Source organism: Diadema antillarum, unplaced genomic scaffold, assembly GCF_040938485.1.
Source record: "Diadema antillarum isolate AM-2024a unplaced genomic scaffold, OU_Dant_1.0 seq00000161_RagTag, whole genome shotgun sequence".
Classification (NCBI taxonomy): Eukaryota; Metazoa; Echinodermata; class Echinoidea; order Diadematoida; family Diadematidae; genus Diadema; species Diadema antillarum.
Window position 1 is genome coordinate 1,619,615 of NW_027271232.1, and position 72,089 is coordinate 1,691,703.

General features: G+C 39.0%; 3 protein-coding genes across 3 annotated transcripts; 1 reads left to right on the forward strand and 2 right to left on the reverse strand.

Moving 5' to 3' along the window:
• The first annotated feature begins 303 nt into the window (after positions 1 to 303).
• LOC139728021 (uncharacterized) lies at positions 304 to 17,554 on the forward strand. The gene is made up of 12 exons (XM_071638987.1): positions 304 to 360; positions 902 to 960; positions 7,190 to 7,282; positions 8,908 to 8,972; positions 10,251 to 10,388; positions 11,237 to 11,378; positions 11,801 to 11,977; positions 12,604 to 12,699; positions 13,202 to 13,274; positions 14,015 to 14,156; positions 15,303 to 15,463; positions 17,287 to 17,554. Exons 1-12 carry the CDS (start codon positions 304 to 306, stop codon positions 17,356 to 17,358), a joined length of 1,275 nt encoding a protein of 424 aa, XP_071495088.1. The 3' UTR covers positions 17,359 to 17,554.
• A 9,216-nt stretch (positions 17,555 to 26,770) lies between these two features.
• Positions 26,771 to 27,349, reverse strand: LOC139728022 (uncharacterized). Its single transcript, XM_071638988.1, has one exon. The coding sequence runs from the start codon at positions 27,347 to 27,349 to the stop codon at positions 26,771 to 26,773; it is 579 nt and encodes a 192-aa protein (XP_071495089.1).
• A 7,208-nt stretch (positions 27,350 to 34,557) lies between these two features.
• LOC139728023 (uncharacterized) lies at positions 34,558 to 34,953 on the reverse strand. The gene has a single exon (XM_071638989.1). It carries the CDS (start codon positions 34,951 to 34,953, stop codon positions 34,558 to 34,560), a length of 396 nt encoding a protein of 131 aa, XP_071495090.1.
• Between the last annotated feature and the right edge of the window lie 37,136 nt (positions 34,954 to 72,089).

Consider the following 72,089-nt stretch of genomic DNA (forward strand, 5'->3'; position numbering starts at 1 on the left):
ATCATATCCCCTTTTTCTGTATTGCTCAAATATTTATTTTCTTCGAGTGGTAGAAAGATTCGGCAAAGATTCTCTTTTGGCATACGGCTGCTCGCCTACTTATACTCGTGAATTCAGCCCCACCGTGTGGCGTTCATCGGTAGGTACAGCACGGCGGTGGGCAGTGGGGCTTCCTTCCACAGTATAATTCTCTTTTTGGCATGCAGTACCGGTACACTCCGTCGCGTCGCCGGCGCTCGCCCGTACAGCAGGTAGTCCCATATCGGACAGAATGGAACTCGATACGGCATAATTGACTGTAACATGAATTTACTAGACCGCAGAGGGTACTACAACTACAAGGGGCCGGGCACCAACCTAGTATCGTTATTGTAATCAGGTGCAGTTCACACAATGGCACATGTCTAAAGTTATATGTATTTTGCCTGTATGTATAAATCAAAATGCCAGATAAGATGGTTAAATTTAATTGTAGTTTAATTAAGAATCTAAGTTAATTGATTATTAATTGTATGTAGTCTAGACCTCGTTGATGGAAAGTTCTGTAACCGCAGCGTCCCAGGGTTAATGGAACTGCGGATGCCATCCAGCCATGTGCCCATGCTACTGATGGGATGAAGTTGATGCAGGATTTGCAATGTTGACCGAGGCGAGGGCCCGTTTACGCTGCAACAAAATGTAAATTTAATATGCAAATCAGTATTAATAACAACAACAGCAAATACACTGTATATGTTTTTTCTTTTTTTAAAAATATATTATTGAACAATGAACAATTGTGCAATTTAATATGTAATGAACTAATGTGTTCATATTCATGTATTACTGCTTTTTTTTACACAGGTCAGAAAGTGAGGTCAATCTTTGTATGATGTCTACTGTCTTTCTTCACATTGGTCAGTGTGGGAACCAACTCGGTCAGCAGTTCTGGCAGACAGTTTTGAGAGATGAAGAAGCTAAGTAAGTCATCAGTTGTGCTGGTAATAGACTAGTGCATAAGTTCTTGGCTAAATCGTGATATCGGTCCCCTCTTGTTCTGCGTGTGCATCTTCACTATTCGATGTGCAAAGTATATACGTACTATGGAGGTGAATAGCAGTCACCGGCTATAGGACAAAATGAATGGCGATCATGGGGATCGAGTGGGGACCTATTTCAGGATAATGCCAGCTTTTTAGAATTGGTAGACAAACAGTGCTACATGTTTCATTACCTCCGCCAAGGAAGGTTATGGTTTCATTAGGCCTACCGTTGGTTTGTTTATAGTTTGTTCGTGTGCAAAATAACTCAAAAAGTTGTGCACAGACTTGGATGAAACTTTCAGGGAAGGTTTAGAATGACACAAGAAACAGATGATTAAATTTTGGTAGTGATCCGGAAATTTTTATGGATTTTTTAAAGGATTTTCTATATTTTGGCAGGTAGGGTCAATGAACTTGGGAGTTCAAGCTGCGCATTTTTGAGGTTTTCATATGCGCACTAAAGTGCGTGCTCTAGTTTCTGCTTGAGCGAGGCGCGCCGCGCATCTGAGAGTTTATGACGTAACAAAGGCTTCTGGGAAATCGGATGATTTTTCAGCATGCATATAGGTATGGCCATGGGTGTAAATCACTGATCTCTATGGAAGAGCAAGATCATCAGTGCACAGAAAGTAGCTGCTTTGTGGAGGTCTGCACTCTCAGAGTACTTTTCTAGTTGTTAATGCAACCATCAACTTGGCATCAGTTTTTGTCTTTTAGTGCTGTGATAACCTAGCAACAACACTTTTTTTTGTGGGGGGGGGGGGGGAGGGCAGGGGGGAGGTAGGGAAGTGTTATAGTTATTTTACTCAACAAAACATAAATAAGTAAGATTGTTTGTTTTTTATTTTTTTGTGTGTGTACACAAAGCAAACGGAGTGTTCAGTGTTGATAAATTATTTCATGTGCATGTATTGAGACCATTATCACTTTCTTGTGAAAAAAAAAGGTATAGCTTTGAAATGTCACACTTTCCTTATCATCTATGCCCAAATGTCAGTAACACTTTAGCCATTCTATATGTCTTGAGTTCACTCCATTATTCAAAGAGACTGTACAGTACTGGTTGAGGTGGGGATTCATGTTTTGAACATTCCTAATTGAGATAATGAGAAACCTCTTATGAAAATTTTTTTCTGAAAGAGCATGTTATTTTAAGAAGGATTCAACGTTTATTTGATGAAAATCGGTTTTGAAATGGCTGAGATATCCAAAAAAGTGATAGTAATAATAAAGGTGACAGGCCACGCTTTTTATTAGGATCTCCTTGTTTCACCTTGTTTTTGGATATCTCAGCCATTTCAAAACCCATTTTCATCAAATAAACTTTTGATACCCCTTAGAATAGCATGCTCTGTGACATCCCATAGAGTGGTTTCTGAATTTCTCTCAAAACGTTAAATGCTAAACCCTCACCTCGACCAGAACTGTACACACCCTAAAAAGTCAAGCTGACCATGGTATGGACCTGCCCTGGACTAGTGTAAATAGAATGTGTACGTCAGCCAGTCGGCTTGTTTGCATGACTTGAGACCAGGGCAAACCACATAAAGGAGAATGCACCCCTCCAGTCAGACCGCAGCACCAGATAATTCGCTTGTATTTATTCAACTCGTACGCAAGCCCGCTCGAGGCTTGCATACTAATGAGCTGAGTAAGGGGATTTTGTCCTTTGGCTTTTGGCAACAAAAATACACCTTATTTTCACAAATTTGGTATCAAATTCAAGGAAAATATGTAAACTATTGTCACGTGTTACCCAAATTATTGTAAATGAAAAATATCATAGCGTAATCATGGGCGTCACCAGGGGGGATGCGTTGGGTGCGAACGCACCTCCCTTCAGGCCCTAAAAAAAAAAAAAAAAAAAAAAAAAAACTTCAGTCTGCGAGCGACCTCAACGCCGGACCGGAAATGATAATTATTTTTTATCTATTTATTTTTTTTTGACATTTTGCATCGGGGACAAAAAAAGAAAAAAAAATCGTGGGCAAAAACACTTCGCTCCCCTGGTTCTGGCAGCACTGATTTTATACATATCTACTAGTACAAGTGTATTCTATACAGTGTTTACTATTTAGATAGATTTTGGACACCCTTCCCATGCTTGGTCACTTCGACGCCACCTCGCTGGTCATACCTCCCCCAGTCATGAACATAAACCGACACCCTTGACTACCAGTGGCGGATCCAGGGGGAGGGGCGCACAGGGCGTTCCCCCCCCCCCCCCCCCCCGCCCCCTCTTAATTTCCAAAGCGAAAAAGTATAGCTACAAACGGCAGTTTTTGGACTGTAAAATGTCAAAATTTTCAAGCTCGCTCGCTCCGCTCGCTGGCATTTAGTCGTAATGCCATTCTCCTGAAGTTGCTGCCAGTAATTGCCGGCAGTTCCACCCGGTGCGCCCCCACCCCGTTACTGCAAAAAGATATAGCTACAAACGGCAGTTTGGGGACTCGCATTTAAATTCTCCTGATATTGCTGCCAGTAATTGCCAGCAGTTGCGCCCGGTGCGCCCCCCTTAATTTCGAAAGCAAAAAAGGTATAGCTTCAAACGGCAGTTTTTGGACTGTAAAATGTCAAATTTTTCAAGCTCGCTCGCATTTAATCTTTATGCAATTCCCCTGATTTTACTGCCAGTAATTGTCTGCAGTTGCGCCCGGTGCGCCCCCCCTTAATTTCCAAAGCGAAAAAATATTGCTACAAACGGCAGTTTTTCTATTGTAGAATGTCAAAATTTTCAAGCTCGCTCTCTTCGCTCGCTCGCATTGAATCGTTATGCAATTCACCTGATGTTGCTGCCAGTAATTACCAGCAGTTCCGCCCGGTGGCATGCGCTCCTCCCCCCCCCCCCCTTTATTTCCAAAGCGAAAAAATATGGCTAAGAACGGCAGCTTTTGGACTGTTAAATGTAAAATTTTCAAGCTCGCTCACTCCGCTCGCTCGCATGTAATCGTTATGCTCTCCTGATATTGCTGCTAGTAATTGCTAGGAGTTGCGCCCGATGCGCCCCCTTAAATTCCAAAGGGAAAAAATATAACAAAAAACGGCAGGTTTTTTTTTTTACCGTAAAATATCAAAATATTCAAGCTCGCTCGCATTTAATTGTTATGCCTTTCTCCTGATGTTGCTGCCAGTAATTGCCGGCAGTTGCGCCCGGTGTGCCCTCCCCCTTTATTTCCAAAGTGAAAAAATATAGCTCTAAATGGTAGTTTTTTTACCGTAAAATGTCAAAATTTTCAAGCTCGCTCTCTTCGCTTACTTGCATTTAATCGTTATGCCATTCACCTGATGTTGCTGCCAGTAATTGCCAGCAGTTGTGCCCGGTGCGCCCCCCTTGATTTCCAAAGCAAAAAAATATGGCTACAAACGGCAGTTTTCGGAATGTAAAATGTCAAGATTTTAAAGCTCGCTCGCATGTAATCGTTAAGCCATTCTCCCGATATTGCTGCCAGTAATTTGTCGTTTCACACCGTCATTCCATAATCCATTTATAGGGGGACAACCCCCTCCCACAACCTCCCCCCTTGCTCGTTCCGCTTGTTCGGGCTCGGTTGCGTTCATGACATCAGTGTAAGAATTATTACTAGAAGTTTATTTGAATTATACCATTTATAGGCAAATTGTTCAATAACAATTTACTTCTAAATGTACTGATACCTTAAACAAGTAGGACTGTTTCAAGTCGATAAAACACGCAAAAAACCTTCATCAAATTGCACCATTTACAACATAAAAATGCAAAAAGTGCTCACCGTGGGAGGGGGACACTCCCCTCCCACATCCTCTCCCTCGCTCACTCCTCTCGCTCTTGCTTGGTCGCGTTCATGATATTCAGTGTAAATATTAAAACAGGAAGTTTATTTGGATGATACTATTTTATAGGCAAATTGTTCGATAATAATCTACATCAAAATATACTGCTTTACTTTAAACAAGTGGGACTGTTTCAAGTCGATAAAACAAGTAAAACATGCATCAAATCCTCCCTCGCTCTCTCCGCTTGCTCGGGCTCGGTCGCGTTCATGACATCCGTGTAAGAATCAATACAAGAAGTTTATTGAAATGATATACAATGTAGTTTATAGGTACATTGTTCAACAACAAATTCCATCAAAATGTACTGCTACCTTAAACAAGTGGGACTGTTTCAAGTCGATAAAAACACGCAGAAAGCCTGCATCAAATTGCACCATTTACAACATCAAAATGCAAAAAGTTTCTCACCGTGGGAGGGGGGGGGGGACAACAGGCACTTCCACACCCTCTCCCCCCCCCCCTGCTCGCTCCCTCGCATACTAACACACCCCCCCCCCCCCCCCCCCAAGATGAAATCCTAGCTACGCCGGTGCCCTTTCCCCGCTTGGTTTCCCTCAACAACAGTAAAAGTCTGGGGATTGAGAGCTTCCTATATTCCAAATGTCTGTCCAAAAAAAAAATTTCGTTACATTAGGGTCAAAACGCACCCCCCTTAAAAAAAAGCTGGTGACGCCCCTGGTAATTTGAGCTTGAAAAATGATGAAAAAAGTAATTCGTGCAGTACACGTTCAAGACATCAAAAGAATACCAAATTTACTTTGCATCTCAATGAAAATGCATTATTTGGTAGTCTATCTCTTAATCTTTCTATCGATGTAAATATCTTGACAATTTGTTGCTTAAACCGGTCAGGAACCAGTAAAATATACATCGATGTCAGTGCTGATCAGCTTGAAACCGTGCAATCTCAAGAGTAAGCTCTCTCATTGGACAGCGCTTGCATTCAGCACTTGCATTACGTCATTACGCTGCTACATAACGGTTAGATGCCACTTGCAGTTCTTGGCACGCGTGTAGTTCAAGCCAAGTTCAAGTGCTGGATGCAAGCGCTGTCCAATGAGAGAGCTCTTTCGCGCCACTGTACACTTTGTGTGGAGCATACTTCCGGCTAAGGAGTGAATTTTACAGACATTTCAAAACAGAAAAACTAGTATAAATCATGTTTGCATCTCCTTGACTCCAATATGTGATGAGTATCTAAGTTTCCTTTCTACAAAAAAGCCAAAATCAGAAACAACAGTTTCTTAAACCGGTCAGGAACCAAAAACGAACTTTAGACGACAAAATCTTCCGTGAAAAGCAGGTTAAATTTACGCAAATTCAACTGATTATATCGTCATGATAAGATCCGATATTATACGCAAATTTAGTATCAAAATAAAGATCAAAGTCTGCAGAACAATTTACCGTGACTTGTAGCCATGACAAATGTATGCACAAGTCGCTACACTGTGAAAACCATAGCCCTGTCAAACTCTCGCAAAATCTCGTACGACGAGACACCTTTCGAACGCAAAGATCGTCAACGAGAGTGCTGAATAAATCTTGCCGGATCGGCTCATTAGCATACGTGCTGCGGTCTGACTGCCTCCCAGTATTTTATTTGTGGTCATTCAGCAATTTGATCATGAGTAAGTTATAATAGAGTGCTGAATAAATCTTGCCGGATCGGCTCATTAGCATACGTGCTGCGGTCTGACTGCCTCCCAGTATTTTATTTGTGGTCATTCAGCACTTTGATCATGAGTAAGTTATAATAGAGTTATATCTCAATTGACTTGACCCCCCTTTCAGACAGTAGAAAAATATCTCTGGTAATCACAATTATATTCTCTTTTAGAACAATAGTGATTGTGACCAAGACACCAATCTTACCATATTTTGTGTGCCTGAAGGCAATTTATTGTCATCACAATTTGAGAATCTCAATCTGCAAATAAAGGTCACGAGGTGATTTCAAATCTTGATTTGCTCAATTCATTGTTTGCACTTCAAGCCTCCCAGGCTTAACCTCCAAAACATGATTTCAAAGGACACAGAGCTTACATGTACATTGTAAGCTTAACACTACAGTTACTTCGGCCCACAGACTGTGCAAAGCATTATTTGATCTGCTTTCACTGCGCTGTATCACATGCTTTGTGAGTATGATTGTCGGGCAAAAGAAGCTTATACCTCCAAAACTCAAATCAAGATTTCAAACACCATTACAAGAGAGATTATTTTATAACGATCTGAAAGGGCTGTTTTGTTGTTGTTGTTGTTGTTTACATTCAAGCATGTAAAAAGGTTCATAGCTCAAAGTGTGATTACATCAGACCATCAGGTGGAGTATGTTTGTGTTTTATTTTCAGGAGAACATTATGGAGGAGAGACAACAAGCTCCCATCCATCCATGTGGACACCGAGAAGAAGGTTATTACATCCCTTGTGAGAAACAGCAAAATGTGAGTGAATGGAATGATCATGATGTCAACCTGCACAGAGCTACTCCTTTACTTGATCCTTTGTGTGCTTTGAGGAGTGCTGTTCAACACACACACACACACACACACACACACACACACACACACACAAGTTTAAAGGGGACCTCCAGATGATTTTCAGACTTATACATTTGAACAACTATAAATTAGTTAAACTGAGTGAGGAGTTTCAGAATTGATAGTGATTTGGATGAGGAATGAGAATATTTTCAAAATGTATAACGAATTGTAATGAGCAAGGATGACATGGCAGCCTCGCCATAATAATGCATGAGTTGGGGCTCAAGGAAGCAGAACAAAATGATAAGGCATGCATAGATTCTTCACAGTCAAACTTGTTTAGCAGGTGGTATTGTAATGGAATTACACTGCTACATTTCTGAAATATGTGAGGCTCTGATGTCATTAACACTGTTCAGTGTAATTTGTTGAAGATTTCAGTTTATTGGTTTTTCTGCTCAAGGAAAACCATAAATTCCATGAATCTATACCTGTAGGTGTCGATTTATGTATTACATGATGTGAAATTATGAAAATCGTCTGGAATGCCCCTTTAACACACTGTCCAAAGGTCTTGGCATCGCACAAAAAGTGTTAATTAAATGGGGAGGGGGGAGGGGTTGTCATGGAGAATGTTAAACCATCATGTCCATGGGGATATTTTGGTCAAAATTGTGACTAATCTTGTTCTTTAATTTTTTGCACGTGAATTTCAATGCATGTCTGATTAATATCAAGAAAGACTGGATGGAACTGTTTAGATATTGCACAAAAAGAAAATGGGAACTTTGATCATCTTAATATGTTGCAAATTTGAGAATAACTTTTAGCTGTAGCAATTTATGCTATTTTTTTTTAATTTTGCAACTTAACAAATGATCATATGAAAACAACATACAATTCAAATTATTTTTTTTTCTCTTACAATATGTGATAACATTAGCAGTGAAGAGTAAAAATTATATTAAAAAGATAAAGTGCCAAACCACAATTATGTGGTTTCTTGAGCATGATGGATTATATCAAAATCCTACCTGTCTCCAGTAGGTTAGCAAATAAGAATTCATGGTTGTTTTTGCATCCTCATTGAATGAACAGAGACATGCTGAAAATTTCAGTATATATTTCATTGGATTTTGTTTTTGATTATCATAATATGATCACATGTTATTAATTAGAGCATCTCATCTTGAGTATACATACGAACATTACCATGACTACTATTTGGCATTTTAGTTTCAAGTTTACTTGAGAGAATAAGAATATCCAGAGATTACCATGATGCATGTTCAGTTTTTAGGGCTTAGGTTACCAGCTTAGAAAAATAGTGTTTTGAGATGAGTGCAATGTGAACTATAATCCTTTGTTGTTGTTGTTATTATTATTATTATTATTATTATTATTATTATTATTATTATTATTATTATTATTATTGTCATTATTATTATTATCATTATTATTCTACCAGGTCATAACAAACATTTCTAGAAATTACCTCATGAATAAGAATTCACTGTGAAGTAAAGGAAGGTGATTACACAACCTGAACAAAACCTCATAATTTTCATATTCCCCATTGTGCCCAGATTACCTGTCAGAGATACCAATGTAGTCTTGAGCAAGCAGGGAAGAGGAATGAACTGGGCAATGGGTAAGTCACAATCCCTTCATCCTGGTAGATTTCACCGATTTGATTATGAGGTACAAACTCACTTGCATGCTTGGCTCATTCCATTAAGACATCAAGCCAGTATTAATTTATTCATATATCAATTTATTAATTCATTTATATATGTATTTATCTATTAGTTTAATGGAAGGTACTAATGAAGTGATCCCTTTTTACTGTGATTTTTTTTTCTTTCTGTCTGTCTCTCCCTCTCTCTTTTCCATAGATCTGTAATTATATCAGTTACATGGTATGCCTCTATGCTGAGGTGTACATGAATGAGGTCAGGGGTTTGGGCTTCTCTTTCTGTCAGTCCATCATGCCTAACTATATTGCCTTGAGGCAATTTGATAGTGCTTTCTAAAGGCATAGTTCCCATCATAATAATATGTTATTTCAGTATCGATATTATTTCTTGTGCAAAATTTGACAGATATGCTTTGATATCAGATTTCATCATTAGCAAAATACCACGAAAGTCTAGATAAAACCTAGATATTTTGCTATTAATTGTTAGTGCAGTAATCTGAAAGTTAGGGAACTGAACTCTTGGAATAATATTTCTTACATCTGGGCAACATACTTTCCCTGTAAAACTCAAGGGGCTGCTAAGCTTAGGAAGAATTAACCTCATGGGAATGATATAGCTTGACTTTTATACACTACCACTTCTGCTGGTGGACTTGAACCAGAGGCCTCAAGATTGAGGATCTCTGTTTTATCCACCAAGCCACAAGGACTCATCAGGGTCCCGTTTTATCAAATTGATTAAAGTCCCAGAAATCAATGATACCTCTCCCAAATCAGTCATAAGTTGATAAGTCAATTATAACTTCAAATCAGTTCTAAGTCTCTTTTTAAAACCAGAACTTTTAGTTGAATGGATTATAAGTGGATCAGAGTTATCATTGATCTCACAATCAATGATAACTGTCACTTGGTGACATTGGGTTTGTTTTTTTTGTTTGTTTGTTTGTTCACTTCCATCTGAGAAGATGGCTGGATAGCCCATATTCAGCTACGTTAAGCTGGTCTTCCATGGGGTCCAGTTGGATGTGAGGTGGGACCACTTCACCAGGTTAAACACCCTGCTCTTTGCGATGAATGAATGAAGGGGGATCTTTTACGTGCATGAGTTGTTACTCTCTCATACACAGGACCTCCATTTTATGTCCTATCCGAGGGACAGGGTCCAATCTTGTCGAGAAAAAAATGAAATAAATCAAATGACATGTACTTGGATGTGTTTGTTGTGTGTAGGTTACCATGGTACAGCCAGAAATCCCAGCACAGCCCTTGTGGAGCAGACATTGGAGACTATGAGGAGAGAGATAGAACGATGTGACTGCTTCTGTGGATCCGTCATTATGCACAGTTTGAGTGGTGGAACGGGTTCAGGTTAGCAGTCGTTGTAATGTGATTTGTGGAGATTGCGAAGAGGTTCCACAGAAAATGATGATACTGTAAATGCAGAAATTTTCGCTGTACATCTATTTTCTCATATATCGCGCTACTTTTGGCTAGTGCAAATTCTAAAAACCCGCGAAAATATATTCACAATTTTGCCTGCACATTGTGAATGGGTTGACAATTGCACAGTGCGAATTTAACAACCTGCGAATAGTTTTTGACCACTCAGCGTGAAAAATTAATCATGCAAAAATATTGATGGTTTACAGTAATCAATGTAGCAGTACAAAAGGATGGAATTGATGATGGTGGGGATTTGCCTACCTCAAGAAGGATGCACAGGATGAGGTTAGCACTTTGTGCTTACATGTAGCTTATACAAAAAAAGTGTATGTTTAACCTGTGCTGTCACGTGACAATGATACATAAAGAAGTAAAAGAGAAAAAAATGGAGCTGAAATTAATGTATAAGATGCTGCATGTGAAATATCAAAGTGCAGTTTCTTTTTTGTTTGGGGAGGTTTCAAATCTTCATGTCCTGTGCTCGTGTGTCATTATGTGAGGATAAGAGCTAAAAAAGGTTTATTTTAAAAGTTAGATAGGTACATATTAACCCATTGAGGGCAGTTTAATTTTGCTGCAACACACATTTCACATAGACACCTGCCGGAGTATACTCGGAACTCGTGCTAAATGGGTTGAAGAGATGATATGGGGAAAAATTCAAAGCAAAGAAATGTACAAGGTGTGATGTGTCGAGTTATGGTTTGCTATGATGGGTGTATTCTATTGAATGAGAGCATTGCTTAATTTTGAATGTTTCTTCTGCTTCCCAGGTTTTGGTTCCCGGCTGTGTGAGGGGATTCGAGATGCCTACCCAATGGCATACCTCCTCGACATTTCAGTAGCCCCACACAGCCACGGGGAGAGCCCCTTACAGCATTACAACAACCTCATGTGCCTTTCCTGGATGCAGAAGTAAGTCAAATTGTCACTCGTCCGACACATGTCGTAGATTTTCATGTTTTCCTGTAGCAGTCAATACAGAAAATCAACATACTGCATTTACCAGTATATCAACTGTAGCTTTCATCTTTGCAGTTGTTTATTCTGTATGCAGCTTGCTGCATTGTATGTATTACTGGAAGCAATTGACTAGAATTTGAATGATATTTGGTGGCAGTTTTTACTGTGCAGGTGCTTCCTCTCTGGCTGAACTCTATACACTGTAGCAAGATACAAATTTTAAATCTTTCTGTGAGGAAAAAAACATTGGTATGTTCAGTAAGCAGACTCTACAAAATTTCATTGATTTTTGTAACTTACCGGGGACAGAAGATAATTTTTCTGACTATATGATATGTGCAGTCATGTCGTAAGACAAACTGTCTTTCTTTCAGGTTTGCAGATGGTGTCATTCTGTTCCACAACGATGAAGTCTTGCATCAGTTGCAGGGCATGAACGTCACCAAGGCAACCCGTGATGCAGCCAATGTCAACATCCAGATGATGAATGGATACATCTCAAACTCACTGGCAGGGCTTTTGTGTCCCATCTCCAGTAACATGACAACCAGGTATAGAGTCTTTCTGCCAGCAGTGTTTGAAGATGTGTATAGGATTCTATGTATAGTCAGTAAATGGTATCAGCCAGGCACACTGTGCCATACGCTTGAATGAATGAATTGCCACACTCCAGTCTGTTGAGAGCAGTTTGACAGTTCATCAATTGGTAGCTGTCCAGTAGCAAATATTGAAAGTACAAGGTCCATGCATATGTGTAGTGCTTAAATTCTAAGAGTCTTATTTGAATTCAAAAGTTTTTACAATTAGACATTGCATGATTGAATCAAGGTACAACATGTATCTATGCAGTATTTCAGGAAAGCTGATTTATCAAATTTTGGACAAAATATGGTTGTAATCAGCAGCACAATACACAACGACTCCAATAATCATGGTGTAGAAGCAGAGGTGTATTGGCTAGCGATGTTGATGTTTTTTTGCTTAGACAACTGTCTGATGTGCAATGCAATGTAGGTTTCTCTCTCTCTCTCTCTTTTTTTTTTGCCACTTCTGTCAATTTCTGATCATGTACATTATTCAATAGTACATTATTCAATATTTTCAAGTCAGGACCTTGTGAATTTAGCAAACATTTCATCGTGAAAATTTTACAATTTCAGTGTGATATTTTTTCCAGTGGTATTTCGTGTGGGACCGAGGCATGGGAGCTACTGAGATCTGTTGCACCTATGCCTGTGTATAAGTTCCTTCATGTCAACCACATAACAAAGAGGTAGGTTAGCCCTGTTTGGATTGCTCAAGGGCAATTCACAAACGAATCGTGATTAGAAATAATTTTTTTCCCTAACATGTGATAGTTGTGACATGTGTTCATGTTCTTCTTTTTATTAAGTAAGAATTGATTAAACAAGTGAAAAACAAACCCAAAGATGTAATGATGTTGCATGTACACATGACAATATCAGGAATACAGTATCCTTTGATCAGGAACCCTTTGATGTAATGTTTAACTAGGATTGGTAATCTAGATCAGTTTAACGTAATGTGGAGAGTATTTTTATTGTGAGTATTCATGTCTCAAGTATTCTTATATTGAGTATTGATGTCTCAAATAGAAATTCTTCATATAGATAGGCTATAAATCAGAGAAAAAAAAGTATTCTTGCCATATTTTGGTACTTGGATGTACATTACTTTTGTATAATGTCTATACAAGTTGTTTTATAGTTGTGCATTAGATTAATTTTTTTCCCTCTTTGTATATTCTCATCCAGCAAATCCACATGGGAATCCATGGCCTCCAACCTGATCCAGAATACAGCTCGTTACAATGCTGACGGAAAGCCTGTATCCTTTTAAAGAGCCTTTTGCAGATATTTTAGGTTTCATATGCACAAGTTTACTGAATAATCATTTTTTTTTTTTTGTTAGGACAAGATTCCCACACATGGTCAGACATAATGAATTAAGTATAGAGAGAATGCAATTAATCTTTCATTTTTTGTTTGATTCTATTCTTAATGAGAAGTCTTCTTTAATTCTAGGTTTGGGTTATTCACAAATTAATGTGAATGTAAGCCCATATGTGAAAAGGTATAAAAAAGTTGAATAAGAAACTAGTGTTTTCACAAAATCCTACACCTTTATTTATTTATGCATTTTCTATTTGATATGCAGGAGATGACCAACTGTTGTAGTACCAGTAAGTAAAGATTATGATGACAGAATTCTTATTATGAGACTGATGATCTTTATACAGTTTTTACTCTCAGAAAGTGACTTCAGTATCAGCTTCATTCCATCCAAACTCACTGAAGGCTGAAGCACACAGATATAATGGCTGGATGCATGATTTATTCTCAATGAGGCAATCCGAAAGCTAACAAATATATCTTTAGATGCAATGCATGCATAGTAAGTGTGCAATGCATAAATTATATTTTTCATTACATACAGTGAGCAACTATTTCAGTTGAAAAGAAAGCTTGGGCATCGTAGACTAAACCGTTTCACCTGTGTGCATACAGATGTTTTCCTTTGTGCTGCTATTAATTTTGCCTTGACATTACTGTTGATTCGGACTCCAGTTGTCAGCCCTCTCTTCACTGGTTGCTGTGCGTGGAGACACATCCAACTCTTTCGCTGGCAGCCTTCAAGTTGTGGAGAAGAAGCTGAGAGGGGCCTTCAATTATGTCAAGTGGAATCCATTCCCCATTGATTTCTGGATAGGTGAGCTACTGGGAGTGCTGTGGAAGGTTTAGTACTTCATGCAGACTGCAGGACATGAACATATCACAATCTTAATGTCTTTGGCTTATTTTAGTATGTTTCGAAGCGATTCTGCCAGTCATTGATATATGTATGCATCTGTCTCTCATCTCTTTTTCTGTGTCTGTATGGAAACATATCAGTCTCAATGCATTGTATTGTAATTTTAAAGGGGAAATCCAGTCCAAATACAAGTTAGTCTAATAAAGAAGAGTAAAATCTTGCAAGTTCAACAGTAAAAATTGGATTGGTATTGGGTGAAAAATGAGGAAGTTATGACATTTTGAAGTTTTGCTAATTTCTGCAAAACAGTTCTTGTACAGTGGATATGAATATGCAAATGAATGGGTCAACCATGTCATAACCTCACAATTTTCCATTGATCCTGTACCAAAAATGACGAAAATTCAATGTCTCTGTCATTAAAATATGAAACATGATGTTATTCCTGATTGAATAACTTCAAAATAGTGAGCAGTTGGATATACCAGGATTTGAGCCTTGGGCATTATTGCGTTTGAATGAAAAACAGGAAATGTCAAAATTTATGCACAAACACATGGCAAGTTGTGAGGGTATGACATACTCACGTTTCCATTTGCATATTCGTATTGTCCGTTCAGGAACAGTTGCCTGAAAAATGAGCGAATTTTCAAAATGCCATAACTTCTTATTTTTCACCCAATTTTTATCAAATTTTTACCGTCAAACTCATAATATTTTTCTCTTTCTTATCAGACTAGTATATACTTGGACTGGTTTTTCCTCTTTCATAGCATGATACATTATACCAATACCTCCAATGCATTATAAAACTGTCTTCCATCAGTAGTCAGCTGTTTGTATTACTACACTGTGTGACCATTAATGTGTAAAAGAGAGAGAGAATTTTAAAATAGGCCTTGGATTTAGCAGTATGCAACATACAATGGTACTTTTTACTGTCTTAGTGCACATTAGCATATTTTCCCTTGTCACAATACATTTGTGGTGATGTAAAATATTGCCGTAATCAAGAATTCTTTTAGCAGTGATTGTTTTTTTTTTCTTTTAAATCCAAGGATGTCATCTATTCATCATCTGTTATAACGTTTTTGTGTTGTCTAGGCAACAGACAGGGTATTTTGAGTAAGGATTCCTCGTCGATGACAACATGTATGAACACGACACATATCACAGACTTCATGCAGAGAGTAACAGACAGAGCGAGAGCCATGTACGAAGCCAAGGCATTTCTCCACTGGTATCATCGCTACAACTGTGAAGAGGTGATCTATTGCTCCTTAATTTTATCTTCTTCAGCTATGGTAATGAAATAATCTTGATAACACAGTTATTTTAGGGTGACTATGCAATGGGTGGTAGAAGGCTTCACGGTGCACCACGTATTCTTTCTGGAGTATGTGAGTGGCCCTGAAAAGGGCCTACCCAATCCCGCCGTTTCGGCAAGCATGTTCTTGGCAAGCATGATACAGAAAAAAAAAAATGTGAATAGCATCATTGGATGTGACAGTTTTACTATGTGTGGGGTGGGGGAGAGTATGGAGAGGGGTTTGGAAAGTAATATGGTGTGGGTAGGAGAGGCAACTGAAAGACAGGCATACTGTAGATTGTGCTTAGACAGTGATATTATAATTGGTGTGTAAAGAACACAACAGTAATCTTTGGGAATTTGCAACTGCTACATACTGTATACAAGCATGTTCTCACCGTTCTCAAGGGAATGCAACTTCAATCTCTTGCCTACCACACTGTGGGTATGAGATGTTGATTCACTTTGTAGCTTGTAAGTAATACATCTATTTAATATCATATCATATACCGGATGTCCCCAAAAAAGCGGAACGGTGGATTGTCAGTATCTTGCATCCTAAAAGTGATATATTTTGGACATCATTAGAAAGAGCATCTTCCGCAGAAGACAATGATACCAAAATCATTAAATTTGGTTCAGTGCTTTTTATTCTACGCCAATTTCTGTAAATGCAGTCATTTTCAAATTTTGCTGGAGTTTTGCAACTTATGAGATAATAATCTGGGTGGGACACGCGTTCCATACGATGAATTATGTAAGCTCATTGATCCATGTCAACAAAAGATACAGCTTTCACATTTGGCGCGCACAGACACACACACACACTATTTTTTTTCCTGGCCCACGCCCAATGTGAAAGCTGTATCTTTTGTTGACACGGATCACCGAGCTTACGCAATACTCACCGTGTGGATCGCGTGTCGCACTCAAATTATTATCTCATAAGTCGCGAAAAATCCGGCGAAATTTGAAAATGACTGCATTTACAGAAATTGGCGTAGAATAAAAAGCACTGAACCAAATTTAATGATTTTGGTATCATTGTCTTCTGCGGAAGATGCTCTTTCTAATGATGTCCAAAATATATCACATTTAGGATGCAAGATACTGAAAATCTACCATTCCGCTTTTTTGGGGACATCCGGTATATGATATGATATTAAATAGATGTATTACTTACAAGCTACAAAGTGAATCAACATCTCATACCCACAGTGTGGTAGGCAAGAGATTGAAGTTGCATTCCCTTGAGAACGGCGAGAACATGCTTGTATACAGTATGTGGCAGCTGCAAATTCCCAAAGATTACTGTTGTGTTCTTTACACACCAATTATAATATCACTGTCTAAGCACAATCTACATTCTATGCCTGTCTTTCAGTAGCCTCTCCTACCCACACCATATTACTTTCCAAACCCCTCTCCATACTCTCCCCTACCCCACACATAGTAAAACTGTCACATCCAATGATGCTATTCACTTTTTTTTTTTTCTGTATCATTGTTAGCCAAGTAGACCAGTTTACCAACAAATTTTAGGCATACTTTTATAACAGAGGCTTTTCCAGACGGCTAGAGAGCTTGCCCAAGACTGGCCCAACACAGCAACAACTGATGCATGCAAAGTGCATTCCTATTATTGAAATATGTTGAGTATTAAGTATGTACAGATGGATGGAAAATGCAGTTGCCAAGTCCATAGAGGGAAAATGTCTCTTTGAAAACACATGTAATCCAGTCTATTCAACATGTGTATTTCTCTGTTCTCTTATGAAGCCTGACTTTGAGGAGGCATTTTCCACATTGGCTGAAGTTGTGCAAGACTACAGAGAAGCGGGTGTCGGCTGAACAACCCACCAGGCAGGACTATATACCACGGACAGGGACTGTTCAGCCCCAGACGGAATCCCAAGCAATGAGCGGCTGAGTGATTGACAGGGATGACCCCAGCAGTTTGAGGACTGCCACCTTTTCTGAATCAGACTTTAATATCATCTTGGAGGCTGTTCATTACGATTGAGTTTGATGTAGGTGGGTTTGCATGTTTTTTTGGAGGGTAATGACTTGGTTCCTATTAAGATTGTCTCTATATAATATATATGTGGGTTCAGACAGCCATACAACCAAGACACGTGGACACAAGCAGATATATGTTCAGTGCTTCTATATTCCTCAACTTCTGGAGTGCAAGTGAAGTTAACTGCTTATGTTGCAGCCTACATGAGAGGGTTCTCTTGGTTCCTCACAGGGGTACATGTTACATAATAGGTGCCTAGCAACTGCATCTAATTTGGCACTGATAAACTGTGATTGGGCATCTCCTAGAGATGTGCATTGTTGCTGGGGCTATGCTGGTCTGGGTTTGCAGACTGCGCTACACATATATTACATCTCCCTTTTTTGGAAAAGCAAACTTGTTTCTTTTCAAGTTTCATTTTTGCAAAATGATATAAAACATTTTCTAAGTGCCAATTTAGATTTACACAAAGTGATAACAATATAATGAGTTACCTTTTCAAAATACACACTGTCATAAATGTTTAAGCAGAAATAATTAATCAATATCTCAGTTGTATGTATTTAACTATTGACATTATTAAACTCAACACTACTTAAATTCTCATGAACTGAATGGCATTGTATCATGTGTAAAATACTACTGTTTTCAACTTACTGCAATTGCTATTGACTTCTATTTTTTTTTTTCACTTTTTAAATTTTCACATTATATCTCAAAATTCTGAAAGGGTTACTATTTGGAATTTTTGTATTGTTCACTACATGTAACTTCTTGTCCAAAGTATTATAAAGTTACTGACAAGTAATCATAAGTATCACTCTTCATTAATGTACCTGTTCACTATTCGTATCATTACAACTGATATTACTTCATTATTCTTTTACAGTTAAACAATCTTAAACTTAAACCTACTATGTATTCTACATGTATTTACATTAAAATAAAACCAAATCATAGTCATTTCGTTCCAGGTCAATTTCATGTTCAATCATTATTGCGACAATTTGAAATACATTAATCTGACCCATATCTTCAACCAGATCGCATTGCAGAGTATGAATTGTCATATGAAGCATTGTTCCTCATACTCTGTGGTTTATACTTACTGTGACCAGCAAATGTTCGCACGTCACTTCTGTTTCGACGGTATTGTTTACCTTCACATTCTACCACATAGCTTCTAGGAAATGTACTTTTCTTTACTACTGTTAAATCTTTCCAAAGTTTGTTTGGCATTCTCATCTTCACTTTCTCTCCTTTGAGTGGTGGGAGCTGTTTTGTACCTCTATCAAAGTACTTTTTCTGTGCTTGTTGTTTCACTTCCAATTTCTCTTGGACATTTTTTACAACCTTTGGCATTAACAATTTTCTAGATGTTGGAAGGGTAGTTCTTGTTCTCCTTTGGAAAAGCATTTGTGTTGGGCTGGCATCTAGTCCATCAATTGGCGTGTTACGATAATCTAACAATGCCAGATATGGATCTGTGCCATCTTTCTTTGCTTTTTATACCCCCGCCAAACGAAGTTTGAAGGGGGTATATAGGAATCAGCGGACGGTCGGGCGGTCGGGCGGTCGGTCGGGCGGTCGGTCGGGCGGTCGGGCGGTCGGGCGGTCGGGCGGTCGGTCCGTTGCAAATCTTGCGTCGCGAACTACTTCCTCAGTTTTCAACCGATTCCCATAAAACTTGGCACAGATGTGTGCCTTGGGTTGTAGATGTGCAAGACGTATTTTTTGACAGTACCCAAAAGTACGTTGCCATGGTAACGGCATATTATGGGCAAAAATGGGTAGAAATCTTGCGTCGCGAACTCCTCCCACAGTTTTTGATCAATTTTTATGAAATTAGGTACAGATGTTCATCTGAATATGTTAATGTGCAAGACACATATTTCCGCAGTGGCAAAAAGTGCGTTGCCATGGTAACGGCATGTTATTGGTAAAATATAGGGCAAAATGCTTCATGGCAAAACTGCTTCATCAGTGTTCTTCCAATTCTCATGGAATCCATATTGAATGTTTGTCTTAGGATATAGGTCAGTATGACACATTTCTTGACAGTGACAAATAGTATGTTGCCATGGTAACAGCTCACATATTATGAGCCAAAATGATGGAAAATTTTGTGTTGCAAACTACTTCCTCAGTTTTTGCCCAATTTCCATGAAACTTGGTACAGATGTGTGCCTTTGGTTGTAGATGTGCAAGACGCATTTTTCGACAGTACCCGAAAGTACGTTGCCATGGTAACGGCATATTAATGGCAGAAGATCAAGGAAAGATCTTGCGGATTTAACTACTTCCTCTGTATTCGACTGAAGCTCATGAAATGTGGCACACACATTGGTCTTGGTGGGAAGATGTGCAAGACACATTTTTTGGACATGTCGGAAGCTGCGTTGCCATGGTAACGGCATATTAATGGTGGAAGATCAAGGAAAGATCTTGTGGATTGAACTACTTCCTCAGTTTTTGACAAAAGCTTATGAAATGTGGCACACACAATAGTCTTGGTGGGAAGATGTGCAAGACATATTTTTCGGACGTGTCGGAAGCTGCGTTGCCATGGTAACGGCATTTAAATGGCAGAAGATCAAGGAAAGATCATTCCTTGGGTAAGACTGTCGTCACGGGGCGGGGGTATTAATCACCTTAAGTGATATTTCTAGTTTCATGAGGTTCTTTTCAATTTGCACTGTTTTTTCAACCTTCCCATTGCTTTGGGGAAAGTGAGGTGAAGATGTGACATGTCTGAATTGATACAGTTGAGCAAACTGTTGAAATTGCTCACTACTGAATTGCGTACCATTGTCAGAAGCTACAATCTCAGGGATTCCATGACGTGCAAAGTGTTGTTTGCAAACTTCAATCACTCTGGCACTTGAAATTGAACTAAGCTGGTTGTTTTAAAAAAAGCTGGAATAGTAATCAACGATCAGCATGTATGTCTTTCCTTCAACTTCAAGCAAGTCCATTCCCACTTTTTGCCATGGACGTTCTGGTTTTGGGTGTCCAAGCATTGGTTCATTTGATTGTTTTAGACTGAATTCAGCACATGTACTACATTTCTCAACCAAGTCTGTGATTTGTTTGTTCATTACTGGCCAGTGGATTACATCTTTTGCAAGGCATTTGGTTTTTTCTATGCCTTGATGAGACTGGTGCACTTTTTCTAGTACATATGCTCTCATTGATTGAGGGATTATGACCCTATTTGACTTGAAAAGCAGATCATTTTCTACTTTAGTTCTTCTCTTATTGTCCAGTATTGCCTGATTTTTGGATCTGTTTGGCTAATTTTTGCAGGCCAACCATTTTGAATTGTTCTTTTCAAGACTTGGAAGTTATCATCTTTTTCTGTTTCTTGTTTGAGTTCAACCAACTTTGCAGATGTGATTGGTAAGTAGTCTAAGATACACACTGGTACATCTTAATAGTCACAGGTTCTGTTACATCAAGATAGTTCCTGCTCAAAGCATCAGCTACATACAGGTATTTGCCCTTGACATACACAACAGTCAAGCTGTACTTCTGCAGTTGCAGTAACATTTTCTGTAGCCGCATTGGTGCTGTGTAGAGTGGCTTTTTGAAGATCGCCTCTAGAGGAAGATGGTCTGTGTGCAAAGTAATTGTCCTAACAAAAATGTAGTTGTGGAATTTTCTACATCCAAACACTATTGCTGCCAACTCCTTTTCGATTTGGGCCCAATTTTTCTGCGTGTGCGTGAATGCTTTGGATGCATAGGCAATCGGTAACTCATCTTGAAGGAGCACTGCTCCTGTTCCTGACTGAGAGCTGTCTACACTTAGAGTTACATCTTTGTTTACATCAAAGAATTGCAGAGTTGGAACTTGAGTGATCATAAATTTAAATTCTTGAAAGCTTTTTTCTTGTTTTTCTGTCCAATTCCATTTGGCATTTTTGTCAAAAAGTTCTCGCAGAGGTGCTGTCTTTTCTGATAGATTTGGTTTGAACTTACAAGGGTATGTGATCATGCCAAGGAACTGTTGAATACCACTTTTGTCTGTGGGTGTTTGTATGTTCCTAATTGCCTCTGTTTTGCTTGGGTCTGGTTTGAGACCATCAGCAGTTATGATGTGACACATGTACTTGACTTCGGTTCTATTGAATTTGCATTTTTCTTTGTTTAGCATGACATTTTTTTCTGTGCCCTTTTGCAGAATCTTTTCTAGGATTCTGTCATGCTCTTCTTGATTTAGTGCAAATACCAATGTATCATCCATGATCACTTCAACTCCTATGTCAGAGAATGTTTCTGTCATAATTCTCTGGAACATTTCATGTGCAACATTGATGCCAAAAGGCAATCTCTGGAACTTGTATCTTCCAAACTCAGTGTTGAAGACACACAAGTCCGAACTGTCTTCATCCAGTAGCCGCAATTTGCATCTAGTGTTGAAAACACTTTTGTGCCTGCCAAACGATCACAAATCGCATCCAATGTTTTCATGGGATAGTGTTCCCGTTTTAGTGCGCGATTTAGATCAGCTGGATCAAGACAGATTCGTACTTTGCCTGAGGGCTTTACTACAGTACACATGCTACTGACCCAACCTCTACCTGGGTCTGTTACTTTGTTTATTACACCTTCATTTTCCATTCGATCAAGTTTATCTTTTACTTTTTCTCTTAGTGCTACTTGGGACTCTTTGGGGGACATGCACTACTGGTGTAGCCTCTGGTTTGACTTGCAGTGTTTGTTTGCCTGGCATACACCCAATTCCTTCAAACACATTACGATATTCTGTCGTCAGATTGTCTACATTTGTTTGGCTTTTTATGCCTACTTCCTGAACCACATTGACAAGATTTAGATCTTCACAACTTTGTAGTCCTAGGATTTCATTTACATTCTTTCCTCTGACTATCTGAAAGTCAATGGTATGGTACTGATTCTTGTATTCACAGAGGAGTGTACATTGCCCTACTGGTCTAATCTTATGACCACTGAAAGAAGTTAAAGTCACCCTACTTGATCTGAGGGATGTTTTCTTACGACTATCCAGTCCATTATATGCTTCTTCTGACAGGACGTCGCATTGGGTTCCTGTGTCGACTTATAATTTTACACGCCGTCTCCCTATGTTGAGATGAATGTTCCACTCCTTCTTCTTAGAGCTGTTAGCATCAGAGAGGTGATCCATCATAAAGTCATCATCCTCATCATGGAATGTCTCCTCCGCCTCATCCACGGGATTCCCAGTTTTTGGCGATGTAGTCAGATGGTGGACGCCAGCTTGTTTCTTTTTGCAGACAGTGGCAAAATGATTTGGGCCTTCACAATATGAGCACGTTTTGCCATATGCCGGACAGCTGCGGGGTCCGTGTTTGTTACCGCATTTCGGACATGAAAATGTTCTCGATGTCTGCTGTTGTTGTGGAGGCTTTTTTCCTGGTTTAAAATTAGAGTTCTTGCCTCGTTGAGATTTCTTGACTGCATGCACCTCTTGCACTGCCGATGCACTTGCAGTGAGATTAGCCGTTTGAGCATTGGTGACCTCCGCTGTTCGACAAGCATCAATAGTTTGTTGCAATGTCAAATCGCTCTTCTCCAAGAGTTTTGTGCGAAGCGATGCATCTCTTATACCGATGATAATTCTATCTTTAACGAGACTATCATTCAAGTTCCCAATCTCACACGTCGCAGCTTTCTGCTTCAAATCCGTCAAGAAATCATCAAATGTTTCTCTGGGTTGTTGTATCCTTGTATGAAATATGTGTCGTTCATATGTTATGTTCTTTTGTTGGAGGAAGTGTCCATCAAATTTTTTGATCAGGAGATCCACATCCTCACGGTCCTCATCCTCAGCATAATCGAAAGTATTGTAGATGCGAAGAGCTTCTGGACCTGCCACATGCAATAATGTGTTGACTTGCACATTTCTTCCTTTGTTTCCCAAGCCACTAGCAATCTTGTAGATGCTGAATTGTTGTTTCCACGATTTCCAGTTGTCTGCAGGGTTTCCTCTTGTTAGTAATTCCCCTGGTGGTTTTAGTGCTTGCGTGATGACTGCCAGCTTTTCCTGACACCATGTAAAGATTGTCTCTATATAATATATGTGTGGATTCAGACAGCCATACAACCAAGACACGTGGACACAAGCAGATATATGTTCAGTGCTTCTTTATTCCTCAGCTTCTGGAGTGCAAGTGAAGTTAACTGCTTATATTGCAGCGTACATGAGAGGGTTCTCTTGGGTCCTCACAGGGGTACATGTTACATAATAGGTGCCTAGCAACTGCATCTAATATGCTGGTCTGAGTTTGCAGACTGCACTACACATATATTACAGTTCCTTTGTGGAATTGCTTCTGTGCAATCTTGTTTTTATCATCATTATACCCCCGCCAAACGAAGTTTGAAGGGGGTATATAGGAATCAGCGGACGGTCGGTCGGGCGGTCGGTCGGGCGGTCGGGCGGTCGGGCGGTCGGTCCGTTGCAAATCTTGCGTCGCGAACTACTTCCTCAGTTTTCAACCGATTCCCATAAAACTTGGCACAGATGTGTGCCTTGGGTTGTAGATGTGCAAGACGTATTTTTTGACAGTACCCAAAAGTACGTTGCCATGGTAACGGCATATTATGGGCAAAAATGGGTACAAATCTTGCGTCGCGAACTACTTCCTCAGTTTTCAACCGATTCCCATAAAACTTGGCACAGATGTGTGCCTTGGGTTGTAGATGTGCAAGACGTATTTTTTGACAGTACCCAAAAGTACGTTGCCATGGTAACGGCATATTATGGGCAAAAATGGGTACAAATCTTGCGTCGCGAACTCCTCCCACAGTTTTTGATCAATTTTTATGAAATTAGGTACAGATGTTCATCTGAATATGTTAATGTGCAAGACACATATTTCCGCAGTGACAAAAAGTGCGTTGCCATGGTAACGGCATGTTATTGGTAAAATATAGGGCAAAATGCTTCATGGCAAAACTGCTTCATCAGTGTTCTTCCAATTCTCATGGAATTCATATTGAATGTTTGTCTTAGGATATAGGTCAGCATGACACATTTCTTGACAGTGACAAAAAGTATGTTGCCATGGTAACAGCTCACGTATTATGAGCCAAAATGATGGAAAATTTTGTGTTGCAAACTACTTCCTCAGTTTGTGCCCAATTTCCATGAAACTTGGTACAGACGTGTGCCTTTGGTTGTAGATGTGCAAAACGCATTTTTCGACAGTACCCGAAAGTACGTTGCCATGGTAACGGCATATTAATGGCAGAAGATCAAGGAAAGATCTTGCGGATTTAACTACTTCCTCAGTTTTTTGACCAAAGCTTATCAAATGTTGTTTTGACCAAAGCTTATGAAATGATGTTTGACGGGGGTATAACCAGTCGCTGTAGCGACATTTCTAGTTGTCACTACCACACCTTGTTCAGTGACGGAGCCAAAAGGAAGGGGGGGGGGGGCACATCCCCCCGCGGGCCAAAAAGGGGAACAACGGGGAAAAACATCAGTTCCTGAAGTTTTTTTTTTAAAAAGTCAGAACCCCGTTTCCCCTGCTTCCTGATTCCACCTTTATACTTGCCAGCACCTGCGTGTGCATAGTGAGCACCATATTACTGTATGCGCCATATATTTCGCGAGTCTCAATTTTCACGAATCGGGACTTCCCGCAATTTTGTGAGTGGTTAAATTCGCGATCGTGGAGTCCTGTACTGAACGGAGAAATGTATACACGTACTTCCCATTCATATCGACCGTAGAGTCAGTATTTTTGCGTATCTTTAATTTCGTGAATAGCAGCTGACTCGAAATTCACGAAAAATAAAAACCTCACGAAATATTCGGCATATTCAGTATACCATGTTCACGGAAATTCCGCTGCTCAAAATTTACGTGGGCTTCTCTCATGAAATTACATGCTTTTTCATACTTCAGGTATTCTCATTATCTCACAAAAAAAAAATGTTAGAAACATGAAATTAGATCTCAGCCAAAACCATACAATCCCTTTAAAATAAACTCACTGACGTATGAGGCCTAGAGGTTAAAAAACAAACAAACAAACAAACAAACAAAACAAAACAAATGAAAACATAAACAGGTACGGCACATGCTGGTCACCCACACAATAAAGATGCCGAACTATAATATGCAATGTTCAGCGTTGATTGATTACGTATATACTAAGAATGAATAAATTAGTAAGTACTGGTAAATGAATAAAATTATAATAATTTGAATTTTAAAAAATATATACAAGTACGTGTACAATTAAATGTACCTCCTAAAGCTTGCTGCTGTTATAATGGACACTCCCACTACTTTACACGAGTGGGGGAATATTCTCATCTTCTCAAGAGAGCTTTTGTAAAAGTGAATGCTTATTCGTTGGGTGTTTTCAATTAGTCCCTACTATAAAATATAGCCATGCGTTGTTTTCAGGCTGTTTCATTTTATTGGATTTCAAACAATCATCATTTCCCTAATGTAATATCCAACCACCCAACTATCCATGTTATGTCTACCATGTTATGTCCATACCACAGTGTTTCATAAATATGTCCACCACTTCATGCTTCAGTTTCACTGTCCAGTGTCCTTCACCACTCAGCATCATGCTTAATGAGACGGCGAAGCGGTTCGGTTGTCTTGGAGTAATCGGGAACGAACCAAGCACAGAAGTTTGTCATGCCGAGTAGGCTGCGTACTTCACTGGCATTCTGCGGTGGTGCCATGTTGACGATCGAGTCAACTTTCTTCGGATCGGGCGATATTCCATCGCGTGAGAACACGTACCTGAAGAATTCGAGTTTCTCGGTGCGAAACTCGCATTTGTCTCTGTTGAGCGTGAGGTTGTACTCACGGAGTCGAGTAAGAACCGCATGAAGAGCGATATCATGGTCTTTTTGCGTCAGACCAAAGACCAGCACGTCGTCACTGATGTTGATCACGCCATCGATGTCACAAATGAGCAGTCGAATTGTCTCCTGAAAAACTTCCGCTGCACTATTTATTCCGAAACTGAGGCGTTTGTAACGAAAGGTTCCCTTGTGGGTGGCAAATGCAGTGATTTCGCGTGATGAGGGGTGCAGCTCAAGCTGGTGGTATCCTTTATTAAGGTCTAGCTTCAAGAATACGACGGCCCCATTGAGACGATGAATGATGTCGTCGACCGTCGGTGTGCATATGCGTGATCGCGTAATCGCTTTATTGGGGACACGCATGTCCACACACAATCGTATTTGCTCAGGCTTGTGCGGTTTAGGGGTCACAACGATGGGCGATATCAAAGGCGTAGGGCCATTCACGTGTGATGATGTCCGCTTTTTCGAGGTCGTGGAGTTCCTTCTCGACGTTCTTTCTCAAGTGAAAAGGAAGACGACGCGGCGGTTGTGCAACCGGTGTGACGTTTTTATCAACTTGAAGACGAACAGGTCTTCCTTTCAGTTTTCCAATCCCTTCAAAGAGAGACGGATAAGCACTCACGATGCTGTGATGAAATTTAGCACGATCACGGTCACTTACACATTCCAAGGATTTCACATTGTTCACTGATCCGTGAACTGTTATCAATCCGATCTCTGTGGCGGTCGTGTAGCTGAGCAATGACGTAGAGAAGTTGCCAGATACCACATAGAATTCTGTTGTCACAAGCTTTGCGTGGTCATCGACATGGGACACGAGTGTGCGAAATTTGCCGATGATGCGAAGAGGGTCACGGGATCCATATGCAAATAAACGTATTCTGGATCTGTGCAACTTTGGCCTTAGGGATAGCCGATCGAAGTCTTCTTCTCGAAGTATGTTCACACTCGCCCCAGTATCGAGTGTGAGGGACATGTTCTGTCCTCCAATTTCTCGTCAGCCCATGGTAGACGTCGATTACCATTCAGAGCATGAACATGGAAGATGGGCACCTCAGATGCATCGCTGTCTGCGTAATCATCCGATGATTCATCGTGAGAAATGTGGTGCGCGTCGCGGCGATTCCTTTGCGAATACCTGTTATGTTTGGCAGACTGCTGTCGACGACGATGATCATGGGATGAAGATGATCCGTCCCGATCACGTTGGTGCGACTGCGGGTTCGAGCTGTCCGTGTTGTTGTGAATTGGGGGTCTGCAGGCTTTCCTGGATCGACATTTCCTCGCAAAGTGGTTAGGCTTGCTACAGTATATGCAAGATTTTCCTCTCGCATAAAATACTAGACGGTGAAGGACACTGGACAGTGAGACTGAAGCATGAAGTGGTGGACATATTTATGAAACACTGTAGTATGGACATAACATGGTAGACATAACATGGGTAGTTGGGTGGTTGGATATTTCACCTAAGTATTCCAGTTTCTTTTCCCCTGACTGAAATCAGAAAGTCTAAATGCTACACTGTGTGTGGATGTGCCAATGTGCAAAACACGACGTGGTTTCACTTTCAAGTTTAGGAATGCGCCATGTTTGTGGCTACTGCAAGTTCGATGGATCAAATGTGCCGCATCTGCGCTTAATGGCTTGATTATGGTGAACACTTTACATTCAATACGAAGAAATCATCATGTCTTTTTATGAGCAAACAAACAGACAGACAAGACATAGCAAAACAAAGATGAACGAATGTAGTTAATTTTTATTTATTAGTGGAAAAATGAGCAAAGAAAATGGGATTCCATCGGGATTTGAACCGGAGATCTCCGGATGCTAGCCCGGTGCTCTACCGACTGAGCTATAGAAAGCCCTAGTTCAGTGTTCGTCCCAGAAACCCTAAATTCTCAATGCTCAATTTTTATTTACACACACAGTACATGCAGAGAGAGAAAGTTAGTGACTCCTCATAATCACACTGCACAGGTGTAACTGGCATGAGTAGAAGTTAATGATGTTCCTGCACTAACATGTAACTGCCCAAAGGTAAACACTAAAGACTGTGCAATCAGCATACATAATCCAGGATTAGTTAGAAGAAAATTCTTCTAGTAAAGAAAAAATATCCATCTGATTAGTATTACGGATGGCATATTGCCTTTTTCGATATTACCTGATTATAATCTTTAAGCTATCTACTCTATAAATTTGGATTTGATTGGAAGAACCGATGTAAATTATTCAAAGAAAAACTGTCATTTTTGTGGCTTTTCCATGCGCAGAACTGTTCTACAAGCTCTACCTTACCTTTTTTATGCCTCCGCCACGAAGTGGTGCCGGAGGCATTATGTTTTCGGGTTGTCCGTCCGTCCGTCCGTCCGTCCGTCCGTCCTTCCGTCCGTCCTTCCGTCCGTAATGAATTTTTTGTGGACAAGGTAACTATCAAAAGCTTTTGAGATATCCTAATGAAACTTGGCATGTATGTGTATTAGGGGGTGAAGTTGTGCCTATCAACTTTTGGGTGCACATGCTCAAGGTCAAGGTCAAATACATAAAATCTCACTATTTCCCTCATATCTATGCAATGCCTGAAGATATTTTCTTGAAACTTAGTGTATACATGTATTACCCAATTAAGATTCTCTGGTGAAAGTTTGGGTCATGAGGTCAAAGGTCAAAGGTCAAAAGGTCAAGTAAAAATATCAAAACTTCACCTTTTTTCTCTGTATCTTGGAAATTGTTCAAGGTCTCTTCATGGAACATAGTATATATATACATGTACTGACTGGCAGTGATTATCTAGAGAATTTAGGGTTCATGGGGTCAAAGGTCAAGGGCAACACTTTAAAATTTTACTAAATATTTCCCTCATGTTTGTGCAATGCCAGCAGGATTTTTTTTTTTTACACTAGGTGTATGCATGTTTAACCTAATAGAGATTCTCTGGAAAGTTTTTTTTTTCTTTTGTTTTTGCCTCAAAGGTCAAAAGGTCAAAGATCAAGTGAAAGTGCTGAACTAAGTTTTTCCTCCATATCTCGGAAGTGGCTCAAGTTATCTTGAAACGTGCTACATATTTATGCATCTTCTGCCTGACAGTGATTATCTTACGAATTTTAGGGTCAAAGGCCAGATGAAAATGGTAACAATTTACTATTCAATACAGAAATTGCACTTTTTCTCCATACCTTGAAAATTACTCAATGCATAAATGTATGAATGGGTCAAAGTCAAGTTAAAGTCCGTAAATCCCAAATACATGCTCTCCTATTCATCCAATTAAACCTAGGTGATGGAAGGTGAGCATTCAACACATTTGTGACAAACCTGTCATTTTAACATTTGCCAATTTTGTGAAAATGTAATCACACATTGTCCACATGTACTATTTAGACCTATTAGGAGAATCATGCATTATGGCGGAGGCATACCAGTCGCCATAGCGACATTTCTAGTTTTAAATTGGCAGAAGAGAAGATGCTTCTTTCCAAATCCACATTAGGGAAGGGGAGGGGAGGGGCTTCCTTCTGATGCGACATTTACGTTTGATGTTTGTGGAGATACAGCTTGTGGAGGGGATGAGCTTCTTTCCAACTCGACATTCACATGTGGTGTTGGTGGAGATACACTGTACAGCTCGTGTAGTTGATGAGCTTCTTTCCAAGTCAACATTCATGGGTGATGTTGGTGGAGATACAGCTTGTGGAGTTGATGAGCTTCTTTCCAAGTCAACTTTCACGGATGATGTGGGTGGAGATACACCTTGTGGAAGGGATGAGCCTTTTTCCACATCGACCTTCCCATTTTTTATGTCTTATTAGTTTCTGGAATTAAATCCTCCCCAAATAAGGCCCAGATTGCACCAGAGAGCATCTAGTACCCCTGAGCTTCCAGGGCCCTGGACCCCTGCTGCAAGGGACTGCGCGTGTGTGATGTTGGCACTGCGCGTGTGTGATGTTGGCACACATTTCTCAGTATTTTCGCAAGTCGCCCCTTTGGAACTTTGTGTGCCCCCGCCATGAAATTCTGGATCTGCCACAGTTGTTATATTCAATATGACTGGCTTGTGATCATGAGATGCATGTAGAAACAATGGTTATGGTTCCAAAGTGTCTTCTGGCATCGCTGCCCACTATTATACACAAGAGTTTTCTAGTAGAAGTAATAACTATGTGGGAAAACCATGAAAGAATATATAATGGAAAGCTTTCCCTATGGTCATATGGGGTAAATTTGTACCATTTTATTAGCCATAGTGCTACATCAGCATTGATATGTGACAATGTATGCCACGTGCATGAGATTAACCTTCGTCTCGAGATCTTTGCTCTTTAGGCTGCTCTTGGTCTCTGTTCATTTCGTGATCATCCTCACTTTGCTCTTTGTTCTGCATAATTTGGTCTCTGTCCGTTTCCATATCTCCCTCATTTTGTTCTTTGCTCTGACCTTGTTCTCGCTCTGTTTCCAGATCTTCCTCTCTTTGCTCTTCATTTTCAGAATTACCACTGCCAGTGTACTTCTTCAGTAGCTCTGCTCTAACGCTTACCTGTCATAACGTCCCCACGTCAAAACGTCCCCGAGCCAAAACGTCCTCGGGTACGACCAAAACGTCCCCGGGCCCAGCTGGCACCAAGACGTCCTCAGGTCAAAATGTTCTATGTCATGAATTTTTAATAAAATCTATGAATTGAAATGTTCATACAAGTATCACTTATCAATTCATAACGGTAAATGTGAAGAAATTTTGTTATTTAGAGCAGCAAGCCAGCATATTTCTAGAGTCTTGTGATGAGAATACGTACGCGAGATAGAATTGTCAACAACAAACTGAGCTCGACCATGGCGAAACGTGAGTAGAATTTGTGCCCTTTGCGTAATAATTGTCACTTTGTTCACATCAAAATAAATAATTAGATCATGGAGAATGTGATGTAAGGTCATATTTAAACAGAACGATTCATACCCATTTGAAAAAAAAAAAAGATTTAGTGAAAGCAAAACAACAAAATCTGGGTGACTTCACCGAGTTGCGAGCTGTAATGCCTAATGTTGCGCGGCTCGGCTCGCTGGCCTTTGCCACCCCTGCCGTCGCACCCGGCGGTACGGGTCTGCGTCGTCGGGGGTTGAGGAAGCTGAAGCCGTCGCCGTGCACTGGCTTTCATCAGGAGTTTTCACTTTTACCTTATCAACACATTTTTTTAATATCATTTATGTAGACATAAAATATTCTTTTTCGATTATATGAATTCTGTCATTCTTTCATGTAGTTTTTGGGGCTACAAACTGAACGATTTCCAAGAAGAATTTCATCTTATTCTCGTGCACCGCAGTTCACTGAGCTTGAGTTGACAGCTGTGCTGGCGCCGCGCTACCCACTTCTTGCAGCTGCAGGTCTCCCATACAAAACCTTGAGTACTACAGTGTACATAAGATTTTAATGTACATGTGTAATTTATGAAGAAATATAATGAATAAAATACGAACACTGAGATGTGTCGGGGGAGGTGCAGAAGACCACAGTTGTAAGCAGAAATGTTTGAAAATAATGGCGGCCTTTGGGGGAAAAATAGTGAGCATGGAATAAAAATTATGTGCTGAGGCCTGAGAGTATTGTTGACCATTCATTGCTTTGTTCCAATTCAAGTTATTCAACTACACCTGTATTAATTGAACTAAAATGTATCGGCCAGAGCCGAACCTGGATCTTATGTATATTTAGCCTTTAATATTTTTGCTCATGTGCATTGATATCGTGCTCTTTTACCATTAGAATAATTACAGTAACATATAGAGTAAAGGAGGGAGTTTTCAGCCACTTAAGGGTTTTTTTGCAGATTTTGTTGAACAAGACAACAAAACCGAATTGAACAACACATGAATTGTATTTAGTACCTTTTTATGAATTGTTCAAGTACTTAGTACCTTAGCATATCGTATATTAAACCTATAACTGTACGAGGTATTTACCATGGCAACATGGATAGAAACAAAGGCTTATTTGGAGGGAGTTTTCGGCCCCCCGGGTGAGTTTTCAGCCGCCCCTAAAAGTGTACAATAGCTAGTATTCAAGACCCAATTCCACTTTTTTTTCTGGTTTAACATCATTGAAATGTTTACTTAGTGTTGGTAAATGTCTTCTGGATTTTGTAAAAAACAGTTTAAAACCTCAACTGTGCGAGATATGACCATGGCAACATGGATAAGACAAGCTTACTTGGAGGGAGTTTTTGGCCACCTGGGCGAGTTTTCAGCCACTATATAGTGTACTGCTGGGAAGTATTGATCTTCGACACTAAATCTTTGCAACAAAGAGCCTGGTAGTTGTGGCTATGGATGTAACACAGGCGATTGATATTCATTTAGTTTGAACGAAGATAGAGGGCAAAATTTGCCAAGGTGGCTGAAACCCCCCCCCCCCCCCCCCCCCGTGCTGAACTTACCCTCCCTGACTCGCAAGTTGTTGAAATAAAACAAAAATATTACACCTTTTTAAGACGAAAATGTTAAAATTAATGATGTATTATGTTATTGCCTTGCTCAGTATCAGGTAAAGTTTTATTTGAATAATGCTATAAATATTCCGCACCAGCAGTGGAGTACCGTTGGTTGGTGGATGGGGTTCACAGCCCCCCGTGCTGAGACCCCATAGTCACCGGCTGTTCTTTAAGATTACTCTCTTACTTAATAAATTGGATAAATCATAATTCATAATAAGTTCATAATTATTTACAATGATTTGTGTTCATTTACTCCATTATTAAATTAGTAACTCTGTAACATTTGTTTTAGAATGCGTGCATATGTGTGTGTATGTGTGCATGTGTGCATGTGTGTATATGTCTGTACGCGTGTGTATGTGAGTGTGTGTGTGTGTGTGTGTGTGTTGTGTTGAATGCGGGGCATGTGTGCTCATATTATGCGTGTGTGTGTGTGTGGGTGTGTGATGCAACTGCATCATATGTATTATAAATATGGGGTTGGACAATAAGTGATGAGAGAGGGCGCTACATATGAATGTAAGAATGACCCAAGTCCTGGACTTGGGTCATTCTTACATTTATATGAAACTCAACTCATCTATTTTAGGCGTTTCCAAGGTGATTTACGATTTATGATTTCACTTGTTCCCTGGTGAATTTTTCACTCAATTAATCAATACAGTATTAACATTATTTTAAAAGTACAAATCTTTCTCTCTGCTTCTCACTCACTCATTCTTTCTCTTGCTGTTTCTCTCCCATCTAAATTCATTTAATTCCTTTAATGACACAAAAAATACGCAACTCATTGAATTCCTTTAATGATTTTTATTTCATTTACATTTCTATGGACACAATTAATACAAGATGACTATGTATGACAATGAACAATTATTATATGTTATATACGATATAGTCGTCCCACAGTTCAAATAGCTGTCCCTGAGCCTGTCTGTATTGCTTGCGCTGTCGACGTTTCAGTTTGTTCGCAGAGAGAAGACGGACCTGAAGGTGTATCAATGTTGCCTGTTCTTGAAGGAGATGTACCAGTTTGTAGAAGGAGAGGTTGGAACTCTTGGTGTGTCGATTAAGCATGCCATGCCAGCCTTCGACGTTGTGTTTTTCCTCACTGCTTCGTTGAAAACTGACCATGTGCTCGGTGTCCACAGTGTGCCATCGATCCATGTGGTGCGGACGTACTCTGCGAACTCAGCCAAGTTGGGTGTTGCTGCCTTCCTCGAAAGATTGAGGAAGATTGCAGGAATGTGCAAATCAAATCAATCCAAAGTCGGCGCCATGATGTGAGAACATCTTCTGAGCAGCTCCTTGGCGGTCTTGTTCCCGGCGATGTAGTCGTCCCACAGTTCAAATAGCTGTCCCTGAGCATGTCTGTATTGCTTGCGCTGTTGACGTTTCAGTTTGTTAGCAGAGAGAAGACGGACCTGAAGGTGTATCAGTGTTGCCTGTTCTTGAAGGAGATGTACCAGTTTGTAGAAGGAGAGGTTGGAACTCTTGGCGTGTCGATTGAGCATGCCATGCCAGCCTTCGACGTCGTGTTTTTCCTCACGACTTCGTTGAACACTGACCACATGCTCGGTGTCCACAGTGTGCCATCGATCCATGTGGTGCGGACGTACTCTGCGAACTCAGCCAAGTTGGGTGTTGCTGCCTTCCTCGAAAGATTGAGGAAGATTGCAGGAATGTGCAAATCAAATCAATCCAAAGTCGGCGCCATGATGTGAGAACATCTTCTGAGCAGCTCCTTGGCGGTCTTGTTCCTGGCGATGTAGTCGTCCCACTGTTCAAATAGCTGTCCCTGAGCATGTCTGTATTGCTTGCGCTGTCGACGTTTCAGTTTGTTCGCAGAGAGAAGACGGACCTGAAGGTGTATCAGTGCTGCCTGTTCTTGAAGGAGATGTACCAGTTTGTAGAAGGAGAGGTTGGAACTCTTGGCGTGTCGATTGAGCATGCCACGCCAGCATTCGACGTCATTATTTGTCCTCACTGCTTCATTGAACACTGACCACATGCTCGGTGTCCACAGTGTGCCATCGATCCATGTGGTGCGGACGTACTCTGTGAACTCAGCCAAGTTGGGTGTTGCTGCCATCCTCGAAAGATTGAGGAAGATTGCAGGAATGTGATCCGCGGGGAGGTATGGCAGGGTGAATAACATGAATTCCTCTTTGTGTGTATATCACTATGTCACATTTTGTCAATCCAGTCACACCCATTTGAAACTGAATCTGACTATACCGTGAAGACGAGTTTTTCTATGATAATATACCGTCAAGTACTTCAAGATGATAGTTAGGATCTTGGAGGGGAATCCTCTCTGGTTCAATGTTACGGTGCTTGAAAGAACACTTAGTAAATTTCTAACAATTTAGGTGTGTCATAGCAACTGCCTGAGATGATCCCATCAGGAGAAGCACCGATGTAAGGTTTGTCCTTGATGCAAAACAATCCACATTCCTGAACTTTAATATTCTTGTGTTTCGACCCTTCTTCAACAGAATGCAGTTGCCTTGCCCCTTCCTCTTTCTCTTTTACAAATTCAGTAGAAGCGCTATTAAAGGGCTTGGATGTACCAAGAATGCGATCCTTCAGGGTCTTCAATGGATTTTAAGGATCTTTCACAGTGCGTTCCAGCATTAGCAAGACTTGCAGTGATGCATCCCTTTCTGGCTTGTAACCATGCTGGGTCACGTTAGTCAAGATCTTTCATGAAGTCTAAATGTTCATCAGTGGTGTTTAGCACCAAATACTCCTCGAATGCGATTGACCATGGCATTTGCTTGTACTCTTGATACAGGGAGTGTATAAGGTACGTGCGATGGGTTCTCTGGTGGTGATGAAATAAGTTTGAGAAACAATGCCCCAGGGTGAGTCTCTTCACAGATCTAAAAATACAATACAATACAATACAATCAGATCATTTATATCGTGCCCTCACACAGTCAATGACTGGTTTCACAGCACTTTACAACAACATTCAGTTACAGATTGGCATCAAAAAGGAAAGTCTTAAGATTCTTCTTGAAGACATCAAGGGATGGGGAAATGCGGACGAACCGAGGTAAATCATTCCACAATCGCTGTGCAGCCGTCACAAAAGCATTGCCCTCGCTCTACTGATTGTTTTGGGTACATGGAGTAAGGTGCTATCTGCACTTGAGTGTAGTCCAGGGCGAGCAGAACAGTATGGAATGATCAGAGATCTAAGATAAGTTGGAGCTTTCCCTTGAAGACACTTGTATACAGTTGTTAAGATCTTGAAAGCAATGCGATGTGCGACTGGTAGCAAATGAGAAAATGAGAAAACAGGACAAAGAATTTTTTTTAAAGATAATCACTCAAGTTTTTACTTCATAGTTTTGGATTTCTTATACCTTCTGCACTGGAATATGCACCAAGGGCCCTTTTCAGTCCTTTAATGATGGGTTTGATGATCAAGTTACCTGGATTACAAGTATTTGCTGATCAAAATTTTGATAAGTGGCACTTATGGTGGGGGGGGGGGGGGGTGGAACTGATTCTATCAAATAAACCATTTTCCGTACATTCATGTACACAACTGTGCTTGGTACATGCATAGAGCTGATATATGTTTTTAAAATGAAATTCGTGCTTAGTTTAATTAGCACTTTCCTTTGTGATTGTACCTCAAAACAAGAATTATTATTCGAGTGGCATATCAAATTAACGCGAAATAAGATAATGATCCTAGAAAACAAAACTGAAAAGAAGTACCGTACATACGGGAGAACTCAACCCCCATAACATTTAGCTCAATGAAATTCAATTTTTCTTGCTAAGTTAGTATTGTAAGAATAATCATCAGCTTACAGAAATCCATCTACGAATTTTTGAAGCTGTTTGTTCTTGCCAAAGCAAGAAAAAATTGAAATTCATTGAGCTAAATGTTGTGGGGGCCGAGTTTACTAAGGGGGCCGAGATTTCCCGTATGTACAAAACAGAATGAGACTTACTTTTTAAAGATTCTGCTGGATGTTCAAGATCACATTTGGTCCAATATCTTTCATAGGGGTATAGTCTTTTGGAGTTGGACCAGGCTTCGTTGGTGTTGTCTTGTTTCGCCTGTAATCTATCTCTTCAATTTTTACTGGAATAGAAGTTCGACGAGGTTTCGTCCACTCACAAGGTTTGTCTGTTCCAACAGCTGTCCCCTTGTCTGAACGTCTTGTAGTGAAGTCTTCAATGTTATTATACGAACTCTCTGATTCTCAAGTTGGGTGCCTGCAGCGAGTCCAAAACTCCTGCCCAAGGCTTATCTGCTATAAACCCAGGTTTTCAAGGATTACTCCTCTTCTGAAAGACTTACACTGGCTTCCGATTCGTAAACGAATATTGTTTAAGATTTTGTTGATTGTATATAAGTCACTCATCGGTCAAGCCCCCAGGTACATATCCTAATTATTAGTATTTAAATCTCATAGACACACTCACAAATTGCGCAGTTCTAAGGACACTCTTCTTTTACAAATTCCAACATGTAAAACAAAAGTAACTTTGGGAGACAGCATTTGCCTGTGCAGCTCCCAAACTCTGGAATGATCTACCATTACAAGTCCGGAAATCCCCAACCATAGCAGTTTTTAAATCAAGGCTAAAGACACATCTTTTCATTTTATTGTTCATTATTATCAAGCACATCAGAAGTTTTTGCAGCACAGAAGAATATATGTCTATAGGTTTTGCGCTTTATAAATTGATATATTATATTATTATATATATTTTCCTCTTTCTAGCCTTGTTTGCAATGTTCCTGAGACGAACATCATGCGTGCTGCCAGGAGAGATTAGGACATGCTGGAACACATTTTGCATGTAAGAGTGCCCACAGTTTTTTCTGGGAAACGGCTGCTCCAAGCCTGTAAGGAAGGCTTTCAGAACTTGAGTAATGGCATCTCTTTGGTGCCTTTTGAGCCACTTGATTGTTGAATGATTCATTGACTTTAGTTGAACCACAAGGAGCTAGTCGTTCAGCATTTCGCACATGGATTTCCAAGAGATTGGTGAGGTCTTCCTGCAGTTCAGGATTGGAGAGAAGCTTTCCTCTTGAGAGGCGACTGTATCTGTATGCTTCACCTTTTTGTTCAGCCTTACACCACTTTCCACAGGCCTCATGTTTCCCATGCATATGAGAAATAATATTCCGCAGACCATGTACAACACCTCCAGCATTTCCCCTATTCTGGTACAGTACATAAGAGAAACAATTTGAAATGTAAATCAAAACCTTGTTCTTACTTTGAGCCAGAACCTTATGTTTTGAGGCCAGAGTGTAGAGGGCAGAGGAAAAGTTGTTGTATCCTCCTTGGAAGCTGGGCCCTCTTTTTCAGGAACGCCGTGGAGTATCAGGTTGTTCCTCCTCACCCTATTCTCTAGATCATCCACTTTGTCTAGCAGATACATGTTGTCCTTCGTCAGTTTCTTTATTTCCCCTTCCATATCAGCGATCTGGATTGTGCATGCTAGGATCTTCTCTTCTTGTTCGGAGATACAGATAGAAAGCTCACTCACCTTTGCTATCGTGAGAGCCTCAATGTGTTTCTCGAGGCGGGACTCAAAACCTTCAAAGAACCTAGTGAACCAAACTGGGGGAGATTCTCCCTCTGTCACCTCCGAGTACAACGGGCGTTCCATACCACATTGATTCAGGCCGTCACTTTTACTCGCAGTCGGCGAACACATGTCCATCTCATCGGGCCGGGAGAGGGGTTCATTACCAGGCGCATGCTGTGTAGAATCTAGGGCACGAGGTTTCTTACTATCCCCATCTGTCTTGTGTGTTTTTCTGCCTCCGCCAACGAAGTGGCCGGAGGCATTATGTTTTCGGGTCGTCCGTCCGTCCGTCCGTATGTCCATACGTCCGTCCGTCCCGTTTTGTTTTTGTCGATATCTCAAGAACCGTGTGGTGGTTTTACATCAAACTTGGTATGAGGGTATATCCTGGGGGGATGATACTTTGTTTGGATTTTAGGGTCACGGGGTCAAAGGTCAAAGGTCACAGGTTATTTTGTGAAAAAAAAGGTTGAAAATTCATGTTTTTCTCCATATCTTGCAAATGGTTCAAGGTATCTTCATGGAACTTAGTATATATGCTTGTTCCAATGGACAGTGATTATCTAGGGAAGTTGGGGGTCATGGTTCAAAGGTCAGGGGTCAAAGGTCAAGGTCACCTCCTCAAAATATCACTACTTTCCTTATATTTATGCAATGCCTGAAGGTTGTTTTTTTTTAAACTGGATGTATATGCATGTATTACCCGATATATATTCTGTGGGAAGTTTCTTGCCAAAAGGTCAAAGGTCAAAAGGTCAAAGGTCAAGTGAAAGTGTTTAATTGCACTTTTTCCTCCATATCTAAAAAGTAACTCAAGGTATCATCATGAAACTTACATATTTATGCATGTTCAACCTAACAGTGATTCTCTTTGGAACTGTGAGGTCAAAGGTCAAAGGCCAGGTGTAGGTAATGCTATTGTCCCATTTGATACTGAAATTATACTTTTTCTCAATACCTTGAAAATTACTCAATGCATAAACTTATAAAAGGGTCAAAAGTCAAGTAAAAATCATCAGTTCCCCAAATACCTGCACTCTGACATTTTAATCATTCATCCAATTGAACCTAGTTCTAGGAAAGTGAACATTCAGCACATTTTTGGCAAACCTGTCATTTTAATATTTTGCCAATTGTGTGAAACTGTCATCACACATTGTCAAGACATTGTACTATAGACCTATTAGGAGAACCATGCATTATGGCGGAGGCATATCAGTCGCCGTAGTGATATATCTAGTTTTCCAAGGAAAGAGGGTGTTTTCAAGATTCTCTTTTCATTGCCATGATCCATGATTAGATGAATTCACTGGTACACATTAGTTCGAAAAAACACTTTTACTGCACCGAAGGAATTCGGGTGCTTTTGATAGAGTTCAGCCAGCTGACATGCTTGGTTCGCAAGAAATATGGAGCGCCTCTACCTTATACCAATTTAAGCTGCAGCAACCTTGCCTTGGTTGACTGCGATGCGGACTTGCCTAGAGTGAACTCTAGCCGCTTCATTGCAATTTTTGGAGGAAATGCCCAGACAAGATTGTAAAACGCAAATGCGCCTCCCGTTAGGGCGTTTGCAAGGTGGTCTTGATGGGAGAATCTCCCACTGAAGAGATGTTTGGGGTTGGAGTCTCTGGTAATCGTGATAAGCAGTACCCGCGATATGTATAATTACACTTTCGCATTGTAAATGATGATATTCATCGGATCGATGGACGATATAGCTGCTAATCACCATATTTCCTTTGAAATCAGTGCTTTTACATAAAATTATACTCTGTATGCTTTTAAATCACCATCATAATTAGTCTCATTAGACTAAGCATATTTTTTGCTTGTAGTTCTCTTTGGGGGGGGGGGGGGGGGCCTGTTCTTCTCGGCTTTTGGTAGGGCCCGTTCTTGTGATGCGGCCTTGGTTTACCAAGAAATAGTTCTATAGGCCCTATACTTGAAACTATAGAAACACGGGGGGTGGGGGGAGTTACTCAGATTTTGTTAGGAGGGAAGTCACCAGATTTAAAAAAGAAAAGAAAAAAAGATAGAGGCAAAATTTAAAACGGGGCCAGCACCAGTGTATTTTAAAGAGAGGGTGGGCAAGATGACTCATAAGTGAATTTATTGAAGCATTAAATGAACAGGCGTCTCTTTCCCCCACCCTCTTCGTTTTTCCCTTGTCTCCTTTTTCCCTCCCGTTTTGTTTTTATCATTTGACACGCCCCTGCCAATTGTAGCGTCACCCATGAGTAAAACCAATCTTTTGGATCAATTATTTTCCCCAGGGGAAAGGGGGAGGGGTCTTCATCGAGCTCATAATTGACACTTGGTCATTTTGTCTAGGCATTATTAATGAATTTCAAAATTCTGTGTTGAGGCTTGGAAGTCTTGACTACCGGTAATTAAGCCCCATCAGATGAATTAACCAGAATCAAAATCCACTGTTTAATGAAGGAGATGTATCATTTCCATTAATTTCTGAAATTTTTTAAATACATTTGCTTATGCATAATTAATGAATTTCAGAATTTGGTGTTGAAGTTTCGTAGTCCCAAACAAGCCATCAGAAAAAAAAACCCCGAAGAAATTCAAAATCCATTGTAAAAAGTCAAAGAAGCATTTTTGTAAATTTCTTTTTAAAAAGGCATAAATTTGCATAATTAATACATTTCAGAATTCTGTGTTGAACTCTGGTTGTCCCAATCAAACCCTAGCAGATTAAACGAGCAGAATAAAAATGCACTGTAAAATGGAGAAGTAGCATTTTCGCTTATTTTTTGGGAAAATGCAAAAATATGCATACATTTGCATAATTTGTAAATTTTAGCATTCTTTATTGAACTTTGGTAGTCCCAACCATGCCCTATAGATTAAAGAAGCAGAATCAAAACCCACTTTTAAACGTAGAAGTAACATTTTCGTTAATTTTAATTCCGGAAAAAATCACAAATTTGCATAATTAATGAATTTCAGAATTCCTTTTTAAAGTTTCAGAGCCCTACCTATCTCCGTAAGTCAAAGCAATCAGAAGCAAAATCGGCCCAGAAATGACAGAGAGGAAGCAAATCTTATCATTTCGAGCACATATATACATACACATACACATACACGCACACAAACATGTCGTTTCATAGTCCTTTAGGCTACTGAACTCATTCGGTGAGGACAAAAACCGACTGCACTTAAAATTTGCTTGGTTTCTGTGATGATTGTGGAGGAGCAGAAAGTTACCAAAGTGGGCTGTCAATGTCTGGCACATTTTGGTAAATTAACCAAAATGAGCAGGTACCAAAATGTGCCATAACATGTTATGGCACATTTTGGTAATTTACCAAAATGTGCTGTAACAGTATACACTGTACCAAGATTAGGATGATGGAAATGTTTTTATGGATGTATTGAATCCAGTGGTTACCTAATTATCTTGGGTGTAATGCTTGCATTGTAGACTTTGACAAGTGGGAATAATTATGATAATTATTTACTTAAACTGAAACTCTATTTCATATTGCTTTTTTTAACCCTAAAGGAATTACATGTATATGAAACAGGAGAGTAAAAGTCTCATTAAGATTAGATGTTAAAAAAGATTGTTGTAGAATATTAAAGCTTTGAGTGTTTTTTTTTTTAAGCGTTAATACTAGTTACAACCATCCAATATAATTTAGAAGATCTGAAATGAAGTGTCTGAAGTGTTAATAAGTATTGTAATTGTCAAAAAGTGTAAATTGTGAGTATTCATTGTACATGTATTCATTTTATGAAATAATAGTGGTAAGAGCTTATCAATGATGGGATTAAAGGTGAGAGGTTGCTGAGTGTCCACAAGTATTATGATTTTCGTGAAATTTTACAGTACAAACCAACAGCAAAAAACTCACTTCATGTCACCTTTTCTACATTGTATGTGATTGGAACTGTTGTCAGTGTTTCATGAAATTTGGAAAATTTAAGAACTTTATTGTTTGAGGCCCGATATCGATATAACTTGTACAGTTTTGCTTTAGCACTGTAAGACTTCAACAACTTTTAATTAAATTTACGTGACATGTTGAAAATATATGACATGTACTTGATACCAGATGAGTTTTGTTTATTTGTAATTTGTTTGTATTAGTTTGTGTTTGTTTGTTTTCAAGAATTGGTTCTTCAAAGGATGGAGCCAAACGTATCTTGAGTGTCATAATCAACAGTGGAAATCACAGAGTGCAAAATGACAGACTTGACAACTTCATCCATTCAAACCAAATGCTTTTATTCCTACATATCACCTTCGAAAGAAGCTGAGTGAGAGCTACATTGTAAATAGATAGTGCAAGTGCAAAGAATTTTTTTTTAAAATTTCACCTGCTTAAAACAATATCATGTATATATATAGTTTAAAATACATGTAATACCACATATCTTTTAAAATTATGTCATACATTGTCTCAAAAGAGAGAGAGAGAGAGAGAGAAGAAGAAGAAGAAGTAGGCAAAGAAGCTTTGAGTATTGATTAGAAAGCTGGTTATCCTCCACAGATTGCACATTATGAACACAATCGAGTCCTTAGATTATACATAACAAATACAATGAAAGGATATAGATATGCCATAATTCATATTTTAAAACAGTTATCAAGAAGGTGTGACTACCAGATGAATGCGCTGGCAATCATCAATTACACGCTACCTTAAACAAGATTCACAGTTAATGCCAGCTACTCAAACTCTTGTAGGAATACACTACACTTACATAAGATCCGTAGTCGTCAACATTCCAGGTCGGTGCCACGGCATGTTAAATGTCAAATTTCTTCTCATCTGGTTTGTACTGTGTCATTAGCTTGTGTTGAGGTTATTTTATTCTGCCAGTCCTCTTTCTGATCAAATCAAAGTACTTTTTTTTTTCATGTCAATCATAGAAAATGTTTCAAAGTCATCAGCAATATATTGGTGTAATAGCAAGACAATGGTAAACCACACATTCTTGGTCCATTCTTTGAACCACAATCCTGCATATGAAGCCAATGCAAAATATGAAGATTAGTTTGTAAATCCCCAGAATATATCACAACGAACGAAGAGACGTGAGGTCGCCTTTCACGCAAGTTAAGTTGTATATATCATGACTGGAAGAGGACATTCTACTTTGGGTAACAATTATTGCATGGTGGGGGAGATAAAATCTTGACAATTAGACTGATCTTTTTAAGGAACAGATTACCAGTTGGCCTACTTATTTCTTTGTTACATCAGTCATATACATCATAAACGCACAGATCAAGGACTACTCTTGAAAGAGAATGATATTGAGAGCTGTACATAGATGGAATCTATGCTGTGGATTGCAACCCCGGGGATTACAACATCTTGTTAACCCTTTCTATGCCAATGACTTAAATATGCACAAACAAACCTACACAAAAAAACCAAAACCACACACAAACCTACAATAAATGTGGCAAACGGAGAGTAAAAAGAAGTGGGCTGACTGGTAGACCTCTGTTCATGTAAACAGTAATTGATTAATCATTTCTTTGAGCTGCTATGACCAGACTCGCACAGCAGGTCATTGCATTTGCAGTAAAACTATACAACTAATGGATAAGAATGACTTTATGACATTTGTGCATACCATGGCAATGGCTTCGATTCAACAAAAATATCGAGTTCAGTATCTGAGGAGATACGTGACGCTGTTCTGATACAACAGAGAGTCGGGCTTGGCGGCCACAGCGAGCTCCCACGGGATGTGTTGTCGCCCAAACGAAATACTCTCCACAACCTGGTTCGGGAGCAGCGGCACCTCCAGACATGGGTAGCGTCCTGTCTTGCCGACGGTGCCGACAATGATTCTGTCGTCGCCGAAATCGAACCAGACGAGGATGGAGGGATCCCGGAAGAGGCACCTGGGGTCCGACGTGCTTGAAATCGCCGCTCCTCCACGAGACCCACGCATCTCCATCAGATCGCCTTCCCATGCTGAAACGGAGAAGCAGACGAGTTTTGTAGACAGCGACGAGCAGGAATATCAACCACGGATCATTCAGTCACACAAACTACTTCATGTATTGCATTTCACATTTCAAAATCGTGGTTTCATTGCCGAAATTAATGTTAATCAAGTTCTCGATAGTGCAGGCAGTTTGTCGTACACTTTGCAGTTAGAAAAGCGAAAAAAGAGTTTTACTGCTAGTGCTTGGTTGAACAATATTAAAAAAAAAGAAGTATTGTGACATGCACAAATGTTACTTTGCTGTTTATGATAACTCGGAATGGAAATGTATATATATATATGTTTTGTGTGTTCTTTTTTTATTAAGATTAATAATAGCTCTCATAAAGGAGGATTGCAATTCAAATACGTACAAAGCAAGAAAATGCGACATTTTCTGCTAGTCATCTTTTTTTTTTTTCAGTAGGCCTAATACTTTTCTCTGGCGACAGACAGCAGCACCGGAATTAAATGCTTTAAATTCTGGTAATTTCATTTTTACATTTAGCTATACCAAACTGTGATGTGAGCTCCCATTACATGATAGGCTTGGCGTCATCTACAAGTGTGGACTGTGAACGGTCTGGGCCGTGTGAAAAAAGGAATAGGAGCTTGGGTCTCAAAGTTTTACCAAGCAGTTGTATAGGTTGCCTCCTATAAGCATTAGAAAGAAGACAACAACACACAGTAGGCCTCGTTGGAGTGCTTAAAAAAAGCGAAGTGAAAGCGAACCAGACTAACCGTATCGTACCATTAACCATGCCATATTGGAAGCGTTTCTATATATCGGGTATAGTACGGTACCGTACGCTTTAGGAGAGCGCTCAAAGAAACCCACTTGGAGGGATGAATAATAACGACTTACTTATTTCAGTGATGAGCTGACCATTCACATCCATGAGGTTAATGAGTTGGTCGGAGTGGGTGATACGCACGTTCTTCTTGCCATTATTGAGGTACTCCAGCACACGTCGTCTTCCTCTCTGGGTAGAACCTTGAGGGCAAAGCAACAATGCTAAACTGTAAGTATCAAAGGGAAATTGTGATGAATACGTAATTTTCAGTGATCGCATTGGGGGGGGGGGGGGGGGCTCCTTTTTTTTCTTTCTTTTGATAACTGCTCCTGGTGGGGTTTAAGGGCATAACCAAGCATACTTCCGGAAAATCCTGGCTTTTAGTGAGTCCATACTCCATACGGATCTTGAAGTTGGAAGAGGTCCACTTGTTTATCTTGCGCAGTAATGGTCCCGTAATGGTCACGCATTATGTAAAACCACAATTTTCCCCAAATATTTTAAGTGTTTAGTAAACAGTGTGCTCTGAGTTTCAAATACATGCAATGCCAAGGAGTTTGCTATTCTTGGTCATTGAAGGAAATTTTAAAGGACCACAGAGACATTGATCACAGTCCCTTCACGAAATGAAAAAAACAATGAAAGAGGAATCATATATTGATTTATATTTTCTTACTTTTTCTTCTTTTTCTCTTCATATGCCGTCAAGTTGCACATATATTTTTAAAGATAATTTCCTTGCAAGAAAAATTAAGTTTGCCAACGTTTTATAAAACTCTTATTAATCTAATAATGAAAACGTTTGAAAAGTTACCTTTGTTGACTTTGATGTGGTACTTAGTACCCATCACGCCACCGAAACCATCTGCTACAAAGGTCAGCGCTGACGAGGGAGTGAAAGAGAAGAGCGGTACCTGTCTTTGCTTGTAGAAGAAGTTGATGGTGGAGCCATCGGTTGTGATCCAAAAATCCGTGAATAAGGAAGCCTGGAGGAGATCGGGTTCACCATCGGGTACCAGGTACGTTTTCAGTACGTCACAGCCGAGACATGACGAGACTGAGACTCGCCGCTTGTCGATTTCTGTCGCAGTGATCAAACACAAAAAGTTGTCGAAACAGTTTGGTTTGGGGTGCGAGGATAAATTATACATATCCCGTGCACTCCCGTTAAAAACGAACGCGGTTATAACGAAATTCTCGTTAACAACGAAGTAGAAATTTAGGTCCACATGAGCTATATACTGAATGAACTTTACTGTTCGGACAAACCGAAATTTTAATGTAACGAAAGAATTATAATCTCTGGTCCCGACGACTTCGTTATATCGGGAGTGCACTGTATGTATACATCTGATCCAGGACAAAATCTAGCTGCTCTCTAGTGGTAAGTAACGAACTTTCCCCGACGTGACGTGTGCCTCACGTGCAGTGGCGTATCTAGGGGGAGGGGGGGGGGGGGGGGGGGGCAAGGGGGGCACGTGCCCCGGGCGCCACTCCCCGGGGGCGCCAAAAACGAAACAAGGAAAAGTAGAAATTACGCGGTGCGTAATATATGTCCCCGCCGGAAGTAGCATTTAGTAGCAATATGCACAATATAGGTAAAAAGATGAAGGTCAAAGGTCAAAGAAGTCAAAGGTCAAAATTCTATGTAGAAGTTTTGAAGCCCTCACCTAGTGCCATCACATAAAGCAAACGGAATCGAAATCGGGTTAGAAATGGCGAAGGAGTAGCATTTTGTAGGCAATGTGCAATATAGGTCAAAAATCAAGGTCAAAGGTCAAAGAAGTCAAGGTCAAAATTCTGTGTCGAAGTTTTGAAGCCCTCACCTAGTGCCATCACTTAAAGCAAACGGAATTGAAATCGGGTTACAAATGGCAAAGGAGTAGCATTTTGTAGCAAAATGTACAATATAGGTCAAAAATCAAGGTCAAAGGTCAAAGAAGTCAAAGGTCAAAATTCTGTGTAGAAGTTTTGAAGCCCTCACCTAGTGCCATCACATAAAGCAAACGGAATCAAAATCGGGTTAGAAATGGCGAAGGAGTAGCATTTTGTAGGCAATGTGCAATATAGGTCAAAAATCAAGGTCAAAGGTCAAAGAAGTCAAAGGTCAAAATTCTGTGTAGAAGTTTTGAAGCCCTCACCTAGTGCCATCACTTAAAGCAAACGGAATTGAAATCGGGTTACAAATGGCAAAGGAGTAGCATTTTGTAGCAAAATGTACAATATAGGTCAAAAATCAAGGTCAAAGGTCAAAGAAGTCAAAGGTCAAAATTCTGTGTAGAAGTTTTGAAGCCCTCACCTAGTGCCATCATATAAAGCAAACGGAATCAAAATCGGGTTAGAAATGGCGAAGGAGTAGCATTTTGAAGCAAAATGTACAATATAGGTCAAAGGTCAAGGTCAAAGGTCACAATTGAAATTCTGTATAGAAGTTTCAAAGCTCCCATGTAGTGCTATCATATAAAGCAAACAGAATCAAAATTGGGTTAGAAATGGCGAAGGAGTAGCATTTTGAACGTTTTGATCACACACGGACGCACACACGGACGGACACACGGACGGACGGACGGACGGACACACGGACACACGGACACACGGACACACACACGTACGGAGCCCGTTTCATAGTCCCCTGCTCGAACTCGTTCGGCGGGGACAAAAACGGGCTGAAAAAAGAAGAAGAAGAAAAAAAAAAACCTCGCCCGGATAGGGGAGGGGGGGGGACAAAATGACAATATTTATTGTGTTCACACAAGAATTCCACGTTTTGTAAGCTGAAATACAAAAATTTCCGGCTCGCTCGCTGAGCTCGCTCACCAAAATTTATATATATATATATATATATATATATATATATATATATATATAAATGATCAGAACAAAACGTAATGATGACACCGGCAAAATGACAATGTCTATGTGTTCACACATGTCATTTTATATTAAGCAGGAAAAATATTAAACGGAGCAGCGACTACAATTTCTTTCGTTCTGAAGCAGGGGGGGGGGGCGCAAAAAAAAATCAAACAAGATAAGAACAAAACGTAATGATGACACGGAAATATACAAATTTCGGCTCACTCGCTCTTACTAATTTAGAGTATTTTTTTCAAGTCCCCAGTTTGTTGGTATAAATCGTTATCTATAAGGCCGTCACTATATCTTGATTTCCATGGTTTTAAGGTGAAATACAAAATTTTTCGGCTCGCTCGCTGCGCTCGCTCGCCAAAATCTATCCAAAAAAGTTAAGAACAAAACGTGATGATGACGCAGAAATATACAAATTTCGGCTCACTCGCGCGTACTAACTTAGAGTATTTTTGAAATCCTCTGGTATAAACCGTTATCTGTAAGGCCGTCACTATATCCTGATTAGCAAGAATTGTAAGATTGAATAACCAAAAAATGACAAGAATTCCATGTTTTGTAAGCTGAAATCCAAAAATTTTCGGCTCGCTTACTTCAATTTATATAAAAGAAAAAGAAGATAAGAACAAAACGTGATGATGACGCGGACAAAATGACAATGTCTATTGTGTTCACACATGTCATTTTATATTTGGCAGGCAAAATGTTACACAGAGCAGCGGCTGCAATTTCTTTCGTTCTGAAGCGATCGCCGAATGGATCAAAAGAAGACGCCGACGGTTTCGAACGTACGGGGTGGGGGGGGGGGGGGAACAAATCAAACAATATAAGAACAAAACGTAATGATGACGCGGAAATATACAAATTTCAGCTCACTTGCTCGTACTAATTTAGAGTATTTTTTCAAGTCTTCAGTTTGTTGGTATAAATTGTTATCTATATGGCCGTCACTATATCTTGATTAGAACTGTAAGATTTGATAACCAAAAAATGATAAGAATTCGCTGCGCTCGCTCGCCAAAATTTATCAAAATTTATCATATTTAAATCACCCTCCAAAAACTCCTTTTAAGTGCTTGAAAAAGCACATCATGTGGAGTTCTTTTAAAGATCCTACAGGGATGGGGTTGGGGTTGAACACTTTTTCAGAAATTGATAGGGGCGCAGTTTTCGCGCTTACCCCGGGCGCCGTTTTCCCTAAATACGCCACTGCTCACGTGACACCCTGATGGAAATTGTACCCTTGCCTTTCTATGCTATACTGATACAAAGAGCTCCCGATGTCGACTCGCCCATCAACATTGCGACAGTGGTCATTCTTAACTGAAGGAATGCCCCCCCCCCCCACACACACAAGATTTCAGTGTTCACTGAGATTCCCATTTCAATTCAAACGTATATGCTTCCTAAATTTGAATGCTGAACATCGCCAATACTAGCTACCGCCATCTCAAAATTCCTCCAAAGCTATAACTGCTCACGTCTTGCCTCTATCAAGTAGTAATGGTGTTAGCATGTGCTGTGTTAACTATTGTAAAATCACTTAAAAAGTAAAGCCAATCAGAGGCTCTGAAATAAGTCACGTGAGCTATCTTCATTGTTATCGCTAACGCACAGGAGTACAAAATCTGCACTGTGCGCACCTTTGGCAGATTGAGGATTGCTCAGTGCTGCCAGTTGGGAGCGCGTCACGGACCTTTGTTTATAAAACACGGTCGTTTGCTGCAGCACCATCGAAGATCAGAGCGGCCCTATTGTATCGAAACACAAAGATTCCCCCGCAGACATCATAGTTCATAAACCCATTCTATAAAACAAATGATGCACAAGTTTTTAAAAGTCCGTGATGTTAGCGGAGATGTATATAGCACATTCTCTGGTATTCACAATGTCATGCAATATGCACTCGACTGCGCCCGTGTGCATCAAGTTGCACCTGGCACCATAACCTCAAGCGCGCTGCATCTCCAATAAGAAGTACTTTGTACCCTCACACCCTTGTATTATTACTTGTATAATAATGTATCTTTTGGTGAAGAGCACTTACTGAACAGTACCATGTTGTCTTCAGGGCTGTGTTTGTCCGTTGTAAGTAGAGCCAGGATTGGCCCGTCAGCCTGCGCCCTGAACTCTACATATATTTCGTTGTCTTCTCTACGAACGTCAAACAGGGTAACCAATGTGGCTCTGATGGGATCATGCGTGAATTGCAGTGCGCCCCCTGTTTCACACCAAAAGAGAGAAAATAAAGTGAAATGAGTAGTGAGAGGGGGAGAAAAAGATGGACAGACTACAATGTAGATTACATAATACAAGTCAACAGCGAAATGATAACAGCCATCTATCAAAATGGCCACATCTCATAACAAAGTTTAGCGTTTTAGTTGCAGGATTTCAAGTTGAGCTCAGCTTTATTTGCTTAGATATACACTCTTATTTATTTCTGCGGCGTCAAAAATAACCCGGAAAGTGTGAAATGTGACTCGGAAATGGCGCCAGCTGGGAGTCAACTCCTTCCGAGTGAAAGCTACTCGGACTTCCGAGTCAAATGATTTCACTCGGATTCCGAGTCACTTTCCGAGTCATTTCTGTGGCGTCAGATTAACTCGGAAAGTGTCAAATTTGACTCGGAAATGGGGTCAGTTAGGTGCAATCTATTCCAGCAAAATGACACGGATTTCCGAATCAAAAGATCACAATTTCACTCTGATACGGTGTCGTTTCCCGCATTGTAAGTAACTCATTTTGGTGTAGTAATGACTCGGATTTGGTGTGCACTTTTCTAGAGGAATGCGGAATGGAGGAATACTTAGGAGTTTTCATCAGCGAGTACCCACCTCATTCACAACACTCATATAAATAATTGCCTGAAACATGGTCTAAACAGTCAGTTTTATTTAGGGCAAAATGAACTTTCGACACGGACACATTGACTGGTAATGGCGCAGCCGTACGGTAGCTCGAATTAGCAATCAAGATCGTTTGTGTATTTATATGCATGTACAGTGGAGGTGTAGCTAGGTAGGTTCACATCTATTGTAGATTGGTTCTAACGTATAGCAATATAGCCCAGGGCTACGTACAAAAGGTACGAGCTACCGTACGTCCGCCTACGGCTACGCCATTACCAGTCAATGTGTCCGTGTCGAAAGTTCATTTTGCCCTAAATAAAACTGACTGTTTAGACTATGTTTCAGGCAATTATTTATATGAGTGTTCTGAATGAGGTGGGTAATCACCGATGAAAACTCCTATGTATTCCTCCATTCTGCATTCCTCTAGAAAAGTGCACACAAAATTGTTCATCTTGAAGACAAAAAGTTGCAAGACATCTTGCGGCCGCGACGGATCGTCGAGAAATGACGCTTTTTTTTTTCGCGGGGGTACTACGTCACATAGGACACATGACATGTTTTGTCCAATTGTAGTGCGCGTATGTCATGTACACCGCGCTGGGTATTTCTGATGTGACTCTGCGCAGGTGTAAAAAGTCCGAAGTACACGGTTGGTGTTAAATTTACACGGATCGGAGTGAAAATTTTTTGACTTGGATTCAGAGTTGAAATTTTGACTCGGCAGAAATAAGAGTGTGTACATCTCCACAAAGTAGATCCTTTCCGATTATTAAAACACACACACAAACATGCCTACACACACACACACACACACACATACATATAGACGAAAGTTTATACACACAAATAAGATTTATATATTATCTTTATACTTAAAATCAATTATTGATCTGGAAGTCAACAGGAAACGAGTACGCAAGGCCTGATGGGCGTAAAGCCTATCGCTATGGCAACCGTCACCATCCCTGGGATGAGTCAATATGTGCGCTTACCATTCAAGAAGTAGAACTTGTACACGTGAATCTTGTACAGAACATCATCCAAACCGGCACGGAACAGGATATCGGAGACACTGAGGTCTTGATCTATGTCCCATACGAAAATAGGATCCTGGTTGAACTCGCCGACGGTGATCCGTTCGTTTCTCCAGGAGATGAAGAACTTTCGGGCCTGCGTGGAGAGAATCTCTCGCCCGTTTCCCTGGGAGATGGGCGAATCGCCGTTTATTTTGCCCGTTATCCGGTCATTCTCACCGTCTCCGAGAACTGTATCACACACAAAATTATGTAGGACCTAAGTCAGTTCCATATTGGGGAGGGGGGGGGGGGGAGGGGTCTACTGTTCGAGGGCTGTGAGACAAATAGCAGTGAAATCCAGAAAGTTTCTACTACATGTAGACATGATCTGAACCGAATCTTGGCTCAACGCGTGTAACGAATTTGTTCACTTACTCATGCTTAGCGACAAATACGATCCATAATCAGCATAACCACTCAACAGCTAGGAGTGGCTGTAGTTCTCAAAACATCTACATTTCTTTAAATGTCACAAGTACAGAATATCCAAGTCTTTATGTTATTTAAGTTCGGTCGTACAAGAAACTGCCACAAAAAAAGAAACAATTTATGATCTGTAAGAGCAGAATTAATGTTGAAAAAAAATTAAAGATAGCTCGGAGATGATCACACTACAGTCGAACTCCGATATTCTATATACGTACTTATTTCGTAGGTGTTCCCGCTCTTTTCATCAAAGAGGCGGACGATGAGTCTGCCTACTCCAGACGCATCGAAAACGATCTGCTTGTCGGCTGTCTGTACTGACGCCAGTGCCCTTTCTTGGACCAGATCACCCAGAATGAGGTCATTGGAACGCACGATTGAGCCTTTGTGTCGATATGAGAAACAATACAATTTTATTTCATTTCAAGTTTCCGTTGTTTCAAATGGTTCCGCCTACTTTAATGCGGATTCTTCAAAGATGAAATTTGCTTTTTAGCCAGCCACGGTAACTTGCGTGTAAATATGTCTATCAGATACATTGTAGTCGACGGATTGATTGCTAGGTCCCTTTTTGAATTTCATGAAGTTTATAAGACTAGATTTCGATCTACACGAAGGCTACCATAATACTCATGTTAAGTACAACTAATTACCAATGACTTTTGAAGCTGTACAAACGAGAGCGCACGCAATACGCCCCGCTATCTACTTTTTCACACTTTTAGCTACCTTTACATGGTCAATCTTCGAAATGAAACGATCACTGAACAGCGCCCTCACAAATCCAGGGTCCGTGTGCCTTTAAGCATAGCCCTGATAGTATTTACCCAACTGACGATGTGACGATTGTATAGTGATTACTATATTCATTGTTACATTCTCTTATTTTATTCTATTTATACTCCATTAAAGCAATCATCCATACAATAGTACATACTAATAATGTTAGCAATGATATTCCCGGGAGTTAGCCTATCACGTCAACCCCCCCCCCCCCCCAAAAAAAAAGGACAAGAAACGAGGCGAAAATGATTCACCGAAAAGTGTATCACCAGAAAAAAGTCAAAATTCTAGCACGTTCCTCCTCACTCCACAACAATCCTTACCATCAGAATACCAAAAGTATCGCACAGCACATACAGATCCCATTATCTTTCTTTATAGCAAACTAATAATAATAATGATAATAATAATAATGATGATAATGATAATAATAATAATAATGATAATAATAATAATAATAATATCAATTTATAAAGAACAAAACCTGTGTAGGCCTACATACTTCAGCGTCGCAAGAGACTCTGATAATATAATACTTGATGATAATGGACAATCAAATGAAAAAAATAATGTCTTGAGTCTTGATTTAAAGTCTTGTTTTATTGCTATTACAATATCAATGGAGTGCGATAGCGCATCAAGATGTACCAAAACCAAGTCCCCAAGGGCCCAAATTAACGGGCCCTTTCGTGTACGTTTTTGTCTACCTTCAGTCACGAATGGGAAGAGTCTCCAGACGATCTCATTAATTGCAGTCGTAGTCGACGCGCAGCCAATGTAGTGTACGGAGAGGGGGTCACAATCCCTAGCCGGCTGCGACAAGGGCACGCCTTCGTAGAGCAAGCCGAGCTCGAGGCAAGCTGCAACCTTTGCGTTGGGCTTATCGAGTTTCTGCAGGCTGACGGTGAATACACGCGTTGCATAAATCTGTGAGCAAATATAATTTGAAACAAAGAAAATATGAAAACGGCATTTAAGTAATTCTGTTGAATCATTAATTAGATCTGTTACACGCTTATAGTCTTGATAAGACTCTAGATGAATAAAGAATAACAATGATTCATACCGAGGGGTTCACTGTGCTCGTCACCAGCTCTGTACATAAATCCCCAGCGTCCTTATCGCATTTCTTGATGTAAAACTCGTCTCCGTTGATACCTTAATCAAAATGAAAAGTGATAGAGTCAATTATAAATATTTGATTAACGGTTTGATTTAATCATTCTACCATCCTTATATTTTCCTTGTTTCGTGGATACCCAAAAATATGATACAACAGATTTCATAAGACTTTTTAATGATCTTAAATCTACGCCGCTAATTAAGTTGAGTCCTTGAATTGATTGACAAAATAGGTGAAACACATGGAAAATGTATGCTTTGCCAGTTGTTTGCTACTCATTACTGATTCTGATCGTGTTAAGTTATTTTCTTCTTGACACATTAATGTTAAATTTCTAGTAAATGGAAGTAGACGTAAGTTTAATCAATATGGCCAATATTTTTAAATCATCCCAGCGTTGGGACACCAAAGTCACGATTTTATTATGTAATTGTTTACATTTCTTGTTTCCTTGGAAACTGGCGCCAGGTTAACAGAAAATTTGCCTTGATATTATAGTATATTTCATCTGTTCCTGTGAATATTTTTGAAATAGGTACGCACTGTTACATCTTTTTTTTTTCAAGAAATTTGTTTTGGAGTGACGGTATGCGTAAAGTAACGGAAAAGTGTACAAAGGGAGCAAATGTATAAAGATAAAGAATGATCACTTAGCTACAAACACTATAGGTGATTTGGTAAATGGAAAGAAATGTTTCGTGAACTGGCAAATGCATATGCAATACATGCGTTGATGAAAACAAACAAACATTATTATGTGCTTGTTCATAATTGGTCGATGAAGCAAGTAGATGAGTAACTAAACAAAGATAAAGAATAAGTCAATGGTTGCAAAATATTACCAATGGAGTAATATTTCCCACTGATAACTTGCTCCGGCGTTAGTGCGATTGAAAATCCATCAAGTGAGTCTGCGTAAACGTCGAACTGTAAAGCTCTCCCCAGAGAGAACCGCTGGCCGAAGAAATCGAACGAACCATCACCAAAGCTAACAACTTCAGACAATTGAGCTGCATGGGAAACAAAAACAGTGTAAAATTGTTTGCGAAAATAGTAACATGTTAATTTCACGTTGGAATGCTGCTATAACTTCTATAACTCTTGTCACGAGTTGTTGGGCTTTTTTTTCGTACTTTTAGGGATGTGCTCTAGCATTTTCAAATTGACAGCATGTTACTCGTACTTATATATTATTATATTCGTATTTGCTGGAAATAAATGTCATTGAACCTGAAAACATGAAATGCTATATGATTTTGTTGTATATTGCAGTAATTCCCTGGAAACTGCATTCCACAAACACAAAATTCATTGCCGGTTATCGCAACCTATGCGTCAGACTGTTTTGTGCACTGGAAGCCAAACAAGAGAACTGACAGACAGAAGACAAAGTTCCATCTTCAAAAAGATTTCTTTTTTAAATTTAAAACTGCTCATTTTATGTATTTTGTACATGCATGATAATATCCCATGATTCAGGGAAAATGCTGATTTTGATTTCCTTTTCCTTTTGAATGTGAAATATTCTTCTAACATAACCTATCTTTATGACAGGCACCTCATCTGAAATAGTTGTGTGCACCAGAAATTCCAGTGGGAGTGACACGATTTTATATAAAGAATTATCGAAGATAATACAAAAATATTTTAGTTATCATACCAGGAAATTCCCTGAACTCCGTAATATCAGGAAACGCCCCTGCAATGAAATATAAAAAATAAAAACAATATATCCACAACATGGCATTACAAATTCACAATCAAATTTGATTGGGCAACCAAAAAAAAAAAAATACTCATTAAAACTCGATAACTTTGATATTTACTAGTAAGTTAAATCATGTATAAAGCAAATAATTTGTACATTTTGTACTCTTCAACTAGTTCACTAACACGTTAATGTGAATAACAAGTGTAAAGGATTTTACAGTTCTGAAAGTTCGTCTTTACAACAACAACAACAAAAAAACACCCCATGGTAACTTCTTCAGCACCCTAACGGACAGCTCTGTCCATTGCTCAAATACAATCTGTGCTAATACTATCTGATTCTACTGCAGAGCACCACTCTCTATCATATAAATCACGTGAAAAGAAGTCAATAAGGTATATAGGTCTGCACAAATAGTGAGATGACGTCAGTATCGAGCATAATTCGTGTTATTATTACCTATAACACATAAATTCAGGCAGAGACATGTTTGTGTAGTGTATAGGCGAGTTTGTTGCCGACCCGTCACCACGACGCCAGTAAAAATCGAAGTTCAAAATATTTGTTAAGATTATTCTCCACAAACCTTAATTATTAACCCATTTCATTTCCAGACACCCATATATGAATATGACGGGAGACATACACACATATGAGTGTGTGTGTGGGTGTGTGTGGGTGATATTCATGCATGTGTTGTGTCTCATAATTGTCTCATAACTGTAGGAATATCTACATGATTTATGACAGATGTTATGTAGAATGTGTGTAATTTTTTTTTGAATTGTTATATTCTCAAAGGAAATGGAATTAATAAAAAGATCACTGAAAACAAAAAAGTGTTGATGTACATTACTCAATTCATGAAAAGTGTCTCAGGAAGAAAGGAGTGAATTTTTTTCTTCATATCATATCAATATACATAACAATTTTGTCATGAATATTATTCATAAGGTAAGTATTATAACCTGTTCAGCCCACGTGGGGCAGAGGAAGATTCGAGACACTTGGGGACTATGGCGGGGGGGGGGGGGGGGGGAATAAAGTTTTCTTGTTGTTACTTTGAGAAAGTTTGGTATAGTGGTGATATGTTTGGTGTCAGTGGTGATACGTGTGACATGTCGAGTTTCCATCATCTTTTCCTCTCCTCCGTAATAATTTGAATTTCTAACCTAAAGCATCCGTCCGTCCAATTCCGGGAATGTTGGAGACCTGGCCAATGGCAGCAGAGACGTCATCAACAGTATCGACTGCTGGTGCTGTTACATCATCAACGAGAGGTTCCACGGAAGACCCGTCCAGAGCCTTGCCATTGTCGTTGGCCCCGAGCAGGCTTGTATCCGTAACTGTCTCTGCAACTTCAGCCCCGCTATCGAGGATACCACCGACATCCCGGCCACTGACGATGCCATCAGGGGATTCTCCCGGCTTAATGAGGGGTACACTTCCCAAGAGACCTGATTTTCTCCTTTTGTTGTTGCCTACAAGAATGATTAAGTAGGATGAGTCGGTGAAATGAATGGTCACTTTGAAAAAAAACAAAACCAAACAATAGTATCAAAATTAGTTTGGGTGTAGGAAATCTGATTGTAACATTTCATGGGTTACTTCTATGAGTAAAGTTTATTTAGCTGAGGTGGAGATTGAATGGATGGTCCGGTACAACAGATTTTGATTTCGCGTAAAGGTAACATTATGTGTGAAAACATGAATGACAAAATTGTTTCTATATTACAAGCATACGTGTTTGGCTAGTAGACTTTTTCTTTCCCTTTAACTTTGCTATCCATCTATATTTCTGTGTCTCCTCCTTTTCCATATAATTATGAATTTATTTGAATACAAAGAGAGACAAACAAGGGAAAAAGAGATAGATGATAGAAGAGAAGGGAAGATATAATCAGGGCTCAAACAGTATATCTTGATTCAGCCTTATTATTTTTCTTCTTTCGCTATCCCAATATGTTTAATGAAAAAGTCCTCTCCTACATATCCTCCCCAGATAAGTTTCCCTTCATAGACTGATTTCAGTCTTTTCATAGGCAATTTCTAACATAGTAAAAAAAAAAGAAATTACGAGATCATTTCATTTCAGTTCCAAAGAAGAAAATGCTCCCTCGTATAATGAGAGGGAAGGTATCCCTTCTTAAACCCTCCCCTGATCGGTGTCCCTCTGTAGACTTAGTGCACTTGTTAACGGAAATTGACAAATATTTCAAGCATTCTACCAAAAGTGTACACAGAGCGCTAAATTTCAATGTTAAAAATGCAAAATAATCCCATCGCTCGTTCTCCCATTCATTATAGTCTTGGACATTTTGGAGATTGATAATTTTCCAAATATTCCTGAAAAAGTGCATATCAGATTATTACAGTTTCGTTAAAGCACTGAATGAATATGGTTCTGTTAGAGCACTTTGATAAATAGGGCTCCAGTCAGATTCCCTGAAATTGGGTATTGCTCGGTCCCAAAAAATAACATATATCGAATATGACTCCTTAAATTTATACTTTGAATTATGTATTACTTCCGTTCCATGGAAATGGAGCTTGATTCAATTGAATATTTGAATTCAAGTCCTGCGTAGCTGAAAGCTCAGAAACACATGACATTCATAAATGTGTATCACTTAATTATGTTTGGTTCATATCTTTTCATACCCGCAGACAAGAGAGACAGACATAACAATGCTTATGTATTTGAGTTTGAGTTTATGCAGTTGCATGTTTTTCAAAGTATTTGCGTTACAACGTCCGATATGATACTGGTATGGGATGGTTTGTTTTCATCATACCTTTCTGTTTCTTGTTCTTGCCTTTCCGTCCAGGTCTATTTTTCTTCTTGAGACCGCTGAGACGTACGTTGCCGATCTCATCGTCATCGTCTGTGTCTATGGAACACAAAAACACAAACCAATAACTAATATCACTATAAGTATATTATCAAAATGGGCCCAAATTTTGTGTATGTGTGTGCGTCTTTCTGTTCGTGTAGGATAATGCAGTGCTCAATTAAGGAGAGATACAAGGAATCCCTTATTCAATTATATTTCGTTGAATATTCTTTGTTAAAATAATTTCATTGAGTGTATTTCGCTAAATACGTAAATTCAAGATAATTGTGTTTTTATTAACATTGAAATAAGCTGTTTGTTATGTGTTATATTTTGAAAAAATTGTACAAGAAAAGAATTCACCTATTGTGACATCAGTATCACCGACTGGTGTCTCTCCATCTAGCTGTACACCTGATTTCAAGAAACAAAGAAAACAAAGACGATGTCCAATACACACTTGATAGCATTTGAAATCAAGGAATGAAGTAATTTTGATATATACATACATGTTGGTCATCTTACAGAATGTTCATTATTATTTCACGTTCTCGACCCAATCCGAACAAATGTAGAGTTGAAAGTGTCCGTAATTTAAAGTTAGATATCATATAGTCTCAGTACATTGTAATGTATATATTGGTATGTATCTCTTCAAAACCGGAGACACATAAGAATTTCTGTTAGAGATTGTGTAGGTGCATGCTTTTCAAAGAGTACGTTTCAACCCGTCTGCTACTATAGTGTATGGGTTCATCATACCTTTCTTGTTCTTCCTCTTGCCTTTTCCGCCTCGTTTCTTTTTCTCCTTTTCTTCACCGAGACCAACGTTGACGATTTCATCATCGTCGTCATCTTCGGAATACAGAAAAACAAATCAATGAATGACATTGTCATATTGATAATCAAGAATATATGTCATTTAGCCAGGACATGATATGTTGTGCATGTGTAAGTTCATGTACAAAATGCACTGCCGAGTTTAAGAAATGAATGAAGAATATTTCTGTAAAAAAAAAAAAAAAAAATGTGTAGGTGCATGCTTTTCAAAGAGTACGTTTCAACTCGTCTGCTATCAAAGTGTATACGTTCATCATACCTTTCTTGTTCTTCCTCTTGCCTTTTCCTCCTCGCTTCTTTTTCTTATTTCTATTACCGAGACCGACGTTGACGACTTCATCATCGTCGTCATCTTCGGAATACAGAAAAACAAATTCATGCATAGCATTGTCATATTGATAATCAAGAATGTAATTATGTCATTTAGCCATGACATGCTATGTTGTGCATGTGTATCTAAGTTCGTGTACAAAATGCACTGCCGAGTTTAAGAAATGAATGAAGAATATTTCCGTAAAAAAAAAGAAATTGTGTAGTTACATGCTTTTCAAAGAGTACGTTTCAACTCGTCTCCTATTAAAGTGTACACGTTCATCACACCTTTCTTGTTCTTCCTCTTGCCTTTTCCTCCTCGCTTCTTTTTCTTATTTCTATTACCGAGACCGACGTTGACGATTTCATCATCGTCGTCATCTTCGGAATACAGAAAACAAATTCATGAATAGCATTGTCATACTGATAATCAAGAATGTAATTATGTCATTTAGCCAGTACATGATATGTTGTGCATGTGTATCTAAGTTCGTGTACAAAAATGCACTGCCGAGGTTACGAAATGAATTAAGAATATTTCATTCAAAAAAAAAAAAAATCATGTCCTACATGCTTTGTATAATTGCTCTCACCCATTGCTTTTACTCATGTAAATAATTTCGAGATTGTTATAACCTTATATTGTTATCGAAATCAACGAAACTCACCGTAATACGGAATATACAGGAGAAGTGGCATTGTTAAGGGTGCAACTGATATAATCCAATTACCAAATGTTTTATATTTTGAAAAAAAAACGTACAAGAAAAGAATTCACCTATTGTGACATCAGCATCACCGACTGGTGTCTCTCCGTCTAGCTGTACACCTGATTTCAAGAAACAAAGAAAAAACGATGTCCAATACACACTTGATACCATTTGACATCAAGGAATGAGGTAATTTTGATATATACATACATGTTGATCATCTTACAGAATGTTCATTATTATTTCACGTTCTCGACCCGATCCAAAGAAATGTAGATTTGAAAGTGTTCGTAAATTACAGCTTGAAATCGCATGGTTCACAGTACATTGAAATGTATATATTGGCTTACATCTCTTCAATACCGGAGACACATAAGAATTTCTGTTAAAGATTGTGTAGGTGAATGATGTTCAAAGAGTACGTTTCAACCCGTCTGCTATTATAGTGTATACGTTCATCATACCTTTCTTGTTCTTCCTCTTGCCTTTTCCTCCTCGCTTCTTTTTCCCCTTTTCTTCCCCGAGACCAACGTTGACGATTTCATCATCGTCGTCATCTTCGGATTACAGAAAAACAAATCAATGAATGACATTGTCATATTTTTTATCAAAAATATATGTCATTTAGCCATGACATGTTATGTTGTGCATGTGTATCTAAGTTCATGTACAAAATGCACTGCCGAGTTTATTAAATGAATGAAGAATATTTCTGTAAAAAAAAAAAAAACAATGTGTAGTTGCATGCTTTTCAAAGAGTACGTTTCAACTCGTCTGCTATTATAGTGTATACGTTCATCATACCTTTCTTGTTCTTCCTCTTGCCTTTTCCTCCTCGTTTCTTTTTCTCCCTTTCTTCACCGAGACCAACGTTGACGATTTCATCATCGTCGTCATCTTCCGAATAGAGAAAAACAAATCCATGAATGACATTGTCATATTGATAATCAAAAATATATGTCATTTAGCCATGACATGTTATGTTGTGCATGTGTATCTAAGTTCATGTGCAAAATGCACTGCCGACTTTAAGAAATGAATGAAGAATATTTCCGTAAAAAAAAAGAAATTGTGTAGTTACATGCTTTTCAAAGAGTACGTTTCAACTCGTCTGCTATTAAAGTGTATACGTTCATCATACCTTTCTTGTTCTTCCTCTTGCCTTTTCCTCCTCGCTTCTTTTTCCCCTTTTCTTCACCGAGACCAACGTTGACGATTTCATCATCGTCGTCATCTTCGGAATAGAGAAAAACAAATCCATGAATGACATTGTCATATTGATAATCAAAAATATATGTCATTTAGCCATGACATGTTATGTTGTGCATGTGTATCTAAGTTCATGTACAAAATGCACTGCCGAGTTTAAGAAATGAATGAAGAATATTTCCGTTAAAAAAAAAGAAATTGTGTAGTTACATGCTTTTCAAAGAGTACGTTTCAACTCGTCTGCTATTAAAGTGTATACGTTCATCATACCTTTCTTGTTCTTCCTCTTGCCTTTTCCTCCTCGCTTCTTTTTCCCCTTTTCTTCACCGAGATCAACGTTGACGATGTCATCATCGTCGTCATCTTCGGAATACAGAAAAACAAATCAATGAATGACATCGTCATATTGATAATCAAAAATATATGTCATTTAGCCAGGACATGTTATGTTGTGCATGTGTAAGTTCATGTACAAAATGCACTGCCGAGTTTAAGAAATGAATGAAGAATATTTCTGTTTAAAAAAAAGAAATTGTGTAGTTGCACGCTTTTCAAAGAGTACTTTTCAACTCGTCTCCTATTAAAATGTATACGTTCATCATACCTTTCTTGTTCTTCCTCTTGCCTTTTCCTCCTCGCTTCTTTTTCTTATTTCTATTACCGAGACCGACGTTGACGATTTCATCATCGTCGTCATCTTCGGAATACAGAAAACAAATTCGTGAATAGCATTGTCATACTGATAATCAAGAATGTAATTATGTCATTTAGCCAGTACATGATATGTTGTGCATGTGTATCTAAGTTCGTGTACAAAAATGCACTGCCGAGGTTACGAAATGAATTAAGAATATTTCATTCAAAAAACAAATCATGTCCTACATGCTTTGTATAATTGCTCTCACCCATTGTTTTTACTCATGTAAATAATTTCGAGATTGTTATAACCTTATATTGTTATCGAAATCAACGAAACTCACCGTAATACGGAATATACAGGAGAAGTGGCATTGTTAAGGATGCAACTGATATAATCCAATTACCAAATGTTTTATATTTTGAAAAAAAACGTACAAGAAAAGAATTCACCTATTGTGACATCAGCATCACCGACTGGTGTCTCTCCGTCTAGCTGTACACCTGATTTCAAGAAACAAAGAAAAAACGATGTCCAACACGCACTTGTTGATACCATTGGAAATAAAGGAAGGAAGTAATTTTGATATATACATACATGTTGGTCATCTTACAGAATGTTTATTATCATTTCACGCTCTCGACCCGATCCAAAGAAATGTAGATTTAAAAGTGTTCGTAAATTACAGCTTGAAATCGCATGGTTCACAGTACATTGAAATGTATATATTGGTAAACATCTCTTCAATACCGGAGACACATAAGAATTTCTTTTAAAGGTTGTGTAGGAGCATGCTTTTCAAAGAGTACGTTTCAACCCGTCTGCTACTATAGTGTATGGGTTCATCATACCTTTCTTGTTCTTCCTCTTGCCTTTTCCGCCTCGTTTCTTTTTCTCCTTTTCTTCACCGAGACCAACGTTGGCGATTTCATCATCGTCATCTTCGGAATAGAGAAAAACAAATCCATGAATGACATTGTTATATTGATAATCAAAAATATATGTTATTTAGCCATGACATGTTATGTTGTGCATGTGTATCTAACTTCATGTTCAAAGTGCACTGCCGAGTTTAAGAAATGAATGAAGAATATTTCTGTAAAAAAAAGAAATTGTGTAGTTGCATGCTTTTTCAAAGAGTACGTTTCAACTCGTCTGTTATTAAAGTGTACACGTTCATCATACCTTTCTTGTTCTTACTCTTGCCTTTTCCTCCTCGCTTCTTTTTCTTATTTCTATTACCGAGACCGACATTGGCGATTTCATCATCGTCGTCATCTTCGGAATACAGAAAAACAAATTCATGAATAGCATTGTCCAACTGATAATCAAGAATGTAATTATGTCATTTAGCCAGTACATGATATGTTGTGCATGTGTATCTAAGTTCGTGTACAAAAATGCACTGCCGAGGTTACGAAATGAATTAAGAATATTTCATTCAAAAAAAAATCATGTCCTACATGCTTTGTATAATTGCTCTCACCCATTGTTTTTACTCATGTAAATAATTTCGAGATTGTTATAACCTTATATTGTTATCGAAATCAACGAAACTCACCGTAATACGGAATATACAGTAGAAGTGGCATTGTTAAGGGTGCAACTGATATAATCCAATTACCAAATGTTTTATATTTTGAAAAAACGTACAAAAAAAAAGAATTCACCTATTGTGACATCAGCATCACCGACTGGTGTCTCTCCGTCTAGCTGTACACCTGATTTCAAGAAACAAAGAAAAAACGATGTCCAATACACACTTGATACCATTTGACATCAAGGAATGAGGTAATTTTGATATATACATACATGTTGATCATCTTACAGAATGTTCATTATTATTTCACGTTCTCGACCCGATCCAAAGAAATGTAGATTTGAAAGTGTTCGTAAATTACAGCTTGAAATCGCATGGTTCACAGTACATTGAAATGTATATATTGGTAAACATCTCTTCAATACCGGAGACACATAAGAATTTCTTTTAAAGGTTGTGTAGGAGCATGCTTTTCAAAGAGTACGTTTCAACCCGTCTGCTACTATAGTGTATGGGTTCATCATACCTTTCTTGTTCTTCCTCTTGCCTTTTCCGCCTCGTTTCTTTTTCTCCTTTTCTTCACCGAGACCAACGTTGGCGATTTCATCATCGTCATCTTCGGAATAGAGAAAAACAAATCCATGAATGACATTGTCATATTGATAATCAAAAATATATGTTATTTAGCCATGACATGTTATGTTGTGCATGTGTATCTAAGTTCATGTGCAAAGTGCACTGCCGAGTTTAAGAAATGAATGAAGAATATTTCTGTAAAAAAAAAGAAATTGTGTAGTTGCATGCTTTTTCAAAGAGTACGTTTCAACTCGTCTGCTATTAAAGTGTATACGTTCATCATACCTTTCTTGTTCTTCCTCTTGCCTTTTCCTCCTCGTTTCTTTTCCTTATTTTCGTTGCCGAGACCGACGTTGACGATTTCATCATCGTCGTCATCTTCGGAATAGAGAAAAACAAATCAATGGATAACATTGTCATATTGATAATCAAGAATATATGTCTAGGTTAAGAGTTCTCTAAACACATCCAAAAGTTGTATTTACCTGTGACAGTTTCGACGACGGGCTGTCATCTTTCTCAAACGATGGCTAATTGGCAACTGGTGATATGGCGCCAATCAGCAATCACCCAGGTGTGACATGCGAGTGATTGCGCCATCATAAATGTCAGACAGTTGGTATGCACCCCCATCCCGGTTCATGTTGTGGGGGGTTCTTTTGATCCAGATGGTCTCCCTGATGCGTCTGTTCAGGTCCTGGCTTTCTCTCGCTACTAACCGCGACCCCTCCCAGTTGATGACGTGATTTTCCCTCCCAGCATGGTCAGTTATGGCAGACTTGTTATATGTTTGGTTTACGGATGCCTTCTGTGATCGTGTGTATGATTGTCCATCCAATTTTTGGCAATCCTTTTTGTGTTCGTCAATTCGGGTACTTAATTTGCGACTGGTTTCCCCGATATATTTGGCTTGGCAAGAACGGCAAGGGACGACATACACTCCTTGTGCTTTATCCATTTCTTTGATTTTGTCCTTTGGGTGAACCAGTATGTCTCTAAGCTTGTTGCATGGCTTCATGGCTGTAGAGATACCACGTTTCTTGAAAATCCTGCTGATTGCCTTTGATAAGCCTTTGATGTAGGGGATGACTACCGGATACTTCTTGCGAGTGGTTGCATCTTTCTGTTGTTGTTCGGTGGTTGTTCTGTTGTTGTTGTCTTTACGTTTGAGCGTCCATCGAGGATAGCCACATTGTGACAGAGCAGTAGAGATGGTGGTGGCTTCTTCCTCCTTGTCTTTGGGGTCGGATATTACTGTATCACAACGGTGGAAGAGAGTGTGAACCACCCCTAACTTTTGATGAAGAGGGTGGTGAGACTTGAAGTTGAGGTATTGGTTAGTATGCGTTGGCTTCCTGTATACCGTGAACTTTATGTGTCCATCTTGCTTTCTGCTGATTTGAGTGTCTAGCAAGGGGATTGATCCTTCTGTTTCCAGTTCGACAGTGAACTTTATGCTGTCTGTTGGGTCCACTTGATTCAGGTGATCTGTGAGGAGAGACACCGAGTCTTTGTCTACAATCTCCACGATGTCATCGACGTAACGTTTCCATACGCGTGGCTTGCATCCAGAAGGAGATGTGTCTAATGCTCTTTGTTCTAAGTGTTCCATGTACAAATTTCCAGCAGTGGGGGATACAGGACTCCCCATAGCTGCGCCGAAGGTCTGCTGGTAGATGGTTCCTCGAAAGAAGTAGGTGGACGTGAGAACCAGTTCTAGTAGGTCGATGATGTCCTCTGGAGTGAGGTTTGTTCTTTCATGGAGAGCTGCGTCATTGTCCAGTCTCTGTTTTATGACAGTTAAGGCCACATTTACAGGTGTCTTGAACCGGGATGGGGGTGCATACCAACTGTCTGACATTTATGATGGCGTAATCACTCGCATGTCACACCTGGGTGATTGCTGATTGGCGCCATATCACCAGTTGCGAATTAGCCATCGTTTGAGAAAGATGACAGCCCGTCGTCGAAACTGTCACAGGTAAATACAACTTTTGGATGTCTTAAGAAAACTCTTAACCTATATTTATCAACCATCCTTATGAACTTATTTCGCAAGAATGTATGTCATTTAGCCATGACATGTTATGTTGTGCATGTGTATCTAAGTTCAGGTACAGAGTGCACTGCCGAATTTAAGAAATGAATAAAGAATATTTCTGTTAAAAAAAAAAGAAATTGTGTAGTTGCATGCTTTTCAAAGAGTACTTTTCAATTCGTCTCCTATTAAAGTGTATACGTTCATCATACCTTTCTTGTTCTTCCTCTTGCCTTTTCCTCCTCGCTTCTTTTTCTTATTTCTGTTACCGAGACCGACGTTGACGATTTCATCATCGTCGTCATCTTCGGAATACAGAAAAACAAATTCATGAATAGCATTGTCACACTGACAATCAAGAATGTAATTATGTCATTTAGCCAGGACATGATATGTTGTGCATGTGTATCTCATTTCGTGTACAAAAATAGACTGCCGAGGTTACGAAATGAATTAAGAATATGTCATTTAAAAAAAATCATGTCCTACATGCTTTGTATGACTGCTTTCACCCATTGTTTTTACTCATATAAATAATTTCAAGATTGTTATAACCTTATATTGTTATCGAAATCAACGAATACGGAATATACAGTAGAAGTGGCATTGTTAAGGATGCAACTGATATAATACAATTACCAAATGTTTTATATTTTGAAAAAACGTACAAGAAAAGAATTCACCTATTGTGACATCAGTATCACCGACTGGTGTCTCTCGGTCTAGCTGTACACCTGATTTCAAGAAACAAAGAAAACAAAGACGAATGATAATTAATAATATATATCATTTAGCCAGGACATGCTAAGTTGTGCATGTGTATCTAAGTTCATGTACAAAATGCACTGCCGAGTTTAAGAAATGAATGAAAAATATTTCTGTAAAAAAAAACGTGTAGTTGCATGCTTTTCAAGGAGAACGTTTCAACTCGTCTGCTATTAAAGTGTATACGTTCATCACACCTTTCTTGTTCTTCCTCTTGCCTTTTCCTCCTCGCTTCTTTTTCCCCTTTTCTTCACCGAGATCAACGTTGACGATGTCATCATCGTCGTCATCTTCGGAATACAGAAAAACAAATCAATGAATGACATTGTCATATTGATAATCAAGAATATTATATGTCATTTAGCCATGTTAGACATGTTATGTTGTGCACATGTATCTAAGTTCATGTACAAAATGCACTGCCGAGTTTAAGAAATGAATGAAGAATATTTCCGTTAAAAAAAAGAAATTGTGTAGGTGCATGCTTTTCAAAGAGTACGTTTCAACTCGTCTGCTATTAAAGTGTATACGTTCATCATACCTTTCTTGTTCTTCCTCTTGCCTTTTCCTCCTCGCTTCTTTTTCCCCTTTTCTTCACCGAGATCAACGTTGACGATGTCATCATCGTCGTCATCTTCGGAATACAGAAAAACAAATCAATGAATGACATTGTCATATTGATAATCAAGAATATTATATGTCATTTAGCCATGTTAGACATGTTATGTTGTGCACATGTATCTAAGTTCATGTACAAAATGCACTGCCGAGTTTAAGAAATGAATGAAGAATATTTCCGTTAAAAAAAGAAATTGTGTAGGTGCATGATTTTCGAAGAGTACGTTTCAACTCGTCTGCTATTAAAGTGTATACGTTCATCATACCTTTCTTGTTCTTCCTCTTGCCTTTTCCTCCTCGCTTCTTTTTCCCCTTTTCTTCACCGAGATCAACGTTGACGATGTCATCATCGTCGTCATCTTCGGAATACAGAAAAACAAATCAATGAATGACATTGTCATATTGATAATCAAGAATATTATATGTCATTTAGCCATGTTAGACATGTTATGTTGTGCACATGTATCTAAGTTCATGTACAAAATGCACTGCCGAGTTTAAGAAATGAAGAATATTTCCGTTAAAAAAAAGAAATTGCGTAGTTGCATGCTTTTCAAAGAGTACGTTTCAACTCGTCTGCTATTAAAGTGTATACGTTCATCATACCTTTCTTGTTCTTCCTCTTGCCTTTTCCTCCTCGCTTCTTTTTCTTATTTCTGTTACCGAGACCGACGTTGACGATTTCATCATCGTCATCTTCGGAATACAGAAAAACAAATCAGTGAAAAACAGATTAATGGACTTGGGCATTATCATACTGATAATCAATGTCATTTTGCCTATACAAGCTAAGTTGTGCATGTGTATGTAAGTTCGTGTCCAAAAATGCACTACCGAGGTTAAAAAAAAAGAAACTAAAAATATACATGTGTATCTTTAAAAAATAATTATGTCCTACATGCTTTGTATATTTCACCGATTGTATTTTGTTATATACATAATTTCGAGATTGTTATAACCTCGCGCTATCATCAAAATTAAGGAATCTCCTCCGTTATACGAAATAAACATCTATAAAAAGAATAAATTAAAAAAAAACGTACAAGAAAAGAATTCACCTATTGTGACATCAGTATCACCGACTGGTGTCTCTCCATCTAGCTGTACACCTGATTTCAAGAAACAAAGAAAACAAAGACGATGTCCAATACACACTTGATAGCATTTGAAATCAAGGAATGAAGTAATTTTGATATACATACATGTTGATCATCTTACAGAATGTTCATTACTATTTTACGTTCTCGACCCGATCCAAAGAAATGTAGATTTGAAAGTGTTCGTAAATTACAGTTTGAAATCACATGGTTCACAGTACATTGAAATGTATATATTGGTATGTATCTCTTCAATACCGGAGACACGTAAGAATTTCTGCTAAAGATTGTGCAGGTGCATGCTTTTCAAAGAGTATACGTTTTAACTCGTCTGCTATTTAAGTGTATGGGTTCATCATACCTTTCTTGTTCTTCCTCTTGCCTTTTCCTCCTCTCTTCTTTTTCCCCTTTTCTTCACCGAGACCAACATTGACGATTTCATCATCGTCGTCATCTTCGGAATAGAGAAAAACAAATGAATGAATGACATTGTTATATTGATAATCAAGGACATGTCATTTAGCCAGGACATGTTATGTTGTGCATGTGTATCTGAGTTCATGTACAACATGCACTGCCGAGTTTAAGAAATGAATGAAAAATATTTCCGTTTAAAAAAAAAAGAAATTGTGTAGTTGCATGCTTTTCAAAGAGTATACGTTTCAACTCGTCTGCTATTAAAGTGTATACGTTCATCATACCTTTCTTGTTCTTCCTCTTGCCTTTTCCTCCTCGCTTCTTTTTCCCCTTTTCTTCACCGAGATCAACGTTGACGATGTCATCATCGTCGTCATCTTCGGAATACAGAAAAACAAATCAATGAATGACATTGTCATATTGATAATCAAGAATATTATATGTCATTTAGCCATGTTAGACATGTTATGTTGTGCACATGTATCTAAGTTCATGTACAAAATGCACTGCCGAGTTTAAGAAATGAAGAATATTTCCGTTAAAAAAAAGAAATTGCGTAGTTGCATGCTTTTCAAAGAGTACGTTTCAACTCGTCTGCTATTAAAGTGTATACGTTCATCATACCTTTCTTGTTCTTCCTCTTGCCTTTTCCTCCTCGCTTCTTTTTCTTATTTCTGTTACCGAGACCGACGTTGACGATTTCATCATCGTCATCTTCGGAATACAGAAAAACAAATCAGTGAAAAACAGATTAATGGACTTGGACATTATCATACTGATAATCAATGTCATTTTGCCTATACAAGCTAAGTTGTGCATGTGTATGTAAGTTCGTGTCCAAAAATGCACTACCGAGGTTAAAAAAAAAAGAAACTAAAAATATACATGTGTATCTTTAAAAAATAATTATGTCCTACATGCTTTGTATAACTAATTTCACCGATTGTATTTTGTTATATACATAATTTCGAGATTGTTATAACCTCGCGCTATCATCAAAATTAAGGAATCTCCTCCGTTATACGAAATAAACATCTATAAAAAGAATAAATTAAAAAAAAACGTACAAGAAAAGAATTCACCTATTGTGACATCAGTATCACCGACTGGTGTCTCTCCATCTAGCTGTACACCTGATTTCAAGAAACAAAGAAAACAAAGACGATGTCCAATACACACTTGATAGCATTTGAAATCAAGGAATGAAGTAATTTTGATATACATACATGTTGATCATCTTACAGAATGTTCATTACTATTTCACGTTCTCGACCCGGTCCAAAGAAATGTAGATTTGAAAGTGTTCGTAAATTACAGTTTGAAATCACATGGTTCACAGTACATTGAAATGTATATATTGGTATACATCTCTTCAATACCGGAGACACGTAAGAATTTCTGCTAAAGATTGTGCAGGTGCATGCTTTTCAAAGAGTATACGTTTTAACTCGTCTGCTATTAAAGTGTATGGGTTCATCATACCTTTCTTGTTCTTCCTCTTGCCTTTTCCTCCTCTCTTCTTTTTCCCCTTTTCTTCACCGAGACCAACATTGACGATTTCATCATCGTCGTCATCTTCGGAATAGAGAAAAACAAATGAATGAATGACATTGTTATACTGATAATCAAGGACATGTCATTTAGCCAGGACATGTTATGTTGTGCATGTGTATCTGAGTTCATGTACAAAATGCACTGCCGAGTTTAAGAAATGAATGAAGAATATTTATGTAAAAAAAGAAATTGTGTAGTTGCATGCTTTTCAAAGAGTATACGTTTCAACTCGTCTGCTAATAAAATGTATACGTTCATCATACCTTTTTTGTTCTTCCTCTTGCCTTTTCCTCCTCGCTTCTTTTTCTCCTTTTCTTCACCGAGACCAACGTTGACGATTTCATCATCGTCGTCATCTTCGGAATAGAGAAAAACAAATCAATGAATGACATCGTTATATCGATAATCAAGAATATGTCATGTTGCCATGACATGTCATGTTGTGCATGTGTATCTGAGTTCATGTACAAAATGCACTGCCGAGTTTAAGAAATGAATGAAAAATATTTCCGTTTAAAAAAAAAAGAAATTGTGTAGTTGCATGCTTTTCAAAGAGTATACGTTTCAACTCGTCTGCTATTAAAGTGTACACGTTCATCATACCTTTCTTGTTCTTCCTCTTGCCTTTTCCTCCTCGCTTCTTTTTCTTATTTCCATTACCGAGACCAACGTTGACGATTTCATCATCGTCATCTTCGGAATACAGAAAAAAAAATCAATGAAAAACAGATTAATGAACTTGGACATTATCATACTGATAATCAATGTCATTTCGCCTATACATGATAAGTTGTGCATGTGTATCTAAGTTTGTGTACAAAAATGCACTATGGCGGTTAAAAAAGAAACTAAGAATATTTCATTAAAAAATAATTATGTCCTACATGCTTTGCATAACTGATTTCAC

Excerpts from the sequence above, each read along its gene's own strand:
- LOC139728021 (XM_071638987.1), top strand. The coding sequence starts at position 304 with ATGAATTTACTAGACCGCAGAGGGTACTACAACTACAAGGGGCCGGGC. Across the intron at positions 8,973-10,250 it reads AGGAATGAACTGGGCAATGG|GTTACCATGGTACAGCCAGA; the intron begins GTAAGTCACAAT and ends TGTTGTGTGTAG. Across the intron at positions 11,379-11,800 it reads TGCCTTTCCTGGATGCAGAA|GTTTGCAGATGGTGTCATTC; the intron begins GTAAGTCAAATT and ends TCTTTCTTTCAG.
- LOC139728022 (XM_071638988.1), bottom strand. The coding sequence starts at position 27,349 with ATGTCCCTCACACTCGATACTGGGGCGAGTGTGAACATACTTCGAGAA.
- LOC139728023 (XM_071638989.1), bottom strand. The coding sequence starts at position 34,953 with ATGGCAGCAACACCCAACTTGGCTGAGTTCACAGAGTACGTCCGCACC.